This window comes from Diorhabda sublineata, chromosome 10, assembly GCF_026230105.1.
Source record: "Diorhabda sublineata isolate icDioSubl1.1 chromosome 10, icDioSubl1.1, whole genome shotgun sequence".
In the NCBI taxonomy this organism is placed as follows: domain Eukaryota; kingdom Metazoa; phylum Arthropoda; class Insecta; order Coleoptera; family Chrysomelidae; genus Diorhabda; species Diorhabda sublineata.
Genome location: NC_079483.1, coordinates 69 through 72,157, shown reverse-complemented (window position 1 = coordinate 72,157; position 72,089 = coordinate 69).

Here is a 72,089-nt window from a genome sequence, read left to right as displayed (position 1 = left end):
ACGATATCTGACAAAGTCAGATGCAAACTCACTCAAATATATGAGAAATGTTGAAATTCGTCTTCAAATTAGGAAGATAGACTTTGAAAATTTTCAATCAACACAAAGTGACAGTCGACCTCAATGGGCTTCAGTGGATGTTAATCGACGATATCTGACAAAGTTAGATGCAAACTCACTCAATTATATGAGAAATGTTGAAATTCGTCTTCAAATTAGGAAGATAGATGCAAACTCACTCAAATATATGAGAAAAGTTGAAATTCGACTTCAAATTAGGAAGATAGACTTTGATAATTTTCAATCAACATAAACTGACAATCGACCTCAATGGGCTTCAATGGATGTAAATCGACGATATCTGACAAAGTTAGATGCAAACTCACTCAAATATATAAGAAAGGTTGAAATTCGACTTCAAATTAGGAAGATAGACTTTGAAAATTTTCAATCAACACAAAGTGACAGTTGACCTCAATGGGCTTCAATGGATCTTAATCGCCTATATCTGACAAGTTAGATGCAAACTCACCCAAATATATGAGAAATGTTGAAATTCGTCTTCAAATTAGGAAGATAGACTTTGAAAATTTTCAATCAACACAAAGTGACAGTCGACCTCAATGGGCTTTAGTGGATGTTACTCGACGATATCTGACAAAGTTAGATGAAAACTCTCTCGAATATATAAGAAATGTTGAAATTCGACTTCAAATTAGGAAGATAGACTTTGAAAATTTTCAATAAACATAAACTGACAATCGACCTCAAGGGGCTTCAATGGATGTAAATCGACGATATCTGACAAAGTTAGATGCAACCTCACTCAAATATATAAGAAAGGTTGAAATTCGACTTCAAATTAGGAAGATAGACTTTGAAAATTTTCAATCAACACAAAGTGACAGTTGACCTCAAAGGGCTTCAGTGGAAGTTAATCGACGATATCTGACAAAGTTAGATGCAAACTCACTCAATTATATGAGAAATGTTGAAATTCGTCTTCAAATTAGGAAGATAGATGCAAACTCACTCAAATATATGAGAAAAGTTGAAATTCGACTTCAAATTAGGAAGATAGACTTTGATAATTTTCAATCAACACAAATTGACAATCGACCTCAATGTGCTTCAATGGATGTTAATCGACGATATCTGACAAAGTTAGATGCAAACTCACTCAAATATATGAGAAATGTTGAAATTCGACTTCAAATTAGGAAGATAGACTTTGAAAATTTTCAATCAACACAAAGTGACAGTTGACCTCAATGGGCTTCAATGGATCTTAATCGCCTATATCTGACAAAGTTTGATGCAAACTCACCCAAATATATGAGAAATGTTGAAATTCGACTTCAAATTAGGAAGATAGACTTTGAAAATTTTCAATCAACACAAAGTGACAGTCGACCTCAATGGGCTTTAGTGGATGTTAATCGACGATATCTGACAAAGTTAGTTGCGAACTCACTCAAATATATGAGAAATGTTGAAATTCGACTTCAAATTAGGAAGATAGACTTTGAAAATTTTCAATCAACACAAATTGACAATCGACCTCAATGTGCTTCAATGGATGTTAATCGACGATATCTGACAAAGTAAGATGCAAACTCACTCAAATATATGAGAAATGTTGAAATTCGACTTCAAAATAGGAAGATAGACTTTGAAAATTTTCAATCAACACAAAGTGACAGTTGACCTCAATGGGCTTCAATGGATCTTAATCGCCTATATCTGACAAAGTTAGATGCAAACTCACCCAAATATATGAGAAATGTTGAAATTCGACTTCAAATTAAGAAGATAGACTTTGAAAATTTTCAATCAACACAAAGTGACAGTCGACCTCAATGGGCTTCAGTGGATGTTAATCGACGATATCTGACAAAGTTAGATGCAAACTCACTCAATTATATGAGAAATGTTGAAATTCGTCTTCAAATTAGGAAGATAGATGCAAACTCACTCAAATATATGAGAAAAGTTGAAATTCGACTTCAAATTAGGAAGATAGACTTTGAAAATTTTCAATCAACACAAAGTGACAGTTGACCTCAATGGGCTTCAATGGATCTTAATCGCCTATATCTGACAAAGTTAGATGCAAACTCACCCAAATATATGAGAAATGTTGAAATTCGTCTTCAAATTAGGAAGATAGACTTTGGAAATTTTCAATAAACATAAACTGACAATCGACCTCAAGGGGCTTCAATGGATGTAAATCGGCGATATCTGACAAAGTTAGATGCAACCTCACTCAAATATATAAGAAAGGTTGAAATTCGACTTCAAATTAGGAAGATAGACTTTGGAAATTTTCAATCAACACAAAGTGACAGTTGACCTCAAAGGGCTTCAATGGATGTTAATCGCGTATATCTTACAAAGTTAGATGCAAACTCACTCAAATATATGAGAAATGTTGAAACTCGTCTTCAAATTAGGAAGATAGACTTTGAAAATTTTCAATCAACACAAAGTGACAGTCGACCTCAATGGACTTTAGTGGATGTTACTCGACGATATCTGACAAAGTTAGATGAAAACTCTCTCGAATATATAAGAAATGTTGAAATTCGACTTCAAATTAGGAAGATAGACTTTGAAAATTTTCAATAAACATAAACTGACAATCGACCTCAAGGGGCTTCAATGGATGTAAATCGACGATATCTGACAAAGTTAGATGCAACCTCACTCAAATATATAAGAAAGGTTGAAATTCGACTTCAAATTAGGAAGATAGACTTTGGAAATTTTCAATCAACACAAAGTGACAGTTGACCTCAGAGGGCTTCAATGGATGTTAATCGCGTATATCTTACAAAGTTAGATGCAAACTCACTCAAATATATGAGAAATGTTGAAACTCGTCTTCAAATTAGGAAGATAGACTTTGAAAATTTTCAATCAACACAAAGTGACAGTCGACCTCAATGGGCTTCAGTGGATGTTAATCGACGATATCTGACAAAGTTAGATGCGAACTCACTCAAATATATGAGAAATGTTGAAATTCGACTTCAAATTAGGAAGATAGACTTTGAAAATTTTCAATCAACACAAAGTGACAGTCGACCTCAATGGGCTTCAATGGATTTTAATCGACGATATCTGACAAAGTTAGATGCAAACTCACTCAAATATATGAGAAATGTTGAAATTCGACTTCAAATTAGGAAGATAGACTTTGAAAATTTTCAATCAACACAAAGTGACAGTCGACCTCAATGGGCTTTAGTGGATGTTAATCGACGATATCTGACAAAGTTAGATGAAAACTCTCTCAAATATATAAGAAATGTTGAAATTCGACTTTAAATTAGGAAGAGAGACTTTGAAAATTTTCAATCAACATAAACTGACAATCGACCTCAATGGGCTTCAATGGATGTAAATCGACGATATCTGACAAAGTTAGATGTAAACTCACTCAAATATATGAGAAATGTTGAAATTCGACTTCAAATTAGGAAGATAGACTTTGAAAATTTTCAATCAACACAAAGTGACAGTCGACCTCAATGGGCTTCAATGGATGTTAATCGACGATATCTGACAAAGTTAGATGCAAACTCACTCAAGTATATGAGAAATGTTGAAATTCGACTTCAAATTAGGAAGATAGACTTTGATAATTTTCAATCAACATAAACTGACAATCGACCTCAATGGGCTCCAATGGATGTAAATCGACGATATCTGACAAAGTTAGATGCAAACTCACTCAAATATATAAGAAAGGTTGAAATTCGACTTCAAATTAGGAAGATAGACTTTGAAAATTTTCAATCAACACAAAGTGACAGTTGACCTCAATGGGCTTCAATGGATCTTAATCGCCTATATCTGACAAAGTTAGATGCAAACTCACCCAAATATATGAGAAATGTTGAAATTCGTCTTCAAATTAGGAAGATAGACTTTGAAAATTTTCAATCAACACAAAGTGACAGTCGACCTCAATGGGCTTCAATGGATGTTAATCGACGATATCTGACAAAGTTAGATGCAAACTCACTCAAATATATGAGAAATGTTGAAATTCGACTTCAAATTAGGAAGATAGACTTTGAAAATTTTCAATCAACACAAAGTGACAGTCGACCTCAATGGGCTTTAGTGGATGTTACTTGACGATATCTGACAAAGTTAGATGAAAACTCTCTCGAATATATAAGAAATGTTGAAATTCGACTTCAAATTAGGAAGATAGACTTTGAAAATTTTCAATAAACATAAACTGACAATCGACCTCAAGGGGCTTCAATGGATGTAAATCGACGATATCTGACAAAGTTAGATGCAACCTCACTCAAATATATAAGAAAGGTTGAAATTCGACTTCAAATTAGCAAGATAGACTTTGAAAATTTTCAATCAACACAAAGTGACAGTTGACCTCAAATGGCTTCAGTGGAAGTTAATCGACGATATCTGACAAAGTTAGATGCAAACTCACTCAAATATATGAGAAAAGTTGAAATTCAACTTCAAATTAGGAAGATAGACTTTGAAAATTTTCAATCAACACAAAGTGACAGTTGACCTCAATGGGCTTCAATGGATGTTAATCGCGTATATCTGACAAAGTTAGATGCAAACTCACTCAAATATATGAGAAATGTTGGAACTCGTCTTCAAATTAGGAAGATAGACTTTGAAAATTTTTAATCAACACAAAGTGACAGTCGACCTCAATGGGCTTCAGTGGATGTTAATCGACGATATCTGACAAAGTTAGATGCGAACTCACTCAAATATATGAGAAATGTTGAAATTCGACTTCAAATTAGGAAGATAGACTTTGAAAATTTTCAATAAACACAAATTGACAATCGACCTCAATGTGCTCCAATGGATGTTAATCGACGATATCTGACAAAGTTAGATGCAAACTCACTCAAATATATGAGAAATGTTGAAATTCGACTTCAAATTAGGAAGATAGACTTTGAAAATTTTCAATCAACACAAAGTGACAGTTGACCTCAATGGGCTTCAATGGATCTTAATCGCCTATATCTGACAAAGTTAGATGCAAACTCACCCAAATATATGAGAAATGTTGAAATTCGTCTTCAAATTAGGAAGATAGACTTTGAAAATTTTCAATCAACACAAAGTGACAGTCGACCTCAATGGGCTTCAATGGATGTTAATCGACAATATCTGACAAAGTTAGATGCAAACTCACTCAAATATATGAGAAATGTTGAAATTCGACTTCAAATTAGGAAGATAGACTTTGAAAATTTTCAATCAACACAAAGTGACAGTCGACCTCAATGGGCTTTAGTGGATGTTAATCGACGATATCTGACAAAGTTAGTTGCGAACTCACTCAAATATATGAGAAATGTTGAAATTCGACTTCAAATTAGGAAGATAGACTTTGAAAATTTTCAATCAACACAAATTGACAATCGACCTCAATGTGCTTCAATGGATGTTAATCGACGATATCTGACAAAGTAAGATGCAAACTCACTCAAATATATGAGAAATGTTGAAATTCGACTTCGAAATAGGAAGATAGACTTTGAAAATTTTCAATCAACACAAAGTGACAGTCGACCTCAATGGGCTTTAGTGGATGTTAATCGACGATATCTGACAAAGTTAGTTGCGAACTCACTCAAATATATGAGAAATGTTGAAATTCGACTTCAAATTAGGAAGATAGACTTTGAAAATTTTCAATCAACACAAATTGACAATCGACCTCAATGTGCTTCAATGGATGTTAATCGACGATATCTGACAAAGTAAGATGCAAACTCACTCAAATATATGAGAAATGTTGAAATTCGACTTCGAAATAGGAAGATAGACTTTGAAAATTTTTAATTAACACAAAGTGACAGTTGACTTCAATGGGCTTCAATGGAAGTTAATCGACGATATCTGACAAAGTTAAACGTGATCTCACTCAAATATATAAGAAATGTTGAAATTCGACTTCAAATGAGGAAGATAGACTTTGAAAATTTTCAATCAACACAAAGTGACAGTTGACCTCAAAGGGCTTCAGTGGAAGTTAATCGACGATATCTGACAAAGTTAGATGCAAACTCACTCAATTATATGAGAAATGTTGAAATTCGTCTTCAAATTAGGAAGATAGATGCAAACTCACTCAAATATATGAGAAAAGTTGAAATTCGACTTCAAATTAGGAAGATAGACTTTGATAATTTTCAATCAACACAAATTGACAATCGACCTCAATGTGCTTCAATGGATGTTAATCGACGATATCTGACAAAGTTAGTTGCAAACTCACTCAAATATATGAGAAATGTTGAAATTCGACTTCAAATTAGGAAGATAGACTTTGAAAATTTTCAAACAACACAAAGTGACAGTTGACCTCAATGGGCTTCAATGGATCTTAATCGCCTATATCTGACAAAGTTAGATGCAAACTCACCCAAATATATGAGAAATGTTGAAATTCGACTTCAAATTAGGAAGATAGACTTTGAAAATTTTCAATCAACACAAAGTGACAGTCGACCTCAATGGGCTTTAGTGGATGTTAATCGACGATATCTGACAAAGTTAGTTGCGAACTCACTCAAATATATGAGAAATGTTGAAATTCGACTTCAAATTAGGAAGATAGACTTTGAAAATTTTCAATCAACACAAATTGACAATCGACCTCAATGTGCTTCAATGGATGTTAATCGACGATATCTGACAAAGTAAGATGCAAACTCACTCAAATATATGAGAAATGTTGAAATTCGACTTCGAAATAGGAAGATAGACTTTGAAAATTTTCAATCAACACAAAGTGACAGTTGACCTCAATGGGCTTCAATGGATCTTAATCGCCTATATCTGACAAAGTTAGATGCAAACTCACCCAAATATATGAGAAATGTTGGAATTCGACTTCAAATTAAGAAGATAGACTTTGAAAATTTTCAATCAACACAAAGTGACAGTCGACCTCAATGGGCTTCAGTGGATGTTAATCGACGATATCTGACAAAGTTAGATGCGAACTCACTCAAATATATGAGAAATGTTGAAATTCGACTTCAAATTAGGAAGATAGACTTTGAAAATTTTCAATCAACACAAAGTGACAGTCGACCTCAATGGGGTTCAGTGGATGTTAATCGACGATATCTGACAAAGTCAGATGCAAACTCACTCAAATATATGAGAAATGTTGAAATTCGTCATCAAATTAGGAAGATAGACTTTGAAAATTTTCAATCAACACAAAGTGACAGTCGACCTCAATGGGCTTCAGTGGATGTTAATCGACGATATCTGACAAAGTTAGATGCAAACTCACTCAATTATATGAGAAATGTTGAAATTCGTCTTCAAATTAGGAAGATAGATGCAAACTCACTCAAATATATGAGAAAAGTTGAAATTCGACTTCAAATTAGGAAGATAGACTTTGATAATTTTCAATCAACATAAACTGACAATCGACCTCAATGGGCTTCAATGGATGTAAATCGACGATATCTGACAAAGTTAGATGCGAACTCACTCAAATATATGAGAAATGTTGAAATTCGACTTCAAATTAGGAAGATAGACTTTGAAAATTTTCAATCAACACAAAGTGACAGTTGACCTCAATGGGCTTCAATGGATCTTAATCGCCTATATCTGACAAAGTTAGATGCAAACTCACCCAAATATATGAGAAATGTTGAAATTCGTCTTCAAATTAGGAAGATAGACTTTGAAAATTTTCAATCAACACAAAGTGACAGTCGACCTCAATGGGCTTCAGTGGATGTTAATCGACGATATCTGACAAAGTTAGATGCGAACTCACTCAAATATATGAGAAATGTTGAAATTCGACTTCAAATTAGGAAGATAGACTTTGAAAATTTTCAATCAACACAAAGTGACAGTCGACCTCAATGGGCTTCAATGGATTTTAATCGACGATATCTGACAAAGATAGATGCAAACTCACTCAAATATATGAGAAATGTTGAAATTCGACTTCAAATTAGGAAGATAGACTTTGAAAATTTTCAATCAACACAAAGTGACAGTCGACCTCAATGGGCTTTAGTGGATGTTAATCGACGATATCTGACAAAGTTAGATGAAAACTCTCTCAAATATATAAGAAATGTTGAAATTCGACTTCAAATTAGGAAGATAGACTTTGAAAATTTTCAATCAACACAAAGTGACAGTCGACCTCAATGGGCTTCAGTGGATGTTAATCGACGATATCTGACAAAGTTAGATGCGAACTCACTCAAATATATGAGAAATGTTGAAATTCGACTTCAAATTAGGAAGATAGACTTTGAAAATTTTCAATCAACACAAAGTGACAGTCGACCTCAATGGGCTTCAATGGATGTTAATCGACGATATCTGACAAAGTTAGATGCAAACTCACTCAAATATATGAGAAATGTTGAAATTCGACTTCAAATTAGGAAGATAGACTTTGATAATTTTCAATCAACATAAACTGACAATCGACCTCAATGGGCTTCAATGGATGTAAATCGACGATATCTGACAAAGTTAGATGCAAACTCACTCAAATATATAAGAAAGGTTGAAATTCGACTTCAAATTAGGAAGATAGACTTTGAAAATTTTCAATCAACACAAAGTGACAGTTGACCTCAATGGGCTTCAATGGATCTTAATCGCCTATATCTGACAAAGTTAGATGCAAACTCACCCAAATATATGAGAAATGTTGAAATTCGTCTTCAAATTAGGAAGATAGACTTTGAAAATTTTCAATCAACACAAAGTGACAGTCGACCTCAATGGGCTTTAGTGGATGTTACTTGACGATATCTGACAAAGTTAGATGAAAACTCTCTCGAATATATAAGAAATGTTGAAATTCGACTTCAAATTAGGAAGATAGACTTTGAAAATTTTCAATCAACACAAAGTGACAGTTGACCTCAATGGGCTTTAGTGGATGTTACTTGACGATATCTGACAAAGTTAGATGAAAACTCTCTCGAATATATAAGAAATGTTGAAATTCGACTTCAAATTAGGAAGATAGACTTTGAAAATTTTCAATAAACATAAACTGACAATCGACCTCAAGGGGCTTCAATGGATGTAAATCGACGATATCTGACAAAGTTAGATGCAACCTCACTCAAATATATAAGAAAGGTTGAAATTCGACTTCAAATTAGCAAGATAGACTTTGAAAATTTTCAATCAACACAAAGTGACAGTTGACCTCAAAGGGCTTCAGTGGAAGTTAATCGACGATATCTGACAAAGTTAGATGCAAACTCACTCAAATATATGAGAAAAGTTGAAATTCAACTTCAAATTAGGAAGATAGACTTTGAAAATTTTCAATCAACACAAAGTGACAGTTGACCTCAATGGGCTTCAATGGATGTTAATCGACGATATCTGACAAAGTTAGATGCAAACTCACTCAAATATATGAGAAATGTTGAAACTCGTCTTCAAATTAGGAAGATAGACTTTGAAAATTTTCAATCAACACAAAGTGACAGTCGACCTCAATGGGCTTCAGTGGATGTTAATCGACGATATCTGACAAAGTTAGATGCAAACTCACTCAAATATATGAGAAATGTTGAAATTCGACTTCAAATTAGGAAGATAGACTTTGAAAATTTTCAATCAACACAAAGTGACAGTTGACCTCAATGGGCTTCAATGGATGTTAATCGACGATATCTGACAAAGTTAGATGCAAACTCACTCAAATATATGAGAAATGTTGAAACTCGTCTTCAAATTAGGAAGATAGACTTTGAAAATTTTCAATCAACACAAAGTGACAGTCGACCTCAATGGGCTTCAGTGGATGTTAATCGACGATATCTGACAAAGTTAGATGCAAACTCACTCAAATATATGAGAAATGTTGAAATTCGACTTCAAATTAGGAAGATAGACTTTGAAAATTTTCAATCAACACAAAGTGACAGTTGACCTCAATGGGCTTCAATGGATGTTAATCGACGATATCTGACAAAGTTAGATGCAAACTCACTCAAATATATGAGAAATGTTGAAATTCGACTTCAAATTAGGAAGATAGACTTTGAAAATTTTCAATCAACACAAAGTGACAGTTGACCTCAATGGGCTTCAATGGATGTTAATCGACGATATCTGACAAAGTTAGATGCAAACTCACCCAAATATATGAGAAATGTTGAAATTCGTCTTCAAATTAGGAAGATAGACTTTGAAAATTTTCAATCAACACAAAGTGACAGTCGACCTCAATGGGCTTCAATGGATGTTAATCGACAATATCTGACAAAGTTAGATGCAAACTCACTCAAATATAAGAGGAATGTTGAAATTCGACTTCAAATTAGGAAGATAGACTTTGAAAATTTTCACTCAACACAAAGTGACAGTTGACCTCAATGGGCTTCAATGGATGTTAATCGCGTATATCTGACAAAGTTAGATGCAAACTCACTCAAATATATGAGAAATGTTGAAACTCGTCTTCAAATTAGGAAGATAGACTTTGAAAATTTTCAATCAACACAAAGTGACAGTCGACCTCAATGGGCTTCAGTGGATGTTAATCGACGATATCTGACAAAGTTAGATGCAAACTCACTCAAATATATGAGAAATGTTGAAATTCGACTTCAAATTAGGAAGATAGACTTTGAAAATTTTCAATCAACACAAAGTGACAGTTGACCTCAATGGGCTTCAATGGATGTTAATCGACGATATCTGACAAAGTTAGATGCAAACTCACTCAAATATATGAGAAATGTTGAAATTCGACTTCAAATTAGGAAGATAGACTTTGAAAATTTTCAATAAACACAATGTGACAGTTGACCTCAATGGGCTTCAATGGATCTTAATCGCCTATATCTGACAAAGTTAGATGCAAACTCACCCAAATATATGAGAAATGTTGAAATTCGTCTTCAAATTAGGAAGATAGACTTTGAAAATTTTCAATCAACACAAAGTGACAGTCGACCTCAATGGGCTTCAATGGATGTTAATCGACAATATCTGACAAAGTTAGATGCAAACTCACTCAAATATAAGAGGAATGTTGAAATTCGACTTCAAATTAGGAAGATAGACTTTGAAAATTTTCAATCAACATAAACTGACAATCGACCTCAATGGGCTTCAATGGATGTAAATCGACGATATCTGACAAAGTTAGATGCAAACTAACTCAAATATATAAGAAAGGTTGAAATTCGACTTCTAATTAGGAAGATAGACTTTGAAAATTTTCAATCAACACAAAGTGACAGTTGACCTCAAAGGGCTTCAGTGGAAGTTAATCGACGATATCTGACAAAGTTAGATGCAAACTCACTCAAATATATGAGAAAAGTTGAAATTCGACTTCAAATTAGGAAGATAGACTTTGAAAATTTTCAATCAACACAAAGTGACAATCGACCTCAATGTGCTTCAATGGATGTTAATCGACGATATCTGACAAAGTTAGATGCAAACTCACTCAAATATATGAGAAATGTTGAAATTCGACTTCAAATTAGGAAGATAGACTTTGAAAATTTTCAATCAACACAAAGTGACAGTTGACCTCAATGGGCTTCAATGGATGTTAATCGACGATATCTGACAAAGTTAGGTGCAAACTCACTCAAATATATGAGGAATGTTGAAATTCGTCTTCAAATTAGGAAGATAGACTTTGAAAATTTTCAATCAACACAAAGTGACAGTTGACCTCAATGGGCTTCAATGGATGTTAATCGACGATATCTGACAAAGTTAGATGCAAACTCACTCAAATATATGAGAAAAGTTGGAATTCGACTTCAAATTAGGAAGATAGACTTTGAAAATTTTCAATCAACACAAAGTGACAGTTGACCTCAAAGGGCTTCAGTGGAAGTTAGTCGACGATATCTGACAAAGTTAGATGCAAACTCACTCAAATATATGAGAAAAGTTGAAATTCGACTTCAAATTAGGACGATAGACTTTGAAAATTTTCAATCAACACAAAGTGACAGTTGACCTCAAAGGGCTTCAGTGGAAGTTAGTCGACGATATCTGACAAAGTTAGATGCAAACTCACTCAAATATATGAGAAAAGTTGAAATTCGACTTCAAATTAGGAAGATAGATTTTGAAAATTTTCAATCAACACAAAGTGACAGTCGACCTCAATGGGCTTCAGTGGATGTTAATCGACGATATCTGACAAAGTTAGATGCGAACTCACTCAAATATATGAGAAATGTTGAAATTCGTCTTCAAATTAGGAAGATAGACTTTGAAAATTTTCAATCAACACAAAGTGACAGTTGACCTCAATGGGCTTCAATGGATGTTAATCGCGTATATCTGACAAAGTTAGATGCAAACTCACTCAAATATATGAGAAATGTTGAAATTCGTCTTCAAATTAGGAAGATAGACTTTGAAAATTTTCAATCAACACAAAGTGACAGTCGACCTCAATGGGCTTTAGTGGATGTTAATCGACGATATCTGACAAAGTTAGATGCGAACTCACTCAAATATATGAGAAATGTTGAAATTCGACTTCAAATTAGGAAGATCGACTTTGAAAATTTTCAATCAACACAAATTGACAATCGACCTCAATGGGCTTCAGTGGAAGTTAATCGACGATATCTGACAAAGTTAGATGCAAACTCACTCAAATATATGAGAAATGTTGAAATTCGACTTCAAATTAGGAAGATAGACTTTGAAAATTTTCAATCAACACAAAGTGACAGTTGACCTCAATGGGCTTCAATGGATGTTAATCGACGATATCTGACAAAGTTAGATGCAAACTCACTCAAATATATGAGGAATGTTGAAATTCGTCTTCAAATTAGGAAGATAGACTTTGAAAATTTTCAATCAACACAAAGTGACAATTGACCTCAAAGGGCTTCAGTGGAAGTTAATCGACGATATCTGACAAAGTTAGATGCAAACTCACTCAAATATATGAGAAATGTTGAAATTCGACTTCAAATTAGGAAGATAGACTTTGAAAATTTTCAATCAACACAAAGTGACAGTTGACCTCAATGGGCTTCAATGGATGTTAATCGACGATATCTGACAAAGTTAGATGCAAACTCACTCAAATATATGAGGAATGTTGAAATTCGACTCCAAATTAGGAAGATAGATGCAAACTCACTCAAATATATGAGAAAAGTTGAAATTCGACTTCAAATTAGGACGATAGACTTTGAAAATTTTCAATCAACACAAAGTGACAGTTGACCTCAAAGGGCTTCAGTGGAAGTTAGTCGACGATATCTGACAAAGTTAGATGCAAACTCACTCAAATATATGAGAAATGTTGAAATTCGTCTTCAAATTAGGAAGATAGACTTTGAAAATTTTCAATCAACACAAAGTGACAGTCGACCTCAATGGGCTTCAGTGGATGTTAATCGACGATATCTGACAAAGTTAGATGGGAACTCACTCAAATATATGAGAAAAGTTGAAATTCGACTTCAAATTAGGAAGATAGACTTTGAAAATTTTCAATCAACACAAAGTGACAGTCGACCTCAATGGGCTTCAGTGGATGTTAATCGACGATATCTGACAAAGTTAGATGGGAACTCACTCAAATATATGAGAAAAGTTGAAATTCGACTTCAAATTAGGAAGATAGACTTTGAAAATTTTCAATCAACACAAAGTGACAGTTGACCTCAATGGGCTTCAATGGATGTTAATCGCGTATATCTGACAAAGTTAGATGCAAACTCACTCAAATATATGAGAAATGTTGAAATTCGTCTTCAAATTAGGAAGATAGACTTTGAAAATTTTCAATCAACACAAAGTGACAGTCGACCTCAATGGGCTTCAGTGGATGTTAATCGACGATATCTGACAAAGTTAGATGCGAACTCACTCAAATATATGAGAAATGTTGAAATTCGACTTCAAATTAGGAAGATAGACTTTGAAAATTTTCAATCAACACAAATTGACAATCGACCTCAATGGGCTTCAATGGATGTTAATCGACGATATCTGACAAAGTTAGATGCAAACTCACTCAAATATATGAGAAATGTTGAAATTCGTCTTCAAATTAGGAAGATAGACTTTGAAAATTTTCAATCAACACAAATTGACAATCGACCTCAATGGGCTTCAGTGGAAGTTAATCGACGATATCTGACAAAGTTAGATGCAAACTCACTCAAATATATGAGAAATGTTGAAATTCGACTTCAAATTAGGAAGATAGACTTTGAAAATTTTCAATCAACACAAAGTGACAGTTGACCTCAATGGGCTTCAATGGATGTTAATCGACGATATCTGACAAAGTTAGATGCAAACTCACTCAAATATATGAGGAATGTTGAAATTCGTCTTCAAATTAGGAAGATAGACTTTGAAAATTTTCAATCAACACAAAGTGACAATTGACCTCAAAGGGCTTCAGTGGAAGTTAATCGACGATATCTGACAAAGTTAGATGCAAACTCACTCAAATATATGAGAAATGTTGAAATTCGACTTCAAATTAGGAAGATAGACTTTGAAAATTTTCAATCAACACAAAGTGACAGTTGACCTCAATGGGCTTCAATGGATGTTAATCGACGATATCTGACAAAGTTAGATGCAAACTCACTCAAATATATGAGGAATGTTGAAATTCGACTCCAAATTAGGAAGATAGATGCAAACTCACTCAAATATATGAGAAAAGTTGAAATTCGACTTCAAATTAGGACGATAGACTTTGAAAATTTTCAATCAACACAAAGTGACAGTTGACCTCAAAGGGCTTCAGTGGAAGTTAGTCGACGATATCTGACAAAGTTAGATGCAAACTCACTCAAATATATGAGAAAAGTTGAAATTCGACTTCAAATTAGGAAGATAGATTTTGAAAATTTTCAATCAACACAAAGTGACAGTCGACCTCAATGGGCTTCAGTGGATGTTAATCGACGATATCTGACAAAGTTAGATGCGAACTCACTCAAATATATGAGAAATGTTGAAATTCGTCTTCAAATTAGGAAGATAGACTTTGAAAATTTTCAATCAACACAAAGTGACAGTTGACCTCAATGGGCTTCAATGGATGTTAATCGCGTATATCTGACAAAGTTAGATGCAAACTCACTCAAATATATGAGAAATGTTGAAATTCGTCTTCAAATTAGGAAGATAGACTTTGAAAATTTTCAATCAACACAAAGTGACAGTCGACCTCAATGGGCTTTAGTGGATGTTAATCGACGATATCTGACAAAGTTAGATGCGAACTCACTCAAATATATGAGAAATGTTGAAATTCGACTTCAAATTAGGAAGATCGACTTTGAAAATTTTCAATCAACACAAAGTGACAATTGACCTCAAAGGGCTCCAGTGGAAGTTAATCGACGATATCTGACAAAGTTAGATGCAAACTCACTCAAATATATGAGAAAAGTTGAAATTCGACTTCAAATTAGGAAGATAGACTTTGAAAATTTTCAATCAACACAAAGTGACAGTTGACCTCAATGGGCTTCAATGGATGTTAATCGACGATATCTGACAAAGTTAGATGCAAACTCACTCAAATATATGAGAAAAGTTGAAATTCGACTTCAAATTAGTAAGATAGACTTTGGAAATTTTCAATCAACACAAAGTGACAGTTGACCTCAAAGGGCTTCAGTGGAAGTTAGTCGACGATATCTGACAAAGCTAGATGCAAACTCACTCAAATATATGAGAAAAGTTGAAATTCGACTTCAAATTAGGAAGATAGACTTTGAAAATTTTCAATCAACACAAAGTGACAGTTGACCTCAATGGGCTTCAATGGATGTTAATCGCGTATATCTGACAAAGTTAGATGCAAACTCACTCAAATATATGAGAAATGTTGAAATTCGTCTTCAAATTAGGAAGATAGACTTTGAAAATTTTCAATCAACACAAAGTGACAGTCGACCTCAATGGGCTTCAGTGGATGTTAATCGACGATATCTGACAAAGTTAGATGGGAACTCACTCAAATATATGAGAAAAGTTGAAATTCGACTTCAAATTAGGAAGATAGACTTTGAAAATTTTCAATCAACACAAAGTGACAGTTGACCTCAATGGGCTTCAATGGATGTTAATCGCGTATATCTGACAAAGTTAGATGCAAACTCACTCAAATATATGAGAAATGTTGAAATTCGTCTTCAAATTAGGAAGATAGACTTTGAAAATTTTCAATCAACACAAAGTGACAGTCGACCTCAATGGGCTTCAGTGGATGTTAATCGACGATATCTGACAAAGTTAGATGCGAACTCACTCAAATATATGAGAAATGTTGAAATTCGACTTCAAATTAGGAAGATAGACTTTGAAAATTTTCAATCAACACAAATTGACAATCGACCTCAATGGGCTTCAATGGATGTTAATCGACGATATCTGACAAAGTTAGATGCAAACTCACTCAAATATATGAGAAATGTTGAAATTCGTCTTCAAATTAGGAAGATAGACTTTGAAAATTTTCAATCAACACAAATTGACAATCGACCTCAATGGGCTTCAGTGGAAGTTAATCGACGATATCTGACAAAGTTAGATGCAAACTCACTCAAATATATGAGAAATGTTGAAATTCGACTTCAAATTAGGAAGATAGACTTTGAAAATTTTCAATCAACACAAAGTGACAGTTGACCTCAATGGGCTTCAATGGATGTTAATCGACGATATCTGACAAAGTTAGATGCAAACTCACTCAAATATATGAGGAATGTTGAAATTCGTCTTCAAATTAGGAAGATAGACTTTGAAAATTTTCAATCAACACAAAGTGACAATTGACCTCAAAGGGCTTCAGTGGAAGTTAATCGACGATATCTGACAAAGTTAGATGCAAACTCACTCAAATATATGAGAAATGTTGAAATTCGACTTCAAATTAGGAAGATAGACTTTGAAAATTTTCAATCAACACAAAGTGACAGTTGACCTCAATGGGCTTCAATGGATGTTAATCGACGATATCTGACAAAGTTAGATGCAAACTCACTCAAATATATGAGGAATGTTGAAATTCGACTCCAAATTAGGAAGATAGACTTTGAAAATTTTCAATCAACACAAAGTGACAGTCGACCTCAATGGGCTTTAGTGGATGTTAATCGACGATATCTGACAAAGTTAGATGCGAACTCACTCAAATATATGAGAAATGTTGAAATTCGTCTTCAAATTAGGAAGATAGACTTTGAAAATTTTCAATCAACACAAAGTGACAGTCGACCTCAATGGGCTTTAGTGGATGTTAATCGACGATATCTGACAAAGTTAGATGCGAACTCACTCAAATATATGAGAAATGTTGAAATTCGACTTCAAATTAGGAAGATCGACTTTGAAAATTTTCAATCAACACAAAGTGACAATTGACCTCAATGGGCTCCAGTGGAAGTTAATCGACGATATCTGACAAAGTTAGATGCAAACTCACTCAAATATATGAGAAAAGTTGAAATTCGACTTCAAATTAGTAAGATAGACTTTGGAAATTTTCAATCAACACAAAGTGACAGTTGACCTCAAAGGGCTTCAGTGGAAGTTAGTCGACGATATCTGACAAAGCTAGATGCAAACTCACTCAAATATATGAGAAAAGTTGAAATTCGACTTCAAATTAGGAAGATAGACTTTGAAAATTTTCAATCAACACAAAGTGACAGTTGACCTCAATGGGCTTCAATGGATGTTAATCGCGTATATCTGACAAAGTTAGATGCAAACTCACTCAAATATATGAGAAATGTTGAAATTCGTCTTCAAATTAGGAAGATAGACTTTGAAAATTTTCAATCAACACAAAGTGACAGTCGACCTCAATGGGCTTCAGTGGATGTTAATCGACGATATCTGACAAAGTTAGATGGGAACTCACTCAAATATATGAGAAAAGTTGAAATTCGACTTCAAATTAGGAAGATAGACTTTGAAAATTTTCAATCAACACAAAGTGACAGTTGACCTCAATGGGCTTCAATGGATGTTAATCGCGTATATCTGACAAAGTTAGATGCAAACTCACTCAAATATATGAGAAATGTTGAAATTCGTCTTCAAATTAGGAAGATAGACTTTGAAAATTTTCAATCAACACAAAGTGACAGTCGACCTCAATGGGCTTCAGTGGATGTTAATCGACGATATCTGACAAAGTTAGATGCGAACTCACTCAAATATATGAGAAATGTTGAAATTCGACTTCAAATTAGGAAGATAGACTTTGAAAATTTTCAATCAACACAAATTGACAATCGACCTCAATGGGCTTCAATGGATGTTAATCGACGATATCTGACAAAGTTAGATGCAAACTCACTCAAATATATGAGAAATGTTGAAATTCGACTTCAAATTAGGAAGATAGACTTTGAAAATTTTCAATCAACACAAATTGACAATCGACGTCAATGGGCTTCAATGGATGTTAATCGACGATATCTGACAAAGTTAGATGCAAACTCACTCAAATATATGAGAAATGTTGAAATTCGACTTCAAATTAGGAAGATATACTTTGAAAATTTTCAATCAACACAAAATGACAGTTGACCTCAAAGGGCTTCAGTGGAAGTTAATCGACGATATCTGACAAAGTTAGATGCAAACTCACTCAAATATATAAGAAATGTTGAAATTCGTCTTCAAATTAGGAAGATAGACTTTGAAAATTTTCAATCAACAAAGTGACAGTCGACCTCAATGGGCTTCAGTGGATGTTAATCGACGATATCTGACAAAGTTAGATGCGAACTCACTCAAATATATGAGAAATGTCGAAATTCGACTTCAAATTAGGAAGATAGACTTTGAAAATTTTCAATCAACACAAAGTGACAGTCGACCTCAATGGGCTTCAATGGATGTTAATCGACGATATCTGACAAAGTTAGATGCAAACTCACTCAAATATATAAGAAATGTTGAAATTCGTCTTCAAATTAGGAAGATAGACTTTGAAAATTTTCAATCAACAAAGTGACAGTCGACCTCAATGGGCTTCAGTGGATGTTAATCGACAATATCTGACAAAGTTAGATGCGAACTCACTCAAATATATGAGAAATGTTGAAATTCGACTTCAAATTAGGAAGATAGACTTTGAAAATTTTCAATCAACACAAAGTGACAGTCGACCTCAATGGGCTTCAATGGATGTTAATCGACGATATCTGACAAAGTTAGATGCAAACTCACTCAAATATATGAGAAATGTTGAAATTCGACTCCAAATTAGGAAGATAGACTTTGAAAATTTTCAATCAACACAAAGTGACAATCGACCTCAATGTGCTTCAATGGATGTTAATCGACGATATCTGACAAAGTTAGATGCAAACTCACTCAAATATATGAGAAATGTTGAAATTCGACTTCAAATTAGGAAGATAGACTTTGAAAATTTTCAATCAACACAAAGTGACAGTTGACCTCAATGGGCTTCAATGGATGTTAATCGACGATATCTGACAAAGTTAGATACAAACTCACTCAAATATATGAGAAAAGTTGAAATTCGACTTCAAATTAGGAAGATAGACTTTGAAAATTTTCAATCAACACAAAGTGACAGTTGACCTCAAAGGGCTTCAGTGGAAGTTAGTCGACGATATCTGACGAAGTTAGATGCAAACTCACTCAAATATATGAGAAATGTTGAAATTCGACTTCAAATTAGGAAGATAGACTTTGAAAATTTTCAATCAACACAAAGTGACAGTTGACCTCAAAGGGCTTCAGTGGAAGTTAGTCGACGATATCTGACAAAGTTAGATGCAAAATCACTCAAATATATGAGAAAAGTTGAAATTCGACTTCAAATTAGGAAGATAGACTTTGAAAATTTTCAATCAACACAAAGTGACAGTTGACCTCAATGGGCTTCAATGGATGTTAATCGCGTATATCTGACAAAGTTAGATGCAAACTCACTCAAATATATGAGAAATGTTGAAATTCGTCTTCAAATTAGGAAGATAGACTTTGAAAATTTTCAATCAACACAAATTGACAATCGACCTCAATGGGCTTCAATGGATGTTAATCGACGATATCTGACAAAGTTAGATGCAAACTCACTCAAATATATGAGAAATGTTGAAATTCGACTTCAAATTAGGAAGATAGACTTTGAAAATTTTCAATCAACACAAAGTGACAGTTGACCTCAAAGGGCTTCAGTGGAAGTTAATCGACGATATCTGACAAAGTTAGATGCAAACTCACTCAAATATATGAGAAATGTTGAAATTCGTCTTCAAATTAGGAAGATAGACTTTGAAAATTTTCAATCAACAAAGTGACAGTCGACCTCAATGGGCTTCAGTGGATGTTAATCGACGATATCTGACAAAGTTAGATGCGAACTCACTCAAATATATGAGAAATGTTGAAATTCGACTTCAAATTAGGAAGATAGACTTTGGAAATTTTCAATCAACACAAAGTGACAGTCGACCTCAATGGGCTTCAATGGATGTTAATCGACGATATCTGACAAAGTTAGATGCAAACTCACTCAAATATATGAGAAATGTTGAAATTCGACTTCAAATTAGGAAGATAGACTTTGAAAATTTTCAATCAACACAAATTGACAATCGACCTCAATGGGCTTCAATGGATGTTAATCGACGATATCTGACAAAGTTAGATGCAAACTCACTCAAATATATGAGAAATGTTGAAATTCGACTTCAAATTAGGAAGATAGACTTTGAAAATTTTCAATCAACACAAAGTGACAGTCGACCTCAATGGGCTTTAGTGGATGTTAATCGACGATATCTGACAAAGTTAGATGGAAACTCTCTCATATATAAGAAATGTTGAAATTCGACTTCAAATTAGGAAGATAGACTTTGAAAATTTTCAATCAACACAAAGTGACAGTCGACCTCAATGGGCTTCAATGGATGTTAATCGACGATATCTGACAAAGTTAGATGCAAACTCACTCAAATATATGAGAAATGTTGAAATTCGACTTCTAATTAGGAAGATATACTTTGAAAATTTTCAATCATCACAAAGTGACAGTTGACCTCAAAGGGCTTCAGTGGATGTAAATCGACGATATCTGACAAAGTTAGATGCAAACTCACTCAAATATATGAGAAATGTTGAAATTCGACTTCAAATTAGGAAGATAGACTTTGAAAATTTTCAATCAACACAAAGTGACAGTCGACCTCAATGGGCTTTAGTGGATGTTAATCGACGATATCTGACAAAGTTAGATGCAAACTCACTCAAATATATGAGAAAGGTTGAAATTCGACTTCTAATTAGGAAGATATACTTTGAAAATTTTCAATCATCACAAAGTGACAGTTGACCTCAAAGGGCTTCAGTGGATGTAAATCGACGATATCTGACAAAGTTAGATGCAAACTCACTCAAATATATGAGAAATGTTGAAATTCGACTTCAAATTAGGAAGATAGACTTTGAAAATTTTCAATCAACATAAACTGACAATCGACCTCAATGGGCTTCAATGGATGTTAATCGACGATATCTGACAAAGTTAGATGCAAACTCACTCAAATATATGAGAAATGTTGAAATTCGACTTCAAATTAGGAAGATAGACTTTGAAAATTTTCAATCAACACAAAGTGACAGTCGACCTCAATGGGCTTTAGTGGATGTTAATCGACGATATCTGACAAAGTTAGATGCAAACTCACTCAAATATATGAGAAATGTTGAAATTCGACTTCAAATTAGGAAGATAGACTTTGAAAATTTTCAATCAACATAAACTGACAATCGACCTCAATGGGCTTCAATGGATGTAAATCGACGATATCTGACAAAGTTAGATGCAAACTCACTCAAATATATGAGAAATGTTGAAATTCGACTTCAAATTAGGAAGATAGACTTTGAAAATTTTCAATCAACATAAACTGACAATCGACCTCAATGGGCTTTAGTGGATGTTAATCGACGATATCTGACAAAGTTAGATGGAAACTCTCTCATATATATAAGAAATGTTGAAATTCGACTTCAAATTAGGAAGATAGACTTTGAAAATTTTCAATCAACATAAACTGACAATCGACCTCAATGGGCTTCAATGGATGTTAATCGACGATATCTGACAAAGCTAGATGCAAACTCACTTAAATATATGAGAAATGTTGAAATTCGACTTCAAATTAGGAAGATAGACTTTGAAAATTTTCAATCAACACAAATTGACAATCGACCTCAATGTGCTTCAATGGATTTTAATCGACGATATCTGACAAAGCTAGATGCAAACTCACTCAAATATATGAGAAATGTTGAAATTCGACTTCAAATTAGGAAGATAGACTTTGAAAATTTTCAATCAACACAAAGTGACAGTTGACCTCAATGGGCTTCAATGGATGTTAATCGACGATATCTGACAAAGTTAGATGCAAACTCACTCAAATATATGAGAAATGTTGAAATTCGACTTCAAATTAGGAAGATAGACTTTGAAAATTTTCAATCAACACAAAGTGACAGTCGACCTCAATGGGCTTTAGTGGATGTTAGTCAACGATATCTGACAAAGTTAGATGAAAACTCTCTCAAATATATAAGAAATGTTGAAATTCGACTTCAAATTAGGAAGATAGACTTTGAAAATTTTCAATCAACATAAACTGACAATCGACCTCAATGGGCTTCAATGGATGTAAATCGACGATATCTGACAAAGTTAGATGCAAACTCACTCAAATATATGAGAAATGTTGAAATTCGACTTCAAATTAGGAAGATAGACTTTGAAAATTTTCAATCAACATAAACTGACAATCGACCTCAATGGGCTTTAGTGGATGTTAATCGACGATATCTGACAAAGTTAGATGGAAACTCTCTCATATATATAAGAAATGTTGAAATTCGTCTTCAAATTAGGAAGATAGACTTTGAAAATTTTCAATCAACACAAAGTGACAGTCAACCTCAATGGGCTTCAGTGGATGTTAATCGACGATATCTGACAAAGTTAGATGCGAACTCGCTCAAATATATGAGAAATGTTGAAATTCGACTTCAAATTAGGAAGATAGACTTTGAAAATTTTCAATCAACACAAAGTGACAGTCGACCTCAATGGGCTTCAATGGATGTTAATCGACGATATGTGACAAAGTTAGATGCAAACTCACTCAAATATATGAGAAATGTTGAAATTCGTCTTCAAATTAGGAAGATAGACTTTGAAAATTTTCAATCAACAAAGTGACAGTCGACCTCAATGGGCTTCATTGGATGTTAATCGACGATATCTGACAAAGTTAGATGCGAACTCACTCAAATATATGAGAAATGTTGAAATTCGACTTCAAATTAGGAAGATAGACTTTGGAAATTTTCAATCAACACAAAGTGACAGTCGACCTCAATGGGCTTCAATGGATGTTAATCGACGATATCTGACAAAGTTAGATGCAAACTCACTCAAATATATGAGAAATGTTGAAATTCGACTTCAAATTAGGAAGATAGACTTTGAAAATTTTCAATCAACACAAATTGACAATCGACCTCAATGGGCTTCAATGGATGTTAATCGACGATATCTGACAAAGTTAGATGCAAACTCACTCAAATATATGAGAAATGTTGAAATTCGACTTCAAATTAGGAAGATAGACTTTGAAAATTTTCAATCAACACAAAGTGACAGTCGACCTCAATGGGCTTTAGTGGATGTTAATCGACGATATCTGACAAAGTTAGATGGAAACTCTCTCATATATAAGAAATGTTGAAATTCGACTTCAAATTAGGAAGATAGACTTTGAAAATTTTCAATCAACACAAAGTGACAGTCGACCTCAATGGGCTTCAATGGATGTTAATCGACGATATCTGACAAAGTTAGATGCAAACTCACTCAAATATATGAGAAATGTTGAAATTCGACTTCTAATTAGGAAGATATACTTTGAAAATTTTCAATCATCACAAAGTGACAGTTGACCTCAAAGGGCTTCAGTGGATGTAAATCGACGATATCTGACAAAGTTAGATGCAAACTCACTCAAATATATGAGAAATGTTGAAATTCGACTTCAAATTAGGAAGATAGACTTTGAAAATTTTCAATCAACACAAAGTGACAGTCGACCTCAATGGGCTTCAGTGGATGTTAATCGACGATATCTGACAAAGTTAGATGCAAACTCACTCAAATATATGAGAAATGTTGAAATTCGACTTCAAATTAGGAAGATAGACTTTGAAAATTTTCAATCAACATAAACTGACAATCGACCTCAATGGGCTTCAATGGATGTTAATCGACGATATCTGACAAAGTTAGATGCAAACTCACTCAAATATATGAGAAATGTTGAAATTCGACTTCAAATTAGGAAGATAGACTTTGAAAATTTTCAATCAACACAAAGTGACAGTCGACCTCAATGGGCTTTAGTGGATGTTAATCGACGATATCTGACAAAGTTAGATGCAAACTCACTCAAATATATGAGAAATGTTGAAATTCGACTTCAAATTAGGAAGATAGACTTTGAAAATTTTCAATCAACATAAACTGACAATCGACCTCAATGGGCTTCAATGGATGTAAATCGACGATATCTGACAAAGTTAGATGCAAACTCACTCAAATATATGAGAAATGTTGAAATTCGACTTCAAATTAGGAAGATAGACTTTGAAAATTTTCAATCAACACAAATTGACAATCGACCTCAATGTGCTTCAATGGATTTTAATCGACGATATCTGACAAAGCTAGATGCAAACTCACTCAAATATATGAGAAATGTTGAAATTCGACTTCAAATTAGGAAGATAGACTTTGAAAATTTTCAATCAACACAAAGTGACAGTTGACCTCAATGGGCTTCAATGGATGTTAATCGACGATATCTGACAAAGTTAGATGCAAACTCACTCAAATATATGAGAAATGTTGAAATTTGACTTCAAATTAGGAAGATAGACTTTGAAAATTTTCAATCAACACAAAGTGACAGTCGACCTCAATGGGCTTTAGTGGATGTTAGTCAACGATATCTGACAAAGTTAGATGAAAACTCTCTCAAATATATAAGAAATGTTGAAATTCGACTTCAAATTAGGAAGATAGACTTTGAAAATTTTCAATCAACATAAACTGACAATCGACCTCAATGGGCTTCAATGGATGTAAATCGACGATATCTGACAAAGTTAGATGCAAACTCACTCAAATATATGAGAAATGTTGAAATTCGACTTCAAATTAGGAAGATAGACTTTGAAAATTTTCAATCAACATAAACTGACAATCGACCTCAATGGGCTTTAGTGGATGTTAATCGACGATATCTGACAAAGTTAGATGGAAACTCTCTCATATATATAAGAAATGTTGAAATTCGTCTTCAAATTAGGAAGATAGACTTTGAAAATTTTCAATCAACACAAAGTGACAGTCGACCTCAATGGGCTTCAATGGATGTTAATCGACGATATCTGACAAAGATAGATGCAAACTCACCCAAATATATAAGAAAGGTTGAAATTCGACTTCAAATTAGGAAGATAGACTTTGAAAATTTTCAATCAACACAAAGTGACAGTCGACCTCAATGGGCTTTAGTGGATGTTAATCGACGATATCTGACAAAGTTAGATGAAAACTCTCTCATATATATAAGAAATGTTGAAATTCGACTTCAAATTAGGAAGATAGACTTTGAAAATTTTCAATCAACATAAACTGACAATCGACCTCAATGGGCTTCAATGGATGTAAATCGACGATATCTGACAAAGTTAGATGCAAACTCACTCAAATATATAAGAAAGGTTGAAATTCGACTTCAAATTAGGAAGATAGACTTTGAAAATTTTCAATCAACACAAAGTGACAGTCGACCTCAATGGGCTTCAGTGGATGTTAATCGACGATATCTGACAAAGTTAGATGAAAACTCTCTTATATATATAAGAAATGTTGAAATTCGACTTCAAATTAGGAAGATAGACTTTGAAAATTTTCAATCAACATAAACTGACAATCAACCTCAATGGGCTTCAATGGATGTAAATCGACGATATCTGACAAAGTTAGAAGCAAACTCACTCAAATATATAAGAAAGGTTGAAATTCGACTTCAAATTAGGAAGATAGACTTTGAAAATTTTCAATCAACACAAAGTGACAGTCGACCTCAATGGGCTTCAATGGATGTTAATCGACGATATCTGACAAAGTTAGATGCAAACTCACTCAAATATATGAGAAATGTTGAAATTCGACTTCAAATTAGGAAGATAGACTGAAAATTTTCAATCAACACAAAGTGACAGTCGACCTCAATGGGCTTCAATGGATGTTAATCGACGATATCTGACAAAGTTAGATGAAAACTCACTCAAATATATGAGAAATGTTGAAATTCGACTTCAAATTAGGAAGATAGACTTTGAAAATTTTCAATCAACACAAAGTGACAGTCGACCTCAATGGGCTTCAGTGGATGTTAATCGACGATATCTGACAAAGTTAGATGAAAACTCTCTTATATATATAAGAAATGTTGAAATTCGACTTCAAATTAGGAAGATAGACTTTGAAAATTTTCAATCAACATAAACTGACAATCAACCTCAATGGGCTTCAATGGATGTAAATCGACGATATCTGACAAAGTTAGAAGCAAACTCACTCAAATATATAAGAAAGGTTGAAATTCGACTTCAAATTAGGAAGATAGACTTTGAAAATTTTCAATCAACACAAAGTGACAGTCGACCTCAATGGGCTTCAATGGATGTTAATCGACGATATCTGACAAAGTTAGATGCAAACTCACTCAAATATATGAGAAATGTTGAAATTCGACTTCAAATTAGGAAGATAGACTGAAAATTTTCAATCAACACAAAGTGACAGTCGACCTCAATGGGCTTCAATGGATGTTAATCGACGATATCTGACAAAGTTAGATGAAAACTCACTCAAATATATGAGAAATGTTGAAATTCGACTTCAAATTAGGAAGATAGACTTTGAAAATTTTCAATCAACACAAAGTGACAGTCGACCTCAATGGGCTTTAGTGGATGTTAATCGACGATATCTGACAAAGTTAGATGGAAACTCTCTCAAATATATAAGAAATGTTGAAATTCGACTTCAAATTAGGAAGATAGACTTTGAAAATTTTCAATCAACAAAAAGTGACAATCGACCTCAATGGGCTTCAATGGATGTAAATCGACGATATCTGACAAAGATAGATGCAAACTCACCCAAATATATAAGAAAGGTTGAAATTCGACTTCAAATTAGGAAGATAGACTGAAAATTTTCAATCAACACAAAGTGACAGTCGACCTCAATGGGCTTCAATGGATGTTATCGACGATATCTGACAAAGTTAGATGCAAACTCACTCAAATATATGAGAAATGTTGAAATTCGACTTCAAATTAGGAAGATAGACTTTGAAAATTTTCAATCAACACAAATTGACAATCGACCTCAAAGTGCTTCAATGGATGTTAATCGACGATATCTGACAAAGTTAGACGCAAACTCACCCAAATATATGAGAAATGTTGAAATTCGTCTTCAAATTAGGAAGATAGACTGAAAATTTTCAATCAACATAAACTGACAATCGACCTCAATGGGCTTTAGTGGATGTTAATCGACGATATCTGACAAAGTTAGATGGAAACTCTCTCATATATATAAGAAATGTTGAAATTCGTCTTCAAATTAGGAAGATAGACTTTGAAAATTTTCAATCAACACAAAGTGACAGTCAACCTCAATGGGCTTCAGTGGATGTTAATCGACGATATCTGACAAAGTTAGATGCGAACTCGCTCAAATATATGAGAAATGTTGAAATTCGACTTCAAATTAGGAAGATAGACTTTGAAAATTTTCAATCAACACAAAGTGACAGTCGACCTCAATGGGCTTCAATGGATGTTAATCGACGATATGTGACAAAGTTAGATGCAAACTCACTCAAATATATGAGAAATGTTGAAATTCGACTTCAAATTAGGAAGATAGACTTTGAAAATTTTCAATCAACACAAATTCACAATCGACCTCAAAGTGCTTCAATGGATGTTAATCGACGATATCTGACAAAGTTAGACGCAAACTCACCCAAATATATGAGAAATGTTGAAATTCGTCTTCAAATTAGGAAGATAGACTGAAAATTTTCAATCAACACAAAGTGACAGTCGACCTCAATGGGCTTCAATGGATGTTAATCGACGATATCTGACAAAGTTAGATGAAAACTCACTCAAATATATGAGAAATGTTGAAATTCGACTTCAAATTAGGAAGATAGACTTTGAAAATTTTCAATCAACACAAAGTGACAGTCGACCTCAATGGGCTTTAGTGGATGTTAATCGACGATATCTGACAAAGTTAGATGAAAACTCTCTCAAATATATAAGAAATGTTGAAATTTGACTTCAAATTAGGAAGATAGACTTTGAAAATTTTCAATCAACAAAAAGTGACAATCGACCTCAATGGGCTTCAATGGATGTAAATCGACGATATCTGACAAAGATAGATGCAAACTCACCCAAATATATAAGAAAGGTTGAAATTCGACTTCAAATTAGGAAGATAGACTTTGAAAATTTTCAATCAACACAAAGTGACAGTCGACCTCAATGGGCTTTAGTGGATGTTAATCGACGATATCTGACAAAGTTAGATGAAAACTCTCTCATATATATAAGAAATGTTGAAATTCGACTTCAAATTAGGAAGATAGACTTTGAAAATTTTCAATCAACATAAACTGACAATCGACCTCAATGGGCTTCAATGGATGTAAATCGACGATATCTGACAAAGTTAGATGCAAACTCACTCAAATATATGAGAAATGTTGAAATTCGACTTCAAATTAGGAAGATTGACTTTGAAAATTTTCAATCAACATAAACTGACAATCGACCTCAATGGGCTTTAGTGGATGTTAATCGACGATATCTGACAAAGTTAGATGGAAACTCTCTCATATATATAAGAAATGTTGAAATTCGACTTCAAATTAGGAAGATAGACTTTGAAAATTTTCAATCAACATAAACTGACAATCGACCTCAATGGGCTTCAATGGATGTTAATCGACGATATCTGACAAAGCTAGATGCAAACTCACTTAAATATATGAGAAATGTTGAAATTCGACTTCAAATTAGGAAGATAGACTTTGAAAATTTTCAATCAACACAAATTGACAATCGACCTCAATGTGCTTCAATGGATTTTAATCGACGATATCTGACAAAGCTAGATGCAAACTCACTCAAATATATGAGAAATGTTGAAATTCGACTTCAAATTAGGAAGATAGACTTTGAAAATTTTCAATCAACACAAAGTGACAGTTGACCTCAATGGGCTTCAATGGATGTTAATCGACGATATCTGACAAAGTTAGATGCAAACTCACTCAAATATATGAGAAATGTTGAAATTTGACTTCAAATTAGGAAGATAGACTTTGAAAATTTTCAATCAACACAAAGTGACAGTCGACCTCAATGGGCTTTAGTGGATGTTAGTCAACGATATCTGACAAAGTTAGATGAAAACTCTCTCAAATATATAAGAAATGTTGAAATTCGACTTCAAATTAGGAAGATAGACTTTGAAAATTTTCAATCAACATAAACTGACAATCGACCTCAATGGGCTTCAATGGATGTAAATCGACGATATCTGACAAAGTTAGATGCAAACTCACTCAAATATATGAGAAATGTTGAAATTCGACTTCAAATTAGGAAGATAGACTTTGAAAATTTTCAATCAACATAAACTGACAATCGACCTCAATGGGCTTTAGTGGATGTTAATCGACGATATCTGACAAAGTTAGATGGAAACTCTCTCATATATATAAGAAATGTTGAAATTCGTCTTCAAATTAGGAAGATAGACTTTGAAAATTTTCAATCAACACAAAGTGACAGTCAACCTCAATGGGCTTCAGTGGATGTTAATCGACGATATCTGACAAAGTTAGATGCGAACTCGCTCAAATATATGAGAAATGTTGAAATTCGACTTCAAATTAGGAAGATAGACTTTGAAAATTTTCAATCAACACAAAGTGACAGTCGACCTCAATGGGCTTCAATGGATGTTAATCGACGATATGTGACAAAGTTAGATGCAAACTCACTCAAATATATGAGAAATGTTGAAATTCGACTTCAAATTAGGAAGATAGACTTTGAAAATTTTCAATCAACACAAATTGACAATCGACCTCAAAGTGCTTCAATGGATGTTAATCGACGATATCTGACAAAGTTAGACGCAAACTCACCCAAATATATGAGAAATGTTGAAATTCGTCTTCAAATTAGGAAGATAGACTGAAAATTTTCAATCAACACAAAGTGACAGTCGACCTCAATGGGCTTCAATGGATGTTAATCGACGATATCTGACAAAGATAGATGCAAACTCACCCAAATATATAAGAAAGGTTGAAATTCGACTTCAAATTAGGAAGATAGACTTTGAAAATTTTCAATCAACACAAAGTGACAGTCGACCTCAATGGGCTTTAGTGGATGTTAATCGACGATATCTGACAAAGTTAGATGAAAACTCTCTCATATATATAAGAAATGTTGAAATTCGACTTCAAATTAGGAAGATAGACTTTGAAAATTTTCAATCAACATAAACTGACAATCGACCTCAATGGGCTTCAATGGATGTAAATCGACGATATCTGACAAAGTTAGATGCAAACTCACTCAAATATATAAGAAAGGTTGAAATTCGACTTCAAATTAGGAAGATAGACTTTGAAAATTTTCAATCAACACAAAGTGACAGTCGACCTCAATGGGCTTCAGTGGATGTTAATCGACGATATCTGACAAAGTTAGATGAAAACTCTCTTATATATATAAGAAATGTTGAAATTCGACTTCAAATTAGGAAGATAGACTTTGAAAATTTTCAATCAACATAAACTGACAATCAACCTCAATGGGCTTCAATGGATGTAAATCGACGATATCTGACAAAGTTAGAAGCAAACTCACTCAAATATATAAGAAAGGTTGAAATTCGACTTCAAATTAGGAAGATAGACTTTGAAAATTTTCAATCAACACAAAGTGACAGTCGACCTCAATGGGCTTCAATGGATGTTAATCGACGATATCTGACAAAGTTAGATGCAAACTCACTCAAATATATGAGAAATGTTGAAATTCGACTTCAAATTAGGAAGATAGACTGAAAATTTTCAATCAACACAAAGTGACAGTCGACCTCAATGGGCTTCAATGGATGTTAATCGACGATATCTGACAAAGTTAGATGAAAACTCACTCAAATATATGAGAAATGTTGAAATTCGACTTCAAATTAGGAAGATAGACTTTGAAAATTTTCAATCAACACAAAGTGACAGTCGACCTCAATGGGCTTCAGTGGATGTTAATCGACGATATCTGACAAAGTTAGATGAAAACTCTCTTATATATATAAGAAATGTTGAAATTCGACTTCAAATTAGGAAGATAGACTTTGAAAATTTTCAATCAACATAAACTGACAATCAACCTCAATGGGCTTCAATGGATGTAAATCGACGATATCTGACAAAGTTAGAAGCAAACTCACTCAAATATATAAGAAAGGTTGAAATTCGACTTCAAATTAGGAAGATAGACTTTGAAAATTTTCAATCAACACAAAGTGACAGTCGACCTCAATGGGCTTCAATGGATGTTAATCGACGATATCTGACAAAGTTAGATGCAAACTCACTCAAATATATGAGAAATGTTGAAATTCGACTTCAAATTAGGAAGATAGACTGAAAATTTTCAATCAACACAAAGTGACAGTCGACCTCAATGGGCTTCAATGGATGTTAATCGACGATATCTGACAAAGTTAGATGAAAACTCACTCAAATATATGAGAAATGTTGAAATTCGACTTCAAATTAGGAAGATAGACTTTGAAAATTTTCAATCAACACAAAGTGACAGTCGACCTCAATGGGCTTTAGTGGATGTTAATCGACGATATCTGACAAAGTTAGATGGAAACTCTCTCAAATATATAAGAAATGTTGAAATTCGACTTCAAATTAGGAAGATAGACTTTGAAAATTTTCAATCAACAAAAAGTGACAATCGACCTCAATGGGCTTCAATGGATGTAAATCGACGATATCTGACAAAGATAGATGCAAACTCACCCAAATATATAAGAAAGGTTGAAATTCGACTTCAAATTAGGAAGATAGACTGAAAATTTTCAATCAACACAAAGTGACAGTCGACCTCAATGGGCTTCAATGGATGTTATCGACGATATCTGACAAAGTTAGATGCAAACTCACTCAAATATATGAGAAATGTTGAAATTCGACTTCAAATTAGGAAGATAGACTTTGAAAATTTTCAATCAACACAAATTGACAATCGACCTCAAAGTGCTTCAATGGATGTTAATCGACGATATCTGACAAAGTTAGACGCAAACTCACCCAAATATATGAGAAATGTTGAAATTCGTCTTCAAATTAGGAAGATAGACTGAAAATTTTCAATCAACATAAACTGACAATCGACCTCAATGGGCTTTAGTGGATGTTAATCGACGATATCTGACAAAGTTAGATGGAAACTCTCTCATATATATAAGAAATGTTGAAATTCGTCTTCAAATTAGGAAGATAGACTTTGAAAATTTTCAATCAACACAAAGTGACAGTCAACCTCAATGGGCTTCAGTGGATGTTAATCGACGATATCTGACAAAGTTAGATGCGAACTCGCTCAAATATATGAGAAATGTTGAAATTCGACTTCAAATTAGGAAGATAGACTTTGAAAATTTTCAATCAACACAAAGTGACAGTCGACCTCAATGGGCTTCAATGGATGTTAATCGACGATATGTGACAAAGTTAGATGCAAACTCACTCAAATATATGAGAAATGTTGAAATTCGACTTCAAATTAGGAAGATAGACTTTGAAAATTTTCAATCAACACAAATTCACAATCGACCTCAAAGTGCTTCAATGGATGTTAATCGACGATATCTGACAAAGCTAGACGCAAACTCACCCAAATATATGAGAAATGTTGAAATTCGTCTTCAAATTAGGAAGATAGACTGAAAATTTTCAATCAACACAAAGTGACAGTCGACCTCAATGGGCTTCAATGGATGTTAATCGACGATATCTGACAAAGTTAGATGAAAACTCACTCAAATATATGAGAAATGTTGAAATTCGACTTCAAATTAGGAAGATAGACTTTGAAAATTTTCAATCAACACAAAGTGACAGTCGACCTCAATGGGCTTTAGTGGATGTTAATCGACGATATCTGACAAAGTTAGATGAAAACTCTCTCAAATATATAAGAAATGTTGAAATTTGACTTCAAATTAGGAAGATAGACTTTGAAAATTTTCAATCAACAAAAAGTGACAATCGACCTCAATGGGCTTCAATGGATGTAAATCGACGATATCTGACAAAGATAGATGCAAACTCACCCAAATATATAAGAAAGGTTGAAATTCGACTTCAAATTAGGAAGATAGACTTTGAAAATTTTCAATCAACACAAAGTGACAGTCGACCTCAATGGGCTTTAGTGGATGTTAATCGACGATATCTGACAAAGTTAGATGAAAACTCTCTCATATATATAAGAAATGTTGAAATTCGACTTCAAATTAGGAAGATAGACTTTGAAAATTTTCAATCAACATAAACTGACAATCGACCTCAATGGGCTTCAATGGATGTAAATCGACGATATCTGACAAAGTTAGATGCAAACTCACTCAAATATATAAGAAAGGTTGAAATTCGACTTCAAATTAGGAAGATAGACTTTGAAAATTTTCAATCAACACAAAGTGACAGTCGACCTCAATGGGCTTTAGTGGATGTTAATCGACGATATCTGACAAAGTTAGATGAAAACTCTCTTATATATATAAGAAATGTTGAAATTCGACTTCAAATTAGGAAGATAGACTTTGAAAATTTTCAATCAACATAAACTGACAATCAACCTCAATGGGCTTCAATGGATGTAAATCGACGATATCTGACAAAGTTAGATGCAAACTCACTCAAATATATAAGAAAGGTTGAAATTCGACTTCAAATTAGGAAGATAGACTTTGAAAATTTTCAATCAACACAAAGTGACAGTCGACCTCAATGGGCTTCAATGGATGTTAATCGACGATATCTGACAAAGTTAGATGCAAACTCACTCAAATATATGAGAAATGTTGAAATTCGACTTCAAATTAGGAAGATAGACTTTGAAAATTTTCAATCAACACAAAGTGACAGTCGACCTCAATGGGCTTCAATGGATGTTAATCGACGATATCTGACAAAGTTAGATGCAAACTCACTTAAATATATGAGAAATGTTGAAATTCGACTTCAAATTAGGAAGATAGACTTTGAAAATTTTCAATCAACACAAATTGACAATCGACCTCAATTAGCTTCAATGGATGTAAATCGACGATATCTGACAAAGTTAGATGCAAACTCACTCAAATATATAAGAAAGGTTGAAATTCGACTTCAAATTAGGAAGATAGACTTTGAAAATTTTCAATCAACACAAAGTGACAGTCGACCTCAATGGGCTTCAATGGATGTTAATCGACGATATCTGACAAAGTTAGATGCAAACTCACTTAAATATATGAGAAATGTTGAAATTCGACTTCAAATTAGGAAGATAGACTTTGAAAATTTTCAATCAACACAAATTGACAATCGACCTCAATTGGCTTCAATGGATGTAAATCGACGATATCTGACAAAGTTAGATGCAAACTCACTCAAATATATAAGAAAGGTTGAAATCCGACTTCAAATTAGGAAGATAGACTTTGAAAATTTTCAATCAACACAAAGTGACAGTCGACCTCAATGGGCTTTAGTGGATGTTAATCGACGATATCTGACAAAGTTAGATGAAAACTCTCTCATATATATAAGAAATGTTGAAATTCGACTTCAAATTAGGAAGATAGACTTTGAAAATTTTCAATCAACACAAAGTGACAGTCGACCTCAATGGGCTTCAATGGATGTCAATCGACGATATCTGACAAAGTTAGATGCAAACTCACTCAAATATATGAGAAATGTTGAAATTCGACTTCAAATTAGGAAGATAGACTTTGGAAATTTTCAATCAACACAAAGTGACAGTCGACCTCAATGGGCTTCAATGGATGTAATCGACGATATCTGACAAAGTTAGATGCAAACTCACTTAAATATATGAGAAATGTTGAAATTCGACTTCAAATTAGGAAGATAGACTTTGAAAATTTTCAATCAACATAAACTGACAATCGACCTCAATGGGCTTCAATGGATGTAAATCGACGATATCTGACAAAGTTAGATGCAAACTCACTCAAATATATAAGAAAGGTTGAAATTCGACTTCAAATTAGGAAGATAGACTTTGAAAATTTTCAATCAACACAAAGTGACAGTTGACCTCAAAGGGCTTTAGTGGAAGTTAATCGACGATATCTGACAAAGTTAGATGCAAACTCACTCAAATATATGAGAAAAGTTGAAATTCGACTTCAAATTAGGAAGATAGACTTTGAAAATTTTCAATCAACACAAAGTGACAGTCGACCTCAATGGGCTTCAATGGATGTTAATCGACGATATCTGACAAAGTTAGATGCAAACTCACTCAAATATATGAGAAATGTTGAAATTCGACTTCAAATTAGGAAGATAGACTTTGAAAATTTTCAATCAACACAAAGTGACAGTCGACCTCAATGGGCTTCAATGGATGTTAATCGACGATATCTGACAAAGTTAGATGCAAACTCACTTAAATATATGAGAAATGTTGAAATTCGACTTCAAATTAGGAAGATAGACTTTGAAAATTTTCAATCAACACAAATTGACAATCGACCTCAATTGGCTTCAATGGATGTAAATCGACGATATCTGACAAAGTTAGATGCAAACTCACTCAAATATATAAGAAAGGTTGAAATTCGACTTCAAATTAGGAAGATAGACTTTGAAAATTTTCAATCAACACAAAGTGACAGTCGACCTCAATGGGCTTTAGTGGATGTTAATCGACGATATCTGACAAAGTTAGATGAAAACTCTCTCATATATATAAGAAATGTTGAAATTCGACTTCAAATTAGGAAGATAGACTTTGAAAATTTTCAATCAACACAAAGTGACAGTCGACCTCAATGGGCTTCAATGGATGTCAATCGACGATATCTGACAAAGTTAGATGCAAACTCACTCAAATATATGAGAAATGTTGAAATTCGACTTCAAATTAGGAAGATAGACTTTGAAAATTTTCAATCAACAGAAAGTGACAGTTGACCTCAAAGGGCTTTAGTGGAAGTTAATCGTCGATATCTGACAAAGTTAGATGCAAACTCACTCAAATATATGAGAAAAGTTGAAATTCGACTTCAAATTAGGAAGATAGACTTTGAAAATTTTCAATCAACACAAATTGACAATCGACCTCAATTGGCTTCAATGGATGTAAATCGACGATATCTGACAAAGTTAGATGCAAACTCACTCAAATATATAAGAAAGGTTGAAATTCGACTTCAAATTAGGAAGATAGACTTTGAAAATTTTCAATCAACACAAAGTGACAGTCGACCTCAATGGGCTTTAGTGGATGTTAATCGACGATATCTGACAAAGTTAGATGAAAACTCTCTCATATATATAAGAAATGTTGAAATTCGACTTCAAATTAGGAAGATAGACTTTGAAAATTTTCAATCAACACAAAGTGACAGTCGACCTCAATGGGCTTCAATGGATGTCAATCGACGATATCTGACAAAGTTAGATGCAAACTCACTCAAATATATGAGAAATGTTGAAATTCGACTTCAAATTAGGAAGATAGACTTTGAAAATTTTCAATCAACACAAAGTGACAGTCGACCTCAATGGGCTTCAATGGATGTAATCGACGATATCTGACAAAGTTAGATGCAAACTCACTTAAATATATGAGAAATGTTGAAATTCGACTTCAAATTAGGAAGATAGACTTTGAAAATTTTCAATCAACACAAATTGACAATCGACCTCAATGTGCTTCAATGGATGGTAATCGACGATATCTGACAAAGTTAGATGCAAACTCTCTCAAATATATGAGAAATGTTGAAATTCGACTTCAAATTAGGAAGATAGACTTTGAAAATTTTCAATCAACATAAACTGACAATCGACCTCAATGGGCTTCAATGGATGTTAATCGACGATATCTGACAAAGTTAGATGCAAACTCACTCAAATATATGAGAAATGTTGAAATTCGACTTCAAATTAGGAAGATAGACTTTGAAAATTTTCAATCAACACAAAGTGACAGTCGACCTCAATGGGCTTTAGTGGATGTTAATCGACGATATCTGACAAAGTTAGATGAAAACCCTCTCAAATATATAAGAAATGTTGAAATTCGACTTCAAATTAGGAAGATAGACTTTGAAAATTTTCAATCAACATAAACTGACAATCGACCTCAATGGGCTTCAATGGATGTAAATCGACGATATCTGACAAAGTTAGATGCAAACTCACTCAAATATATAAGAAAGGTTGAAATTCGACTTCAAATTAGGAAGATAGACTTTGAAAATTTTCAATCAACACAAAGTGACAGTTGACCTCAAAGGGCTTTAGTGGAAGTTAATCGACGATATCTGACAAAGTTAGATGCAAACTCACTCAAATATATGAGAAAAGTTGAAATTCGACTTCAAATTAGGAAGATAGACTTTGAAAATTTTCAATCAACACAAAGTGACAGTCGACCTCAATGGGCTTTAGTGGATGTTAGTCGACGATATCTGACAAAGTTAGATGAAAACTCTCTCATATATATAAGAAATGTTGAAATTCGACTTCAAATTAGGAAGATAGACTTTGAAAATTTTCAATCAACACAAAGTGACAGTCGACCTCAATGGGCTTCAATGGATGTTAATCGACGATATCTGACAAAGTTAGATGCAAACTCACTTAAATATATGAGAAATGTTGAAATTCGACTTCAAATTAGGAAGATAGACTTTGAAAATTTTCAATCAACACAAATTGACAATCGACCTCAATTGGCTTCAATGGATGTAAATCGACGATATCTGACAAAGTTAGATGCAAACTCACTCAAATATATAAGAAAGGTTGAAATCCGCCTTCAAATTAGGAAGATAGACTTTGAAAATTTTCAATCAATACAAATTGACAATCGACCTCAATGTGCTTCAATGGATGTTAATCGACGATATCTGACAAAGTTAGATGCAAACTCTCTCAAATATATGAGAAATGTTGAAATTCGACTTCAAATTAGGAAGATAGACTTTGAAAATTTTCAATCAACATAAACTGACAATCGACCTCAATGGGCTTCAATGGATGTTAATCGACGATATCTGACAAAGTTAGATGCAAACTCACTCAAATATATGAGAAATGTTGAAATTCGACTTCAAATTAGGAAGATAGACTTTGAAAATTTTCAATCAACACAAAGTGACAGTCGACCTCAATGGGCTTTAGTGGATGTTAATCGACGATATCTGACAAAGTTAGATGAAAACCCTCTCAAATATATAAGAAATGTTGAAATTCGACTTCAAATTAGGAAGATAGACTTTGAAAATTTTCAATCAACATAAAGTGACAGTCGACCTCAATGGGCTTCAATGGATGTCAATCGACGATATCTGACAAAGTTAGATGCAAACTCACTCAAATATATGAGAAATGTTGAAATTCGACTTCAAATTAGGAAGATAGACTTTGAAAATTTTCAATCAACACAAATTGACAATCGACCTCAATTGGCTTCAATGGATGTAAATCGACGATATCTGACAAAGTTAGATGCAAACTCACTCAAATATATAAGAAAGGTTGAAATCCGACTTCAAATTAGGAAGATAGACTTTGAAAATTTTCAATCAACACAAAGTGACAGTCGACCTCAATGGGCTTTAGTGGATGTTAATCGACGATATCTGACAAAGTTAGATGAAAACTCTCTCATATATATAAGAAATGTTGAAATTCGACTTCAAATTAGGAAGATAGACTTTGAAAATTTTCAATCAACACAAAGTGACAGTCGACCTCAATGGGCTTCAATGGATGTCAATCGACGATATCTGACAAAGTTAGATGCAAACTCACTCAAATATATGAGAAATGTTGAAATTCGACTTCAAATTAGGAAGATAGACTTTGAAAATTTTCAATCAACACAAAGTGACAGTCGACCTCAATGGGCTTCAATGGATGTAATCGACGATATCTGACAAAGTTAGATGCAAACTCACTTAAATATATGAGAAATGTTGAAATTCGACTTCAAATTAGGAAGATAGACTTTGAAAATTTTCAATCAACATAAACTGACAATCGACCTCAATGGGCTTCAATGGATGTAAATCGACGATATCTGACAAAGTTAGATGCAAACTCACTCAAATATATAAGAAAGGTTGAAATTCGACTTCAAATTAGGAAGATAGACTTTGAAAATTTTCAATCAACACAAAGTGATAGTTGACCTCAAAGGGCTTTAGTGGAAGTTAATCGACGATATCTGACAAAGTTAGATGCAAACTCACTCAAATATATGAGAAAAGTTGAAATTCGACTTTAAATTAGGAAGATAGACTTTGAAAATTTTCAATCAACACAAAGTGACAGTCGACCTCAATGGGCTTTAGTGGATGTTAGTCGACGATATCTGACAAAGTTAGATGAAAACTCTCTCATATATATAAGAAATGTTGAAATTCGACTTCAAATTAGGAAGATAGACTTTGAAAATTTTCAATCAACACAAAGTGACAGTCGACCTCAATGGGCTTCAATGGATGTTAATCGACGATATCTGACAAAGTTAGATGCAAACTCACTTAAATATATGAGAAATGTTGAAATTCGACTTCAAATTAGGAAGATAGACTTTGAAAATTTTCAATCAACACAAATTGACAATCGACCTCAATTGGCTTCAATGGATGTAAATCGACGATATCTGACAAAGTTAGATGCAAACTCACTCAAATATATAAGAAAGGTTGAAATCCGACTTCAAATTAGGAAGATAGACTTTGAAAATTTTCAATCAACACAAAGTGACAGTTGACCTCAATGGGCTTCAATGGATGTTAATCAATGATATCTGACAAAGTTAGATGCAAACTCACTCAAATATATGAGAAATGTTGAAATTCGACTTCAAATTAGGAAGATAGACTTTGAAAATTTCCAATCAACACAAAGTTACAGTCGACCTCAATGGGCTTCAATGGATGTTAATCAACGATATCTGACAAAGTTAGATGCAAACTCACTCAAATATATGAGAAATGTTGAAATTCGACTTCAAATTAAGAAGATAGACTTTGAAAATTTTCAATCAACACAAAGTGACAGTCGACCTCAATGGGCTTTAGTGGATGTTAATCGACGATATCTGACAAAGTTAGATGCAAACTCTCTCAAATATATGAGAAATGTTGAAATTCGACTTCAAATTAGGAAGATAGACTTTGAAAATTTTCAATCAACATAAACTGACAATCGACCTCAATGGGCTTCAATGGATGTTAATCGACGATATCTGACAAAGTTAGATGCAAACTCACTCAAATATATGAGAAATGTTGAAATTCGACTTCAAATTAGGAAGATAGACTTTGAAAATTTTCAATCAACACAAAGTGACAGTCGACCTCAATGGGCTTCAATGGATGTAAATCGACGATATCTGACAAAGTTAGATGCAAACTCACTCAAATAAATAAGAAAGGTTGAAATTCGACTTCAAATTAGGAAGATAGACTTTGAAAATTTTCAATCAACACAAAGTGACAGTTGACCCCAAAGGGCTTCAGTGGAAGTTAATCGACGATATCTGACAAAGTTAGATGCAAACTCACTCAAATATATGAGATAAGTTGAAATTCGACTTCAAATTAGGAAGATAGATTTTGAAAATTTTCAATCAACATAAACTGACAATCGACCTCAATGGGCTTCAATGGATGTAAATCGACGATATCTGACAAAGTTAGATGCAAACTCACTCAAATATATAAGAAAGGTTGAAATTCGACTTCAAATTAGGAAGAAAGACTTTGAAAATTTTCAATCAACACAAAGTGACAGTTGACCTCAAAGGGATTCAGTGGAAGTTAATCGACGATATCTGACAAAGTTAGATGCAAACTCACTCAAATATATGAGAAATGTTGAAATTCGACTTCAAATTAGGAAGATAGACTTTGAAAATTTCCAATCAACACAAAGTTACAGTCGACCTCAATGGGCTTCAATGGATGTTAATCAATGATATCTGACAAAGTTAGATGCAAACTCACTCAAATATATGAGAAATGTTGAAATTCGACTTCAAATTAGGAAGATAGACTTTGAAAATTTCCAATCAACACAAAGTTACAGTCGACCTCAATGGGCTTCAATGGATGTTAATCAACGATATCTGACAAAGTTAGATGCAAACTCACTCAAATATATGAGAAATGTTGAAATTCGACTTCAAATTAAGAAGATAGACTTTGAAAATTTTCAATCAACACAAAGTGACAGTCGACCTCAATGGGCTTTAGTGGATGTTAATCGACGATATCTGACAAAGTTAGATGAAAACTCTCTCATATATATAAGAAATGTTGAAATTCGACTTCAAATTAGGAAGATAGACTTTGAAAATTTTCAATCAACATAAACTGACAATCGACCTCAATGGGCTTCAATGGATGTAAATCGACGATATCTGACAAAGTTAGATGCAAACTCACTCAAATATATAAGAAAGGTTGAAATTCGACTTCAAATTAGGAAGATAGACTTTGAAAATTTTCAATCAACACAAAGTGACAGTCGACCTCAATGGGCTTTAGTGGATGTTAATCGACGATATCTGACAAAGTTAGATGAAAACTCTCTCATATATATAAGAAATGTTGAAATTCGACTTCAAATTAGGAAGATAGACTTTGAAAATTTTCAATCAACACAAAGTGACAATCGACCTCAATGGGCTTTAATGGATGTAAATCGACGATATCTGACAAAGATAGATGCAAACTCACTCAAATATATAAGAAAGGTTGAAATTCGACTTCAAATTAGGAATATAGACTTTGAAAATTTTCAATCAACACAAATTGACAATCGACCTCAATGTGCTTCAATGGATGTTAATCGACGATATCTGACAAAGTTAGATGCAAACTCTCTCAAATATATGAGAAATGTTGAAATTCGACTTCAAATTAGGAAGATAGACTTTGAAAATTTTCAATCAACATAAACTGACAATCGACCTCAATGGGCTTCAATGGATGTTAATCGACGATATCTGACAAAGTTAGATGCAAACTCACTCAAATATATGAGAAATGTTGAAATTCGACTTCAAATTAGGAAGATAGACTTTGAAAATTTTCAATCAACACAAAGTGACAGTCGACCTCAATGGGCTTTAGTGGATGTTAATCGACGATATCTGACAAAGTTAGATGAAAACTCTCTCATATATATAAGAAATGTTGAAATTCGACTTCAAATTAGGAAGATAGACTTTGAAAATTTTCAATCAACACAAAGTGACAATCGACCTCAATGGGCTTCAATGGATGTAAATCGACGATATCTGACAAAGATAGATGCAAACTCACTCAAATATATAAGAAAGGTTGAAATTCGACTTAAAATTAGGAAGATAGATTTTGAAAATTTTCAATCAACATAAACTGACAATCGACCTCAATGGGCTTCAATGGATGTAAATCGACGATATCTGACAAAGTTAGATGCAAACTCACTCAAATATATAAGAAAGGTTGAAATTCGACTTCAAATTAGGAAGAAAGACTTTGAAAATTTTCAATCAACACAAAGTGACAGTTGACCTCAAAGGGATTCAGTGGAAGTTAATCGACGATATCTGACAAAGTTAGATGCAAACTCACTCAAATATATGAGAAAAGTTGAAATTCGACTTCAAATTAGGAAGATAGACTTTGAAAATTTTCAATCAACACAAAGTGACAGTTGACCTCAATGGGCTTCAATGGATGTTAATCGACGATATCTGACAAAGCTAGATGCAAACTCACTCAAATATATGAGAAATGTTGAAATTCGACTTCAAATTAGGAAGATAGACTTTGAAAATTTCCAATCAACACAAAGTTACAGTCGACCTCAATGGGCTTCAATGGATGTAAATCGACGATATCTGACAAAGTTAGATGCAAACTCACTCAAATAAATAAGAAAGGTTGAAATTCGACTTCAAATTAGGAAGATAGACTTTGAAAATTTTCAATCAACACAAAGTGACAGTTGACCCCAAAGGGCTTCAGTGGAAGTTAATCGACGATATCTGACAAAGTTAGATGCAAACTCACTCAAATATATGAGAAAAGTTGAAATTCGACTTCAAATTAGGAAGATAGATTTTGAAAATTTTCAATCAACATAAACTGACAATCGACCTCAATGGGCTTCAATGGATGTAAATCGACGATATCTGACAAAGTTAGATGCAAACTCACTCAAATATATAAGAAAGGTTGAAATTCGACTTCAAATTAGGAAGAAAGACTTTGAAAATTTTCAATCAACACAAAGTGACAGTTGACCTCAAAGGGATTCAGTGGAAGTTAATCGACGATATCTGACAAAGTTAGATGCAAACTCACTCAAATATATGAGAAAAGTTGAAATTCGACTTCAAATTAGGAAGATAGACTTTGAAAATTTTCAATCAACACAAAGTGACAGTTGACCTCAATGGGCTTCAATGGATGTTAATCGACGATATCTGACAAAGTTAGATGCAAACTCACTCAAATATATGAGAAATGTTGAAATTCGACTTCAAATTAGGAAGATAGACTTTGAAAATTTCCAATCAACACAAAGTTACAGTCGACCTCAATGGGCTTCAATGGATGTAAATCGACGATATCTGACAAAGTTAGATGCAAACTCTCTCATATATATAAGAAATGTTGAAATTCGACTTCAAATTAGGAAGATAGACTTTGAAAATTTTCAATCAATATAAACTGACAATCGACCTCAATGGGCTTCAATGGATGTAAATCGACGATATCTGACAAAGTTAGATGCAAACTCACTCAAATATATAAGAAATGTTGAAATTCGACATCAAATTAGGAAGATAGACTTTGAAAATTTTCAATCAACACAAAGTGACAATTGACCTCAAAGGGCTTTAGTGGAAGTTAATCGACGATATCTGACAAAGTTAGATGCAAACTCACTCAAATATATGAGAAAAGTTGAAATTCGACTTCAAATTAGGAAGATAGACTTTGAAAATTTTCACTCAACATAAACTGACAATCGACCTCAATGGGCTTCAATGGATGTAAATCGACGATATCTGACAAAGTTAGATGCAAACTCACTCAAATATATGAGAAATGTTGAAATTCGACTTTAAATTAAGAAGATAGACTTTGAAAATTTCCAATCAACACAAATTGACAATCGACCTCAATGGGCTTCAATGGATGATAATCGACGATATCTGACAAAGTTAGATGCAAACTCACTCAAATATATGAGAAATGTTGAAATTCGACTTCAAATTAGGAAGATAGACTTTGAAAATTTTTAATCAACACAAAGTGACAATCGATCTCAATGGGCTTCAATGGATGTAAATCGACGATATCTGACAAAGATAGATGCAAACTCACTCAAATATATAAGAAAGGTTGAAATTCGACTTCAAATTAGGAATATAGACTTTGAAAATTTTCAATCAACACAAAGTGACAGTCGACCTCAATGGGCTTTAGTGGATGTTAATCGACGATATCTGACAAAGTTAGATGAAAACTCTCTCATATATATAAGAAATGTTGAAATTCGACTTCAAATTAGGAAGATAGACTTTGAAAATTTTCACTCAACATAAACTGACAATCGACCTCAATGGGCTTCAATGGATGTAAATCGACGATATCTGACAAAGTTAGATGCAAACTCACTCAAATATATGAGAAATGTTGAAATTCGACTTCAAATTAGGAAGATAGACTTTGAAAATTTTCAATCAACACAAAGTGACAGTCGACCTCAATGGGCTTTAGTGGATGTTAATCGACGATATCTGACAAAGTTAGATGAAAACTCTCTTATATATATAAGAAATGTTGAAATTCGACTTCAAATTAGGAAGATAGACTTTGAAAATTTTCACTCAACATAAACTGACAATCGACCTCAATGGGCTTCAATGGATGTAAATCGACGATATCTGACAAAGTTAGATGCAAACTCACTCAAATATATGAGAAATGTTGAAATTCGACTTCAAATTAAGAAGATAGACTTTGAAAATTTCCAATCAACACAAATTGACAATCGACCTCAATGGGCTTCAATGGATTATAATCGACGATATCTGACAAAGTTAGATGCAAACTCACTCAAATATATGAGAAATGTTGAAATTCGACTTCAAATTAGGAAGATAGACTTTGAAAATTTTCAATCAACACCAAGTGACAATCGATCTCAATGGGCTTCAATGGATGTAAATCGACGATATCTGACAAAGATAGATGCAAACTCACTCAAATATATAAGAAAGGTTGAAATTCGACTTCAAATTAGGAATATAGACTTTGAAAATTTTCAATCAACACAAAGTGACAGTCGACCTCAATGGGCTTTAGTGGATGTTAATCGACGATATCTGACAAAAATAGATGAAAACTCTCTCATATATATAAGAAATGTTGAAATTCGACTTCAAATTAGGAAGATAGACTTTGAAAATTTTCAATCAACATAAACTGACAATCGACCTCAATGGGCTTCAATGGATGTAAATCGACGATATCTGACAAAGTTAGATGCAAACTCACTCAAATATATAAGAAAGGTTGAAATTCGACTTCAAATTAGGAAGATAGACTTTGAAAATTTTCAATCAACACAAAGTGACAGTCGACCTCAATGGGCTTTAGTGGATGTTAATCGACGATATCTGACAAAGTTAGATGAAAACTCTCTCATATATATAAGAAATGTTGAAATTCGACTTCAAATTAGGAAGATAGACTTTGAAAATTTTCAATCAACAAAAAGTGACAATCGACCTCAATGGGCTTCAATGGATGTAAATCGACGATATCTGACAAAGATAGATGCAAACTCACTCAAATATATAAGAAAGGTTGAAATTCGACTTCAAATTAGGAATATAGACTTTGAAAATTTTCAATCAACACAAAGTGACAGTCGACCTCAATGGGCTTTAGTGGATGTTAATCGACGATATCTGACAAAGTTAGATGAAAACTCTCTCATATATATAAGAAATGTTGAAATTCGACTTCAAATTAGGAAGATAGACTTTGAAAATTTTCAATCAACATAAACTGACAATCGACCTCAATGGGCTTCAATGGATGTAAATCGACGATATCTGACAAAGTTAGATGCAAACTCACTCAAATATATAAGAAATGTTGAAATTCGACTTCAAATTAGGAAGATAGACTTTGAAAATTTTCAATCAACACAAAGTGACAGTCGACCTCAATGGGCTTTAGTGGATGTTAATCGACGATATCTGACAAAGTTAGATGAAAACTCTCTTATATATATAAGAAATGTTGAAATTCGACTTCAAATTAGGAAGATAGACTTTGAAAATTTTCACTCAACATAAACTGACAATCGACCTCAATGGGCTTCAATGGATGTAAATCGACGATATCTGACAAAGTTAGATGCAAACTCACTCAAATATATGAGAAATGTTGAAATTCGACTTCAAATTAAGAAGATAGACTTTGAAAATTTCCAATCAACACAAATTGACAATCGACCTCAATGGGCTTCAATGGATGATAATCGACGATATCTGACAAAGTTAGATGCAAACTCACTCAAATATATGAGAAATGTTGAAATTCGACTTCAAATTAGGAAGATAGACTTTGAAAATTTTCAATCAACACAAAGTGACAATCGATCTCAATGGGCTTCAATGGATGTAAATCGACGATATCTGACAAAGATAGATGCAAACTCACTCAAATATATAAGAAAGGTTGAAATTCGACTTCAAATTAGGAATATAGACTTTGAAAATTTTCAATCAACACAAAGTGACAGTCGACCTCAATGGGCTTTAGTGGATGTTAATCGACGATATCTGACAAAGTTAGATGAAAACTCTCTCATATATATAAGAAATGTTGAAATTCGACTTCAAATTAGGAAGATAGACTTTGAAAATTTTCAATCAACATAAACTGACAATCGACCTCAATGGGCTTCAATGGATGTAAATCGACGATATCTGACAAAGTTAGATGCAAACTCACTCAAATATATAAGAAAGGTTGAAATTCGACTTCAAATTAGGAAGATAGACTTTGAAAATTTTCAATCAACACAAAGTGACAGTCGACCTCAATGGGCTTTAGTGGATGTTAATCGACGATATCTGACAAAGTTAGATGAAAACTCTCTCATATATATAAGAAATGTTGAAATTCGACTTCAAATTAGGAAGATAGACTTTGAAAATTTTCAATCAACACAAAGTGACAATCGACCTCAATGGGCTTCAATGGATGTAAATCGACGATATCTGACAAAGATAGATACAAACTCACTCAAATATATAAGAAAGGTTGAAATTCGACTTCAAATTAGGAATATAGACTTTGAAAATTTTCAATCAACACAAAGTGACAGTCGACCTCAATGGGCTTTAGTGGATGTTAATCGACGATATCTGACAAAGTTAGATGAAAACTCTCTCATATATATAAGAAATGTTGAAATTCGACTTCAAATTAGGAAGATAGACTTTGAAAATTTTCAATCAACATAAACTGACAATCGACCTCAATGGGCTTCAATGGATGTAAATCGACGATATCTGACAAAGTTAGATGCAAACTCACTCAAATATATAAGAAATGTTGAAATTCGACTTCAAATTAGGAAGATAGACTTTGAAAATTTTCAATCAACACAAAGTGACAGTCGACCTCAATGGGCTTCAATGGATGTTAATCGACGATATCTGACAAAGTTAGATGCAAACTCACTCAAATATATGAGAAATGTTGAAATTCGACTTCAAATTAGGAAGATAGACTTTGAAAATTTTCAATCAACACAAAGTGACAGTCGACCTCAATGGGCTTCAATGGAGGTTAATCGACGATATCTGACAAAGTTAGATGCAAACTCACTTAAATATATGAGAAATGTTGAAATTCGACTTCAAATTAGGAAGATAGACTTTGAAAATTTTCAATCAACACAAATTGACAATCGACCTCAATGTGCTTCAATGGATGTTAATCGACGATATCGGACAAAGTTAGATGCAAACTCTCTCAAATATATGAGAAATATTGAAATTCGACTTCAAATTAGGAAGATAGACTTTGAAAATTTTCAATCAACATAAACTGACAATCGACGTCAATGGGCTTCAATGGATGTAAATCGACGATATCTGACAAAGTTAGATGCAAACTCACTCAAATATATAAGAAAGGTTGAAATTCGACTTCAAACTAGGAAGATAGACTTTGAAAATTTTCAATCAACACAAAGTGACAGTCGACCTCAATGGGCTTTAGTGGATGTTAATCGACGATATCTGACAAAGTTAGATGAAAACTCCCTCATATATATAAGAAATGTTGAAATTCGACTTCAAATTAGGAAGATAGACTTTGAAAATTTTCAATCAACACAAAGTGACAGTCGACCTCAATGGGCTTCAATGGATGTTAATCGACGATATCTGACAAAGTTAGATGCAAACTCACTCAAATATATGAGGAATGTTGAAATTCGACTTCAAATTAGGAAGATAGACTTTGAAAATTTTCAATCAACACAAAGTGACAGTCGACCTCAATGGGCTTCAATGGATGTTAATCGACGATATCTGACAAAGTTAGATGCAAACTCACTTAAATATATGAGAAATGTTGAAATTCGACTTCAAATTAGGAAGATAGACTTTGAAAATTTTCAATCAACATAAACTGACAATCGACCTCAATGGGCTTCAATGGATGTTAATCGACGATATCTGACAAAGTTAGATGCAAACTCACTCGAATATATGAGAAATGTTGAAATTCGACTTCAAATTAGGAAGATAGACTTTGAAAATTTTCAATCAACATAAACTGACAATCGACCTCAATGGGCTTCAATAGATGTTAATCGACGATATCTGACAAAGTTAGATGCAAACTCACTCAAATATATGAGAAATGTTGAAAATCGACTTCAAATTAGGAAGATAGACTTTGAAAATTTTCAATCAACACAAAGTGACAGTCGACCTCAATGGGCTTTAGTGGATGTTAGTCGACGATATCTGACAAAGTTAGATGCAAACTCACTCAAATATATGAGAAATGTTGAAATTCGACTTCAAATTAGGAAGATAGACTTTGAAAATTTTCAATCAACACAAAGTGACAGTCGACCTCAATGGGCTTCAATGGATGTTAATCGACGATATCTGACAAAGTTAGATGCAAACTCACTTAAATATATGAGGAATATTGAAATTCGACTTCAAGTTAGGAAGATAGACTTTGAAAATTTTCAATCAACACAAAGTGACAGTCGACCTCAATGGGCTTCAATGGATGTTAATCGACGATATCTGACAAAGTTAGATGCAAACTCACTTAAATATATCAGAAATGTTGAAATTCGACTTCAAATTAGGAAGATAGACTTTGAAAATTTTCAATCAACACAAATTGACAATCGACCTCAATGTGCTTCAATGGATGTTAATCGACGATATCTGACAAAGTTAGATGCAAACTCTCTCAAATATATGAGAAATGTTGAAATTCGACTTCAAATTAGGAAGATAGACTTTGAAAATTTTCAATCAACATAAACTGACAATCGACCTCAATGGGCTTCAATGGATGTTAATCGACGATATCTGACAAAGTTAGATGCAAACTCACTCAAATATATGAGAAATGTTGAAATTCGACTTCAAATTAGGAAGATAGACTTTGAAAATTTTCAATCAACACAAATTGACAATCGACCTCAATGGGCTTCAATGGATGATAATCGACGATATCTGAAAAAGTTAGATGCAAACTCACTCAAATATATGAGAAATGTTGAAATTCGACTTCAAATTAGGAAGATAGACTTTGAAAATTTTCAATCAACACAAAGTGACAGTCGACCTCAATGGGCTTTAGTGGATGTTAATCGACGATATCTGACAAAGTTAGATGAAAACTCTCTTATATATATAAGAAATGTTGAAATTTGACTTCAAATTAGGAAGATAGACTTTGAAAATTTTCAATCAACATAAACTGACAATCAACCTCAATGGGCTTCAATGGATGTAAATCGACGATATCTGACAAAGTTAGATGCAAACTCACTCAAATATATGAGAAATGTTGAAATTCAACTTCAAATTAGGAAGATAGACTTTGAAAATTTTCAATCAACACAAAGTGACAGTCGACCTCAATGGGCTTCAATGGATGTTAATCGACGATATCTGACTAAGTTAGATGCAAACTCACTTAAATATATGAGAAATGTTGAAATTCGACTTCAAATTAGGAAGATAGACTTTGAAAATTCTCAATCAACACAAATTGACAATCAACCTCAATGGGCTTCAATGGATGTTAATCGACGATATCTGACAAAGTAAGATGCAAACTCACTCAAATATATGAGGAATGTTGAAATTCGACTTCAAATTAGGAAGATAGACTTTGAAAATTTTCAATCAACACAAAGTGACAGTCGACCTCAATGGGCTTCAATGGATGTTAATCGACGATATCTGACAAAGTTAGATGCAAACTCACTTAAATATATGAGAAATGTTGAAATTCGACTTCAAATTAGGAAGATAGACTTTGAAAATTTTCAATCAACATAAACTGACAATCGACCTCAATGGGCTTCAATGGATGTTAATCGACGATATCTGACAAAGTTAGATGCAAACTCACTCGAATATATGAGAAATGTTGAAATTCGACTTCAAATTAGGAAGATAGACTTTGAAAATTTTCAATCAACACAAAGTGACAGTCGACCTCAATGGGCTTTAGTGGATGTTAGTCAACGATATCTGACAAAGTTAGATGCAAACTCACTCAAATATATGAGAAATGTTGAAATTCGACTTCAAATTAGGAAGATAGACTTTGAAAATTTTCAATCAACACAAAGTGACAGTCGACCTCAATGGGCTTCAATGGATGTTAATCGACGATATCTGACAAAGTTAGATGCAAACTCACTTAAATATATGAGAAATGTTGAAATTCGACTTCAAATTAGGAAGATAGACTTTGAAAATTTTCAATCAACATAAACTGACAATCGACCTCAATGGGCTTCAATGGATGTTAATCGACGATATCTGACAAAGTTAGATGCAAACTCACTCAAATATATGAGAAATGTTGAAATTCGACTTCAAATTAGGAAGATAGACTTTGAAAATTTTCAATCAACACGAAGTGACAGTCGACCTCAATGGGCTTTAGTGGATGTTAGTCGACGATATCTGACAAAGTTAGATGAAAACTCTCTCAAATATATAAGGAATGTGGAAATTCGACTTCAAATTAGGAAGATAGACTTTGAAAATTTTCAATCAACATAAACTGACAATCGACCTCAATGGGCTTCAATGGATGTAAATCGACGATATCTGACAAAGTTAGATGCAAACTCACTCAAATATATAAGAAAGGTTGAAATTCGACTTCAAATTAGGAAGATAGACTTTGAAAATTTTCAATCAACACAAAGTGACAGTTGACCTCAAAGGGCTTCAGTGGAAGTTAATCGACGATATCTGACAAAGTTAGATGCAAACTCACTCAAATATATGAGAAAAGTTGAAATTCGACTTCAAATTAGGAAGATAGACTTTGAAAATTTTCAATCAACACAAAGTGACAGTTGACCTCAATGGGCTTCAATGGATGTTAATCGACGATATCTGACAAAGTTAGATGCAAACTCACTCAAATATATGAGAAATGTTGAAATTCGACTTCAAATTAGGAAGATAGACTTTGAAAATTTTCAATCAACACAAAGTGACAGTCGACCTCAATGGGCTTCAATGGATGTTAATCGACGATATCTGACAAAGTTAGATGCAAACTCACTCAAATATATGAGAAATGTTGAAATTCGACTTCAAATTAGGAAGATTGACTTTGAAAATTTTCAATCAACACAAAGTGACAGTCGACCTCAATGGGCTTCAGTGGATGTTAATCGACGATATCTGACAAAGTTAGATCCGAACTCACTCAAATATATGAGAAATGTTGAAATTCGACTTCAAATTAGGAAGATTGACTTTGAAAATTTTCAATCAACACAAAGTGACAGTCGACCTCAATGGGCTTCAATGGATGTTAATCGACGATATCTGACAAAGTTAGATGAAAACTCTCTCATATATATAAGAAATGTTGAAATTCGACTTCAAATTAGGAAGATAGACTTTGAAAATTTTCAATCAACATAAACTGACAATCGACCTCAATGGGCTTCAATGGATGTAAATCGACGATATCTGACAAAGTTAGATGCACACTCACTCAAATATATAAGAAAGGTTGAAATTCGACTTCAAATTAGGAAGATAGACTTTGAAAATTTTCAATCAACACAAAGTGACAGTTGACCTCAAAGGGCTTCAATGGATGTTAATCGACGATATCTGACAAAGTTAGATGCAAACTCACTTAAATATATGAGAAATGTTGAAATTCGACTTCAAATTAGGAAGATAGACTTTGAAAATTTTCAATCAACATAAACTGACAATCGACCTCAATGGGCTTCAATGGATGTTAATCGACGATATCTGACAAAGTTAGATGCAAACTCACTCGAATATATGAGAAATGTTGAAATTCGACTTCAAATTAGGAAGATAGACTTTGAAAATTTTCAATCAACACAAAGTGACAGTCGACCTCAATGGGCTTCAATGGATGTTAATCGACGATATCTGACAAAGTTAGATGCAAACTCACTTAAATATATGAGAAATGTTGAAATTCGACTTCAAATTAGGAAGATAGACTTTGAAAATTTTCAATCAACATAAACTGACAATCGACCTCAATGGGCTTCAATGGATGTTAATCGACGATATCTGACAAAGTTAGATGCAAACTCACTCAAATATATGAGAAATGTTGAAATTCGACTTCAAATTAGGAAGATAGACTTTGAAAATTTTCAATCAACACAAAGTGACAGTCGACCTCAATGGGCTTTAGTGGATGTTAGTCGACGATATCTGACAAAGTTAGATGCAAACTCACTCAAATATATGAGAAATGTTGAAATTCGACTTCAAATTAGGAAGATAGACTTTGAAAATTTTCAATCAACACAAAGTGACAGTCGACCTCAATGGGCTTCAATGGATGTTAATCGACGATATCTGACAAAGTTAGATGCAAACTCACTTAAATATATGAGAAATGTTGAAATTCGACTTCAAATTAGGAAGATAGACTTTGAAAATTTTCAATCAACATAAACTGACAATCGACCTCAATGGGCTTCAATGGATGTTAATCGACGATATCTGACAGAGTTAGATGCAAACTCACTCTAATATATGAGAAATGTTGAAATTCGACTTCAAATTAGGAAGATAGACTTTGAAAATTTTCAATCAACACAAAGTGACAGTCGACCTCAATGGGCTTTAGTGGATGTTAGTCGACGATATCTGACAAAGTTAGATGAAAACTCTCTCAAATATATAAGAAATGTTGAAATTCGACTTCAAATTAGGAAGATAGACTTTGAAAATTTTCATTCAACATAAACTGACAATCGACCTCAATGGGCTTCAATGGATGTAAATCGACGATATCTGACAAAGTTAGATGCAAACTCACTCAAATAAATAAGAAAGGTTGAAATTCGACTTCAAATTAGGAAGATAGACTTTGAAAATTTTCAATCAACACAAAGTGACAGTTGACCTCAAAGGGCTTCAGTGGAAGTTAATCGACGATATCTGACAAAGTTAGATGCAAACTCACTCAAATATATGAGAAAAGTTGAAATTCGACTTCAAATTAGGAAGATAGACTTTGAAAATTTTCAATCAACACAAAGTGACAGTCGACCTCAATGGGCTTTAGTGGATGTTAGTCGACGATATCTGACAAAGTTAGATGAAAACTCTCTCAAATATATAAGAAATGTGGAAATTCGACTTCAAATTAGGAAGATAGACTTTGAAAATTTTCAATCAACATAAACTGACAATCGACCTCAATGGGCTTCAATGGATGTAAATCGACGATATCTGACAAAGTTAGATGCAAACTCACTCAAATATATAAGAAAGGTTGAAATTCGACTTCAAATTAGGAAGATAGACTTTGAAAATTTTCAATCAACACAAAGTGACAGTTGACCTCAAAGGGCTTCAGTGGAAGTTAATCGACGATATCTGACAAAGTTAGATGCAAACTCACTCAAATATATGAGAAAAGTTGAAATTCGACTTCAAATTAGGAAGATAGACTTTGAAAATTTTCAATCAACACAAAGTGACAGTTGACCTCAATGGGCTTCAATGGATGTTAATCGACGATATCTGACAAAGTTAGATGCAAACTCACTCAAATATATGAGAAATGTTGAAATTCGACTTCAAATTAGGAAGATAGACTTTGAAAATTTTCAATCAACACAAAGTGACAGTCGACCTCAATGGGCTTCAATGGATGTTAATCGACGATATCTGACAAAGTTAGATGCAAACTCACTCAAATATATGAGAAATGTTGAAATTCGACTTCAAATTAGGAAGATAGACTTTGAAAATTTTCAATCAACACAAAGTGACAGTCGACCTCAATGGGCTTCAATGGATGATAATCGACGATATCTGACAAAGTAGATGCAAACTCACTCAAATATATGAGAAATGTTGAAATTCGACTTCAAATTAGGAAGATAGACTTTGAAAATTTTCAATCAACACAAAGTGACAGTCGACCTCAATGGGCTTCAATGGATGTTAATCGACGATATCTGACAAAGTTAGATGCAAACACACTCAAATATATGAGAAATGTTGAAATTCGACTTCAAATTAGGAAGATAGACTTTGAAAATTTCCAATCAACACAAAGTGACAGTCAACCTCAATGGGCTTCAGTGGATGTTAATCGACGATATCTGACAAAGTTAGATGCGAACTCACTCAAATATATGAGAAATGTTGAAATTCGACTTCAAATTAGGAAGATTGACTTTGAAAATTTTCAATCAACACAAAGTGACAGTCGACCTCAATGGGCTTCAATGGATGTTAATCGACGATATCTGACAAAGTTAGATGAAAACTCTCTCATATATATAAGAAATGTTGAAATTCGACTTCAAATTAGGAAGATAGACTTTGAAAATTTTCAATCAACATAAACTGACAATCGACCTCAATGGGCTTCAATGGATGTAAATCGACGATATCTGACAAAGTTAGATGCAAACTCACTCAAATATATAAGAAAGGTTGAAATTCGACTTCAAATTAGGAAGATAGACTTTGAAAATTTTCAATCAATACAAAGTGACAGTTGACCTCAAAGGGCTTCAGTGGAAGTTAATCGACGATATCTGACAAAGTTAGATGCAAACTCACTCAAATATATGAGAAAAGTTGAAATTCGACTTCAAATTAGGAAGATAGACTTTGAAAATTTTCAATCAACACAAAGTGACAGTCGACCTCAATGGGCTTCAATGGATGTTAATCGACGATATCAGACAAAGTTAGATGCAAACTCACTCAAATATATGAGAAATGTTGAAATTCGACTTCAAATTAGGAAGATAGACTTTGAAAATTTTCAATCAACACAAAGTGACAGTCGACCTCAATGGGCTTCAATGGATGTTAATCGACGATATCTGACAAAGTTAGATGCAAACTCACTTAAATATATGAGAAATGTTGAAATTCGACTTCAAATTAGGAAGATAGACTTTGAAAATTTTCAATCAACACAAATTGACAATCGACCTCAATGTGCTTCAATGGATGTTAATCGACGATATCTGACAAAGTTAGATGCAAACTCACTCAAATATATGAGAAATGTTGAAATTCGACTTCAAATTAGGAAGATAGACTTTGAAAATTTTCAATCAACACAAAGCGACAGTCGACCTCAATGGGCTTTAGTGGATGTTAGTCGACGATATCTGACAAAGTTAGATGAAAACTCTCTCAAATATATAAGAAATGTTGAAATTCGACTTCAAATTAGGAAGATAGACTTTGAAAATTTTCAATCAACATAAACTGACAATCGATCTCAATGGGTTTCAATGGATGTAAATCGACGATATCTGACAAAGTTAGATGCAAACTCACTCAAATATATAAGAAAGGTTGAAATTCGACTTCAAATTAGGAAGATAGACTTTGAAAATTTTCAATCAACACAAAGTGACAGTTGACCTCAAAGGGCTTCAGTGGAAGTTAATCGACGATATCTGACAAAGTTAGATGCAAACTCACTCAAATATATGAGAAAAGTTGAAATTCGACTTCAAATTAGGAAGATAGACTTTGAAAATTTTCAATCAACACAAAGTGACAGTTGACCTCAATGGGCTTCAGTGGATGTTAATCGCGTATATCTGACAAAGTTAGATGCAAACTCGCTCAAATATATGAGAAATGTTGAAATTCGACTTCAAATTAGGAAGATAGACTTTGAAAATTTTCAATCAACACAAAGTGACAGTCGACCTCAATGGGCTTCAATGGATGTTAATCGACGGTATCTGACAAAGTTAGATGCAAACTCACTCAAATATATGAGAAAAGTTGAAATTCGACTTCAAATTAGGAAGATAGACTTTGAAAATTTTCAATCAACACAAACTGACAGTCGAGCTCAATGGGCTTCAATGGATGTTAATCGACGATATCAGACAAAGTTAGATGCAAACTCACTCAAATATATGAGAAATGTTGAAATTCGACTTCAAATTAGGAAGATAGACTTTGAAAATTTTCAATCAACACAAAGTGACAGTCGACCTCAATGGGCTTCAATGGATGTTAATCGACGATATCTGACAAAGTTAGATGCAAACTCACTTAAATATATGAGAAATGTTGAAATTCGACTTCAAATTAGGAAGATTGACTTTGAAAATTTTCAATCAACACAAAGTGACAGTCGACCTCAATGGGCTTCAATGGATGTTAATCGACGATATCTGACAAAGTTAGATGAAAACTCTCTCATATATATAAGAAATGTTGAAATTCGACTTCAAATTAGGAAGATAGACTTTGAAAATTTTCAATCAACATAAACTGACAATCGACCTCAATGGGCTTCAATGGATGTAAATCGACGATATCTGACAAAGTTAGATGCAAACTCACTCAAATATATAAGAAAGGTTGAAATTCGACTTCAAATTAGGAAGATAGACTTTGAAAATTTTCAATCAATACAAAGTGACAGTTGACCTCAAAGGGCTTCAGTGGAAGTTAATCGACGATATCTGACAAAGTTAGATGCAAACTCACTCAAATATATGAGAAAAGTTGAAATTCGACTTCAAATTAGGAAGATAGACTTTGAAAATTTTCAATCAACACAAAGTGACAGTCGACCTCAATGGGCTTCAATGGATGTTAATCGACGATATCAGACAAAGTTAGATGCAAACTCACTCAAATATATGAGAAATGTTGAAATTCGACTTCAAATTAGGAAGATAGACTTTGAAAATTTTCAATCAACACAAAGTGACAGTCGACCTCAATGGGCTTCAATGGATGTTAATCGACGATATCTGACAAAGTTAGATGCAAACTCACTTAAATATATGAGAAATGTTGAAATTCGACTTCAAATTAGGAAGATAGACTTTGAAAATTTTCAATCAACACAAATTGACAATCGACCTCAATGTGCTTCAATGGATGTTAATCGACGATATCTGACAAAGTTAGATGCAAACTCACTCAAATATATGAGAAATGTTGAAATTCGACTTCAAATTAGGAAGATAGACTTTGAAAATTTTCAATCAACACAAAGCGACAGTCGACCTCAATGGGCTTTAGTGGATGTTAGTCGACGATATCTGACAAAGTTAGATGAAAACTCTCTCAAATATATAAGAAATGTTGAAATTCGACTTCAAATTAGGAAGATAGACTTTGAAAATTTTCAATCAACATAAACTGACAATCGATCTCAATGGGTTTCAATGGATGTAAATCGACGATATCTGACAAAGTTAGATGCAAACTCACTCAAATATATAAGAAAGGTTGAAATTCGACTTCAAATTAGGAAGATAGACTTTGAAAATTTTCAATCAACACAAAGTGACAGTTGACCTCAAAGGGCTTCAGTGGAAGTTAATCGACGATATCTGACAAAGTTAGATGCAAACTCACTCAAATATATGAGAAAAGTTGAAATTCGACTTCAAATTAGGAAGATAGACTTTGAAAATTTTCAATCAACACAAAGTGACAGTTGACCTCAATGGGCTTCAGTGGATGTTAATCGCGTATATCTGACAAAGTTAGATGCAAACTCGCTCAAATATATGAGAAATGTTGAAATTCGACTTCAAATTAGGAAGATAGACTTTGAAAATTTTCAATCAACACAAAGTGACAGTCGACCTCAATGGGCTTCAATGGATGTTAATCGACGGTATCTGACAAAGTTAGATGCAAACTCACTCAAATATATGAGAAAAGTTGAAATTCGACTTCAAATTAGGAAGATAGACTTTGAAAATTTTCAATCAACACAAACTGACAGTCGAGCTCAATGGGCTTCAATGGATGTTAATCGACGATATCAGACAAAGTTAGATGCAAACTCACTCAAATATATGAGAAATGTTGAAATTCGACTTCAAATTAGGAAGATAGACTTTGAAAATTTTCAATCAACACAAAGTGACAGTCGACCTCAATGGGCTTCAATGGATGTTAATCGACGATATCTGACAAAGTTAGATGCAAACTCACTTAAATATATGAGAAATGTTGAAATTCGACTTCAAATTAGGAAGATAGACTTTGAAAATTTTCAATCAACACAAATTGACAATCGACCTCAATGTGCTTCAATGGATGTTAATCGACGATATCTGACAAAGTTAGATGCAAACTCACTCAAATATATGAGAAATGTTGAAATTCGACTTCAAATTAGGAAGATAGACTTTGAAAATTTTCAATCAACACAAAGCGACAGTCGACCTCAATGGGCTTTAGTGGATGTTAGTCGACGATATCTGACAAAGTTAGATGAAAACTCTCTCAAATATATGAGAAATGTTGAAATTCGACTTCAAATTAGGAAGATAGACTTTGAAAATTTTCAATCAACATAAACTGACAATCGATCTCAATGGGCTTCAATGGATGTAAATCGACGATATCTGACAAAGTTAGATGCAAACTCACTCAAATATATAAGAAAGGTTGAAATTCGACTTCACATTAGGAAGATAGACTTTGAAAATTTTCAATCAACACAAAGTGACAGTTGACCTCAAAGGACTTGAGTGGAAGTTAATCGACGATATCTGACAAAGTTAGATGCAAACTCGCTCAAATATATGAGAAATGTTGAAATTCGACTTCAAATTAGGAAGATAGACTTTGAAAATTTTCAATCAACACAAAGTGACAGTCGACCTCAATGGGCTTCAATGGATGTTAATCGACGGTATCTGACAAAGTTAGATGCAAACTCACTCAAATATATGAGAAATGTTGAAATTCAACTTCAAATTAGGAAGATAGACTTTGAAAATTTTCAATCAACACAAATTGACAATCGACCTCAATGTGCTTCAATGGATGTTAATCGACGATATCTGACAAAGTTAGATGCAAACTCACTCAAATATATGAGAAATGTTGAAATTCGACTTCAAATTAGGAAGATAGACTTTGAAAATTTTCAATCAACACAAATTGACAATCGACCTCAATGTGCTTCAATGGATGTTAATCGACGATATCTGACAAAGTTAGATGCAAACTCACTCAAATATATGAGAAATGTTGAAATTCGACTTCAAATTAGGAAGATAGACTTTGAAAATTTTCAATCAACACAAAGTGACAGTTGACCTCAATGGGCTTCAATGGATCTTAATCGCCTATATCTGACAAAGTTAGATGCAAACTCACCCAAATATATGAGAAATGTTGAAATTCGTCTTCAAATTAGGAAGATAGACTTTGAAAATTTTCAATCAACACAAAGTGACAGTCGACCTCAATGTGCTTCAATGGATGTTAATCGACGATATCTGACAAAGTTAGATGCAAACTCACTCAAATATATGAGAAATGTTGAAATTCGACTTCAAATTAGGAAGATAGACTTTGAAAATTTTCAATCAACACAAAGCGACAGTCGACCTCAATGGGCTTTAGTGGATGTTAGTCGACGATATCTGACAAAGTTAGATGAAAACTCTCTCAAATATATGAGAAATGTTGAAATTCGACTTCAAATTAGGAAGATAGACTTTGAAAATTTTCAATCAACATAAACTGACAATCGATCTCAATGGGCTTCAATGGATGTAAATCGACGATATCTGACAAAGTTAGATGCAAACTCACTCAAATATATAAGAAAGGTTGAAATTCGACTTCACATTAGGAAGATAGACTTTGAAAATTTTCAATCAACACAAAGTGACAGTTGACCTCAAAGGACTTCAGTGGAAGTTAATCGACGATATCTGACAAAGTTAGATGCAAACTCACTCAAATATATGAGAAAAGTTGAAATTCGACTTCAAATTAGGAAGATAGACTTTGAAAATTTTCAATCAACACAAAGTGACAGTTGACCTCAATGGGCTTCAGTGGATGTTAATCGCGTATATCTGACAAAGTTAGATGCAAACTCGCTCAAATATATGAGAAATGTTGAAATTCGACTTCAAATTAGGAAGATAGACTTTGAAAATTTTCAATCAACACAAAGTGACAGTCGACCTCAATGGGCTTCAATGGATGTTAATCGACGGTATCTGACAAAGTTAGATGCAAACTCACTCAAATATATGAGAAATGTTGAAATTCAACTTCAAATTAGGAAGATAGACTTTGAAAATTTTCAATCAACACAAAGCGACAGTCGACCTCAATGGGCTTCAATGGATGTTAATCGACGATATCTGACAAAGTTAGATGCAAACTCACTCAAATATATGAGAAATGTTGAAATTCGACTTCAAATTAGGAAGATAGACTTTGAAAATTTTCAATCAACACAAAGCGACAGTCGACCTCAATGGGCTTTAGTGGATGTTAGTCGACGATATCTGACAAAGTTAGATGAAAACTCTCTCAAATATATGAGAAATGTTGAAATTCGACTTCAAATTAGGAAGATAGACTTTGAAAATTTTCAATCAACATAAACTGACAATCGATCTCAATGGACTTCAATGGATGTAAATCGACGATATCTGACAAAGTTAGATGCAAACTCACTCAAATATATAAGAAAGGTTGAAATTCGACTTCACATTAGGAAGATAGACTTTGAAAATTTTCAATCAACACAAAGTGACAGTTGACCTCAAAGGACTTCAGTGGAAGTTAATCGACGATATCTGACAAAGTTAGATGCAAACTCACTCAAATATATGAGAAAAGTTGAAATTCGACTTCAAATTAGGAAGATAGACTTTGAAAATTTTCAATCAACACAAAGTGACAGTTGACCTCAATGGGCTTCAGTGGATGTTAATCGCGTATATCTGACAAAGTTAGATGCAAACTCGCTCAAATATATGAGAAATGTTGAAATTCGACTTCAAATTAGGAAGATAGACTTTGAAAATTTTCAATCAACACAAAGTGACAGTCGACCTCAATGGGCTTCAATGGATGTTAATCGACGGTATCTGACAAAGTTAGATGCAAACTCACTCAAATATATGAGAAATGTTGAAATTCAACTTCAAATTAGGAAGATAGACTTTGAAAATTTTCATTCAACACAAATTGACAATCGACCTCAATGTGCTTCAATGGATGTTAATCGACGATATCTGACAAAGTTAGATGCAAACTCACTCAAATATATGAGAAATGTTGAAATTCGACTTCAAATGAGGAAGATAGACTTTGAAAATTTTCAATCAACACAAAGTGACAGTTGACCTCAATGGGCTTCAATGGATCTTAATCGCCTATATCTGACAAAGTTAGATGCAAACTCACCCAAATATATGAGAAATGTTGAAATTCGTCTTCAAATTAGGAAGATAGACTTTGAAAATTTTCAATCAACACAAAGTGACAGTCGACCTCAATGTGCTTCAATGGATGTTAATCGACGATATCTGACAAAGTTAGATGCAAACTCACTCAAATATATGAGAAATGTTGAAATTCGACTTCAAATTAGGAAGATAGACTTTGAAAATTTTCAATCAACACAAAGCGACAGTCGACCTCAATGGGCTTTAGTGGATGTTAGTCGACGATATCTGACAAAGTTAGATGAAAACTCTCTCAAATATATAAGAAATGTTGAAATTCGACTTCAAATTAGGAAGATAGACTTTGAAAATTTTCAATCAACACAAAGTGACAGTTGACCTCAAAGGGCTTCAGTGGAAGTTAATCGACGATATCTGACAAAGTTAGATGCAAACTCACTCAAATATATGAGAAAAGTTGAAATTCGACTTCAAATTAGGAAGATAGACTTTGAAAATTTTCAATCAACACAAAGTGACAGTTGACCTCAATGGGCTTCAGTGGATGTTAATCGCGTATATCTGACAAAGTTAGATGCAAACTCGCTCAAATATATGAGAAATGTTGAAATTCGACTTCAAATTAGGAAGATAGACTTTGAAAATTTTCAATCAACACAAAGTGACAGTCGACCTCAATGGGCTTCAATGGATGTTAATCGACGATATCTGACAAAGTTAGATGCAAACTCACTCAAATATATGAGAAATGTTGAAATTCGACTTCAAATTAGGAAGATAGACTTTGAAAATTTTCAATCAACACAAATTGACAATCGACCTCAATGTGCTTCAATGGATGTTAATCGACGATATCTGACAAAGTTAGATGCAAACTCACTCAAATATATGAGAAATGTTGAAATTCGACTTCAAATTAGGAAGATAGACTTTGAAAATTTTCAATCAACACAAATTGACAATCGACCTCAATGTGCTTCAATGGATGTTAATCGACGATATCTGACAAAGTTAGATGCAAACTCACTCAAATATATGAGAAATGTTGAAATTCGACTTCAAATTAGGAAGATAGACTTTGAAAATTTTCAATCAACACAAAGTGACAGTTGACCTCAATGGGCTTCAATGGATCTTAATCGCCTATATCTGACAAAGTTAGATGCAAACTCACCCAAATATATGAGAAATGTTGAAATTCGTCTTCAAATTAGGAAGATAGACTTTGAAAATTTTCAATCAACACAAAGTGACAGTCGACCTCAATGGGGTTCAATGGATGTTAATCGACGATATCTGACAAAGTTGGATGAAAACTCACTCAAATATATGAGAAATGTTGAAATTCGACTTCAAATTAGGAAGATAGACTTTGAAAATTTTCAATCAACACAAAGTGACAGTCGACCTCAATAGGCTTTAGTGGATGTTAATCGACGATATCTGACAAAGTTAGATGAAAACTCTCTCATATATATAAGAAATGTTGAAATTCGACTTCAAATTAGGAAGATAGACTTTGAAAATTTTCAATCAACACAAAGTGACAGTCGACCTCAATGGGCTTCAATGGATGTTAATCGACGATATCAGACAAAGTTAGATGCAAACTCACTCAAATATATGAGAAATGTTGAAATTCGACTTCAAATTAGGAAGATAGACTTTGAAAATTTTCAATCAACACAAAGTGACAGTCGACCTCAATGGGCTTCAATGGATGTTAATCGACGATATCTGACAAAGTTAGATGCAAACTCACTTAAATATATGAGAAATGTTGAAATTCGACTTCAAATTAGGAAGATAGACTTTGAAAATTTTCAATCAACACAAATTGACAATCGACCTTAATGTGCTTCAATGGATGTTAATCGACGATATCTGACAAAGTTAGATGCAAACTCACTCAAATATATGAGAAATGTTGAAATTCGACTTCAAATTAGGAAGATATACTTTGAAAATTTTCAATCAACACAAATTGACAATCGACCTTAATATGCTTCAATGGATGTTAATCGACGATATCTGACAAAGTTAGATGCAAACTCACTCAAATATATGAGAAATGTTGAAATTCGACTTCAAATTAGGAAGATAGACTTTGAAAATTTTCAATCAACATAAACTGACAATCGACCTCAATGGGCTTCAATGGATGTTAATCGACGATATCTGACAAAGTTAGATGCAAACTCACTCGAATATATGAGAAATGTTGAAATTCGACTTCAAATTAGGAAGATAGACTTTGAAAATTTTCAATCAACATAAACTGACAATCGATCGACCTCAATGGGCTTCAATGGATGTTAATCGACGATATCTGACAAAGTTAGATGCAAACTCACTCAAATATATGAGAAATGTTGAAATTCGACTTCAAATTAGGAAGATAGACTTTGAAAATTTTCAATCAACACAAAGTGACAGTCGACCTCAATGGGCTTTAGTGGATGTTAGTCGACGATATCTGACAAAGTTAGATGCAAACTCACTCAAATATATGAGAAATGTTGAAATTCGACTTCAAATTAGGAAGATAGACTTTGAAAATTTTCAATCAACACAAAGTGACAGTCGACCTCAATGGGCTTTAGTGGATGTTAGTCGACGATATCTGACAAAGTTAGATGAAAACTCTCTCAAATATATAAGAAATGTGGAAATTCGACTTCAAATTAGGAAGATAGACTTTGAAAATTTTCAATCAACATAAACTGACAATCGACCTCAATGGGCTTCAATGGATGTAAATCGACGATATATGACAAAGTTAGATGCAAACTCACTCAAATATATAAGAAAGGTTGAAATTCGACTTCAAATTAGGAAGATAGACTTTGAAAATTTTCAATCAACATAAACTGACAATCGACCTCAATGGGCTTCAATGGATGTTAATCGACGATATCTGACAAAATTAGATGCAAACTCACTCAAATATATGAGAAATGTTGAAATTCGACTTCAAATTAGGAAGATAGACTTTGAAAATTTTCAATCAACACAAAGTGACAGTCGACCTCAATGGGCTTTAGTGGATGTTAGTCGACGATATCTGACAAAGTTAGATGAAAACTCTCTCAAATATATAAGAAATGTTGAAATTCGACTTCAAATTAGGAAGATAGACTTTGAAAATTTTCATTCAACATAAACTGACAATCGACCTCAATGGGCTTCAATGGATGTAAATCGACGATATCTGACAAAGTTAGATGCAAACTCACTCAAATAAATAAGAAAGGTTGAAATTCGACTTCAAATTAGGAAGATAGACTTTGAAAATTTTCAATCAACACAAAGTGACAGTTGACCTCAAAGGGCTTCAGTGGAAGTTTATCGACGATATCTGACAAAGTTAGATGCAAACTCACTCAAATATATGAGAAAAGTTGAAATTCGACTTCAAATTAGGAAGATAGACTTTGAAAATTTTCAATCAACACAAAGTGACAGTCGACCTCAATGGGCTTTAGTGGATGTTAGTCGACGATATCTGACAAAGTTAGATGAAAACTCTCTCAAATATATAAGAAATGTGGAAATTCGACTTCAAATTAGGAAGATAGACTTTGAAAATTTTCAATCAACACAAAGTGACAGTCGACCTCAATGGGCTTTAGTGGATGTTAGTCGACGATATCTGACAAAGTTAGATGAAAACTCTCTCAAATATATAAGAAATGTGGAAATTCGACTTCAAATTAGGAAGATAGACTTTGAAAATTTTCAATCAACATAAACTGACAATCGACCTCAATGGGCTTCAATGGATGTAAATCGACGATATATGACAAAGTTAGATGCAAACTCACTCAAATATATAAGAAAGGTTGAAATTCGACTTCAAATTAGGAAGATAGACTTTGAAAATTTTCAATCAACATAAACTGACAATCGACCTCAATGGGCTTCAATGGATGTTAATCGACGATATCTGACAAAGTTAGATGCAAACTCACTCAAATATATGAGAAATGTTGAAATTCGACTTCAAATTAGGAAGATAGACTTTGAAAATTTTCAATCAACACAAAGTGACAGTCGACCTCAATGGGCTTTAGTGGATGTTAGTCGACGATATCTGACAAAGTTAGATGAAAACTCTCTCAAATATATAAGAAATGTTGAAATTCGACTTCAAATTAGGAAGATAGACTTTGAAAATTTTCATTCAACATAAACTGACAATCGACCTCAATGGGCTTCAATGGATGTAAATCGACGATATCTGACAAAGTTAGATGCAAACTCACTCAAATAAATAAGAAAGGTTGAAATTCGACTTCAAATTAGGAAGATAGACTTTGAAAATTTTCAATCAACACAAAGTGACAGTTGACCTCAAAGGGCTTCAGTGGAAGTTTATCGACGATATCTGACAAAGTTAGATGCAAACTCACTCAAATATATGAGAAAAGTTGAAATTCGACTTCAAATTAGGAAGATAGACTTTGAAAATTTTCAATCAACACAAAGTGACAGTCGACCTCAATGGGCTTTAGTGGATGTTAGTCGACGATATCTGACAAAGTTAGATGAAAACTCTCTCAAATATATAAGAAATGTGGAAATTCGACTTCAAATTAGGAAGATAGACTTTGAAAATTTTCAATCAACATAAACTGACAATCGACCTCAATGGGCTTCAATGGATGTAAATCGACGATATCTGACAAAGTTAGATGCAAACTCACTCAAATATATAAGAAAGGTTGAAATTCGACTTCAAATTAGGAAGATAGACTTTGAAAATTTTCAATCAACATAAACTGACAATCGACCTCAATGGGCTTCAATGGATGTTAATCGACGATATCTGACAAAGTTAGATGCAAACTCACTCAAATATATGAGAAATGTTGAAATTCGACTTCAAATTAGGAAGATAGACTTTGAAAATTTTCAATCAACACAAAGTGACAGTCGACCTCAATGGGCTTTAGTGGATGTTAGTCGACGATATCTGACAAAGTTAGATGAAAACTCTCTCAAATATATAAGAAATGTTGAAATTCGACTTCAAATTAGGAAGATAGACTTTGAAAATTTTCATTCAACATAAACTGACAATCGACCTCAATGGGCTTCAATGGATGTAAATCGACGATATCTGACAAAGTTAGATGCAAACTCACTCAAATAAATAAGAAAGGTTGAAATTCGACTTCAAATTAGGAAGATAGACTTTGAAAATTTTCAATCAACACAAAGTGACAGTTGACCTCAAAGGGCTTCAGTGGAAGTTAATCGACGATATCTGACAAAGTTAGATGCAAACTCACTCAAATATATGAGAAAAGTTGAAATTCGACTTCAAATTAGGAAGATAGACTTTGAAAATTTTCAATCAACACAAAGTGACAGTCGACCTCAATGGGCTTTAGTGGATGTTAGTCGACGATATCTTACAAAGTTAGATGAAAACTCTCTCAAATATATAAGAAATGTGGAAATTCGACTTCAAATTAGGAAGATAGACTTTGAAATTTTTCAATCAACATAAACTGACAATCGACCTCAATGGGCTTCAATGGATGTAAATCGACGATATCTGACAAAGTTAGATGCAAACTCACTCAAATATATAAGAAAGGTTGAAATTCGACTTCAAATTAGGAAGATAGACTTTGAAAATTTTCAATCAACACAAAGTGACAGTTGACCTCAAAGGGCTTCAGTGGAAGTTAATCGACGATATCTGACAAAGTTAGATGCAAACTCACTCAAATATATGAGAAAAGTTGAAATTCGACTTCAAATTAGGAAGATAGACTTTGAAAATTTTCAATCAACACAAAGTGACAGTCGACCTCAATGGGCTTTAGTGGATGTTAGTCGACGATATCTGACAAAGTTAGATGAAAACTCTCTCAAATATATAAGAAATGTGGAAATTCGACTTCAAATTAGGAAGATAGACTTTGAAAATTTTCAATCAACATAAACTGACAATCGACCTCAATGGGCTTCAATGGATGTAAATCGACGATATCTGACAAAGTTAGATGCAAACTCACTCAAATATATAAGAAAGGTTGAAATTCGACTTCAAATTAGGAAGATAGACTTTGAAAATTTTCAATCAACACAAAGTGACAGTTGACCTCAAAGGGCTTCAGTGGAAGTTATTCGACGATATCTGACAAAGTTAGATGCAAACTCACTCAAATATATGAGAAAAGTTGAAATTCGACTTCAAATTAGGAAGATAGACTTTGAAAATTTTCAATCAACACAAAGTGACAGTCGACCTCAATGGGCTTCAATGGATGTTAATCGACGATATCTGACAAAGTTAGATGAAAACTCACTCAAATATATGAGAAATGTTGGAATTCGACTTCAAATTAGGAAGATAGACTTTGAAAATTTTCAATCAACACAAATTGACAATCGACCTCAATGGGCTTCAATGGATGATAATCTACGATATCTGACAAAGTTAGATGCAAACTCATTCAAATATATGAGAAATGTTGAAATTCGACTTCAAATTAGGAAGATAGACTTTGAAAATTTTCAATCAACACAAAGTGACAGTCGACCTCAATGGGCTTCAATGGATGTTAATCGACGATATCTGACAAAGTTAGATGCAAACTCACTCAAATATATGAGAAATGTTGAAATTCGACTTCAAATTAGGAAGATAGACTTTGAAAATTTTCAATCAACACAAAGTGACAGTCAACCTCAATGGGCTTCAGTGGATGTTAATCGACGATATCTGACAAAGTTAGATGCAAACTCACTCAAATATATGAGAAAAGTTGAAATTCGACTTCAAATTAGGAAGATAGACTTTGAAAATTTTCAATCAACACAAAGTGACAGTCGACCTCAATGGGCTTTAGTGGATGTTAGTCGACGATATCTGACAAAGTTAGATGAAAACTCTCTCAAATATATAAGAAATGTGGAAATTCGACTTCAAATTAGGAAGATAGACTTTGAAAATTTTCAATCAACATAAACTGACAATCGACCTCAATGGGCTTCAATGGATGTAAATCGACGATATCTGACAAAGTTAGATGCAAACTCACTCAAATATATAAGAAAGGTTGAAATTCGACTTCAAATTAGGAAGATAGACTTTGAAAATTTTCAATCAACACAAAGTGACAGTTGACCTCAAAGGGCTTCAGTGGAAGTTATTCGACGATATCTGACAAAGTTAGATGCAAACTCACTCAAATATATGAGAAAAGTTGAAATTCGACTTCAAATTAGGAAGATAGACTTTGAAAATTTTCAATCAACACAAAGTGACAGTCGACCTCAATGGGCTTCAATGGATGTTAATCGACGATATCTGACAAAGTTAGATGAAAACTCACTCAAATATATGAGAAATGTTGGAATTCGACTTCAAATTAGGAAGATAGACTTTGAAAATTTTCAATCAACACAAATTGACAATCGACCTCAATGGGCTTCAATGGATGATAATCTACGATATCTGACAAAGTTAGATGCAAACTCATTCAAATATATGAGAAATGTTGAAATTCGACTTCAAATTAGGAAGATAGACTTTGAAAATTTTCAATCAACACAAAGTGACAGTCGACCTCAATGGGCTTCAATGGATGTTAATCGACGATATCTGACAAAGTTAGATGCAAACTCACTCAAATATATGAGAAATGTTGAAATTCGACTTCAAATTAGGAAGATAGACTTTGAAAATTTTCAATCAACACAAAGTGACAGTCAACCTCAATGGGCTTCAGTGGATGTTAATCGACGATATCTGACAAAGTTAGATGCGAACTCACTCAAATATATGAGAAAAGTTGAAATTCGACTTCAAATTAGGAAGATAGACTTTGAAAATTTTCAATCAACACAAAGTGACAGTCGACCTCAATGGGCTTTAGTGGATGTTAGTCGACGATATCTGACAAAGTTAGATGAAAACTCTCTCAAATATATAAGAAATGTGGAAATTCGACTTCAAATTAGGAAGATAGACTTTGAAAATTTTCAATCAACATAAACTGACAATCGACCTCAATGGGCTTCAATGGATGTAAATCGACGATATCTGACAAAGTTAGATGCAAACTCACTCAAATATATAAGAAAGGTTGAAATTCGACTTCAAATTAGGAAGATAGACTTTGAAAATTTTCAATCAACACAAAGTGACAGTTGACCTCAAAGGGCTTCAGTGGAAGTTATTCGACGATATCTGACAAAGTTAGATGCAAACTCACTCAAATATATGAGAAAAGTTGAAATTCGACTTCAAATTAGGAAGATAGACTTTGAAAATTTTCAATCAACACAAAGTGACAGTCGACCTCAATGGGCTTCAATGGATGTTAATCGACGATATCTGACAAAGTTAGATGCAAACTCACTCAAATATATGAGAAATGTTGGAATTCGACTTCAAATTAGGAAGATAGACTTTGAAAATTTTCAATCAACACAAATTGACAATCGACCTCAATGGGCTTCAATGGATGATAATCTACGATATCTGACAAAGTTAGATGCAAACTCATTCAAATATATGAGAAATGTTGAAATTCGACTTCAAATTAGGAAGATAGACTTTGAAAATTTTCAATCAACACAAAGTGACAGTCGACCTCAATGGGCTTCAATGGATGTTAATCGACGATATCTGACAAAGTTAGATGCAAACTCACTCAAATATATGAGAAATGTTGAAATTCGACTTCAAATTAGGAAGATAGACTTTGAAAATTTTCAATCAACACAAAGTGACAGTCAACCTCAATGGGCTTCAGTGGATGTTAATCGACGATATCTGACAAAGTTAGATGCGAACTCACTCAAATATATGGGAAATGTTGAAATTCGACTTCAAATTAGGAAGATTGACTTTGAAAATTTTCAATCAACACAAAGTGACAGTCGACCTCAATGGGCTTCAATGGATGTTAATCGACGATATCTGACAAAGTTAGATGGAAACTCTCTCATATATATAAGAAATGTTGAAATTCGACTTCAAATTAGGAAGATAGACTTTGAAAATTTTCAATCAACATAAACTGACAATCGACCTCAATGGGCCTCAATGGATGTAAATCGACGATATCTGACAAAGTTAGATGCAAACTCACTCAAATATATAAGAAATGTTGAAATTCGACTTCAAATTAGGAAGATAGACTTTGAAAATTTTCAATCAACACAAAGTGACAGTTGACCTCAAAGGGCTTCAGTGGAAGTTAATCGACGATATCTGACAAAGTTAGATGCAAACTCACTCAAATATATGAGAAAAGTTGAAATTCGACTTCAAATTAGGAAGATAGACTTTGAAAATTTTCAATCAACACAAAGTGACAGTCGACCTCAATGGGCTTCAGTGGATGTTAGTCGACGATATCTGACAAAGTTAGATGCAAACTCACTCAAATATATGAGAAATGTTGAAATTCGACTTCAAATTAGGAAGATAGACTTTGAAAATTTTCAATCAACACAAAGCGACAGTCG